This window comes from Momordica charantia, assembly GCF_013281855.1.
Source record: "Momordica charantia cultivar OHB3-1 chromosome 10 unlocalized genomic scaffold, Mcharantia_2.0 BLBB01000010.1, whole genome shotgun sequence".
NCBI classification, from domain to species: domain Eukaryota; kingdom Viridiplantae; phylum Streptophyta; class Magnoliopsida; order Cucurbitales; family Cucurbitaceae; genus Momordica; species Momordica charantia.
The window spans coordinates 13,033,709-13,103,399 of record NW_028275158.1 but is presented as its reverse complement, the minus strand read 5'-3'; the positions used below and the strand labels follow the sequence as shown (position 1 = coordinate 13,103,399).

The 69,691-nt window shown below is 38.3% G+C and overlaps 2 protein-coding genes and 3 long non-coding RNA genes across 5 annotated transcripts in view; 1 reads left to right on the top strand and 4 right to left on the bottom strand.

Moving 5' to 3' along the window:
- LOC148208586 (uncharacterized) overlaps window positions 1-1,354 on the bottom strand; it is a 2,038-nt gene extending 684 nt beyond the window's left edge. The window contains exons 1-2 of the long non-coding RNA XR_015788485.1: window positions 1,227-1,354; window positions 618-661 (exon numbers count right to left, since the gene is read on the bottom strand). This is a non-coding gene — a long non-coding RNA (uncharacterized LOC148208586). The remainder of the gene's footprint in view (window positions 1-617; window positions 662-1,226) is intronic.
- Window positions 1,355-9,409: 8,055 nt separating this feature from the next.
- LOC148208585 (uncharacterized) lies at window positions 9,410-17,038 on the bottom strand. Its single transcript, XR_015788478.1, has 2 exons — window positions 10,356-17,038; window positions 9,410-10,273 (listed from the first exon to the last, which is right to left on the bottom strand). It is a non-coding gene; the product is annotated as an uncharacterized LOC148208585 (long non-coding RNA).
- LOC148208584 (uncharacterized) lies at window positions 17,039-21,060 on the bottom strand. Its single transcript, XR_015788479.1, has 3 exons — window positions 20,272-21,060; window positions 20,147-20,185; window positions 17,039-18,732 (listed from the first exon to the last, which is right to left on the bottom strand). It is a non-coding gene; the product is annotated as an uncharacterized LOC148208584 (long non-coding RNA).
- A 6,098-nt stretch (window positions 21,061-27,158) lies between these two features.
- LOC111025577 (uncharacterized) lies at window positions 27,159-30,639 on the bottom strand. Its single transcript, XM_088119119.1, has 4 exons — window positions 29,821-30,639; window positions 29,121-29,612; window positions 27,282-28,198; window positions 27,159-27,180 (listed from the first exon to the last, which is right to left on the bottom strand). The coding sequence occupies exons 1-4, from the start codon at window positions 30,637-30,639 to the stop codon at window positions 27,159-27,161; spliced, it is 2,250 nt and encodes a 749-aa protein (XP_087975245.1).
- Window positions 30,640-57,285: 26,646 nt separating this feature from the next.
- LOC148208583 (uncharacterized) lies at window positions 57,286-63,054 on the top strand. Its single transcript, XM_088119117.1, has 8 exons — window positions 57,286-57,578; window positions 57,879-58,150; window positions 58,853-59,071; window positions 59,287-59,422; window positions 59,504-59,705; window positions 60,295-60,412; window positions 61,137-61,436; window positions 62,963-63,054. Exons 1-8 carry the CDS (start codon window positions 57,286-57,288, stop codon window positions 63,052-63,054), a joined length of 1,632 nt encoding a protein of 543 aa, XP_087975243.1.
- The last annotated feature ends 6,637 nt before the right edge of the window (window positions 63,055-69,691 follow it).

Here is a 69,691-nt window from a genome sequence, read left to right as displayed (position 1 = left end):
TTTCTGGTCTACTGACATAGAGTAATCTCAATATACACAGCAAAATAAGTCTCTCAACACGTGGAGTAAATGGTCCCAAAGACCTTCTATTTCTTGGTATACTATAGAAACACATTCAAATAGCATACGGGTAATCACCTGGATACAATAACATGGTGGTTTGAAAACTTCTTTCTCAATCTCATAAACTGTTCTAAAATTCTTTCTTTCTTCTTTCTAGGAACATTTCTTTCTTTCTCAAATCATTTCTAAAACCTTTCTTTCTAAAAACATTTCATGAAATTCTAATATTATTTTCTGAAATCTCTTTCTAAATAACATTTCATAACTTTCTCGAACACATTTCTTTAAATTATAAAGCATTTCTCAATTCTAATAAACATTTCTAAAATAATTCTTTCTAACACATTTTCTTCAATTCTCAGCAGAAATGCTAAATCATACATAATATATGTACTTTCTTGAAATTCTATCATGATAAACTTCTAAAAACATTTCCAAAATAAACCACTCACAAATCAATAATAATATCAAAAAATATTTAATAAAATAACCACTCACAAATCCTTTAAGGGAGTTGATAATATCAAAAAATATTTAATAAAATAACCACTCACAAATCCTTTAAGGGAGTTGTGCGCTGTACCAATTTCCGCTTGACCTGAAATATCGATTTAATACCAAATTATTTCACTTAATTCCAATTTCAACATAACTTAATTCAAACTTTAATCACAATAGCTTCAAAATAACCCAATTACCCCAAATTCCCCATTCTCTCTCTTCATTTATAACTCACTACTTTTTCTTCTTACAAGTGGGTCCCACCGAACCCATTAAATTTCTCTTTCTTCACTCCATTTCACGCAAATAGCACAATTTTTCCAACATTTTCTTCTTTTTTTTTCCTTTTTTTATTTAATTTAAAAACCACTCTCTCCCCTCTACTATTCATCATCTTGTTCCTTAATCCAAAACCACCATACCATGGCTTCTTCTGCTCCATTTCTTTTTTTTAGCTTATTCTACAAACTATACCAATCCAGATCTGTGACCAAAACGCATAAATTGAAGCTAACTCATCGATACGCATATTCACGTAAACCAGAAATCCAAGTTCAACACCTATTTCAAGAGATTTCTTAGGCAAAACAACAAACCCATAAACTATTTCTCTTCAACCCGTATTTCTTCCCAAACCTTCAAATAAAAACAACTTTAATTACCACTTCTAAGGTTGGTTCTTCAATCCGGCTCACAATCACCATCAAAATCTTCCTCTTCCTTATGTTTCGGTTGAAATCACCAAGATCCCCTTTTCTTCCTCCTTTTTCCTTTTCGTTCTCTCTCTTTTCCTTTATTTTCTTTCTTTTCCTTTCCTCTTTTTTTTTATCTAATTTTTCTTACCACCACGTGTCCTCTTACACCACACATACTTGCACCCCTTTTTTTTCAATTTTCCAATTTCTTTTTAAACACAAAAGTAAAAATTCATTTTCTTTTTCTTTTTTTATCCAACGACCAAAATGCCCTTATTCCAATTTTTCTTATTATTTATTTATTTTTTACTCCAAACGGTCATTACATGAAATTTGAAAACAAATGATTCATTGAAAAATAAAGTTGTATTCTTTGTTTTCAGTGTTTTCAAATATGTGTTTGGTAGCAAATTTGAAAATTGAATCTCAATTTAAAAAATTGTCTGAGGTATGTTTAGTAATGTTTAATAATTTATTTGTAAACTAGTGGTAATTACCAACTAAATATTTAGTTCAGCCGAAAATAATATTAATTAATTTATTAACATTTTCGTTATAAATTTTGTATAATTGTAATTTTACAATATTATATAACCTCTAATATATTATTTTTACATGTTTTAATTTTAACAAAAATGAAGTGGGTTTATAGCATAAAATAACATATTTATCAAAGTTTTTATCTTTTTTAATGTAATTTTGCATTTTAAAGTTTCAAGTTCAAAATCTAAAAACACTGAAAACATAAAAATGTTGTTTTCAAAAATTTCAATACTTGAACCACAGTATTCGAAACCCGTTTTCAAACACAAGCATGCCAAATTCATATTCAGTGATCCATTTGATTAAGTAAATATGAAAATAATAAATAGAATTCGAATCGCCAACACAACAGGAATTAACTGTTTTGGTCATTGAAATTCCTTGGGAAAGCTTCCGGAAGTTATTTATTAAATTTATCAAAGCTACATTGCTTTGTGTAGATGATAGGGTGAGCAACCATGTGAACAATTGAACGTTTGAAGTTTGGCTTTGTAATTTTTCTTTTATTGATTAACATGAGTTTTGATGTAGAGCGATACATCGGTGAATGACTTCTTATAGTCCTTGGGCCTTGAAAAATATTATTCCATTACATTTCAAGTAGAGGAAGTATAAAAATCTTTATGTTTTCATATATATCGTTAAATCTTCTCTTTCAATTTACTTTCATATATTGATTCTAATGTTTTCTTGTATTAGACGAGTACACTACAAAAGAACTTAGAAACAAAAAAGGGATTAGTACATTGATGGACTATTTAAAGATCTTAATTACATAAAAGGATGGAATGTATAGAATTTACACATTTGTCATGTATCAACCTTATTTATGAGGGTACACATCACATAAATTACTTAAATACCCTATTGTATCTACAAATTAATTTTTAATTCATTTCAAGATGCAGAATTGATTAATTGGAAGGTTATAATTTAGATCCCATAATTTTAGGTTAAAGATACTTTCCAAAAAAAATTAAAACCCCAAAACATTAAAAAGAAAACCCTAAATTCACCAAATTTGAAAACCTCCAAAAAATCCCTAAATCCCGTCTAAAAAGTCTCACGAGTATTTTTCTTCGTATTTTTCGCTTCCTCCGTCTGCGGTAGTCTATGGGTTGTGTAACCGTTCATCGGCCGTCGTCTTCCTTGTCCGCCTGACTGTTCCTGTCTGACTTCGCCGCGTCGTCGGACGCTGTATCGGTAAGTTTCCAGCCGTCGTCTATGCTTTGTCTGCTTCAATTTCCGTCTGCATATTACGTCTGTGTACTTCCGCCATTGTTGAAATGCTTCAGTTATATCCCATTTGCCGTCTTCGTAGGTTTCAGACCTTCATTTACCATCGGAGAACGACATTTCAGGCGACATTCCAATAGTAAGGTAATAGTCTTCTAATTCGATTTTGTATATATGCGTATATATTGTATATATGTGTATATAACTTATATTTGTATTTATGTTATAGTTACTAGTATATAAGATATGTTAACAATCTTAGTCCGTTCAAATTTTTTGTTTTCTGGAACTTCTAAATTTATCTGTTGTTTTGGTAATTTCTTGAAGGTGTGCCAATGGTGCTTCTTTTCATATGATTTATGAATTTGTCAAGTTGTTGTTATAAAGTGGTTCATTTGGTGATTGGATATTCTTTGTTGTAGATTAAATTATAAACATAAATGATTTTGAACTATTTGTTTGTATATATGGGAATATATTGTATATGAGGTATAAATTGTATACTTAATTGAAGATCGTTTATTTGCTTATGGAATATGAATTGTATACTTATTCATGCTCCTTGAAATGACTTTATCCAAAGTTTAGGTTGTGCAGACTGCGTTATTTCCAATTATTTTTTGATTTATGATTTCGTTAATTGAAGCAGAATATATTGAATATATGGGGATATATTAAATATATTAATATAAATCTTATATATCTTATCGATAAGTTAAGAGAGTTGTTCATATTTTTATATGGGAATATATATACCCATATATTGTATATATAGGTATATAACTTATATTTGTATTTATTTTATAGTTACTAGTATATAAGATATGTTAACAATCTCAGTCCGTTCAAATATTTGGGTTTCTGGAACTTCTAAAATGATTTGTTGTTTTGATAATTGCTTGAAGGTGTGCCAATGGTGATTCTTTTCATATGCTTTATGAATGTGTCAAGTTGTTGTTATAAAGTGGTTCATTTGGTGATTCGATATTCTTTGGTATAGATTAAATTATAAACATAAATGATTGTGAAGTATTTGTTTGTATATATGGGAATATATTGTATATGAGGTATAAATTGTATACTTAATTGAAGATTATTTATTTGCCTCTGGAATATGAATTGTATACTTATTCATCCTCCTTGAAATGACTTTATCCAAAGTTTAGGTTGTGTAGACTGCGTTATTTCCAATTGTCTTCTGATTTATGATTTCTTTAATTGATATATGGGGATATATTCAATATATTAATATAAATCTTATATATCTTACCTATAAGTTAAGAGAGTTGTTCCTATTTTTATTCCCACATTCTTTCTGAAGAATAGTCTATCAACTATGATTGAAGTTTAATTATGAATCAATCTTTGATTGGATATTTCTTGGACCTAAAATAAGCATTTAGTATTTTCCATTGTTTATGTAGGTATATATTTGTTTGATTACATTAACATGGTGAAGTGCAGGGGGCTACCAAAACAGAAAGAAATTAGAAGAAGTAATAGGTTAATGAACCAATCTGGCAGCAAGAAGAACAAAGAACCTTTATATGTTAATCTTAGTGAAGAGGTATGCAATACTGCTTATTATATTATTTGGAAGGATTATGTAGGTTGCAATATTTTGACAATTTTCAATCGATGTGCTCTTAGGAGAGCATTGAGGAAGAAAAGAATGGAAAGGAAGCTCAAACATCGAAATCAACATTTTACAATAATTTGTTTGGTAATATGCCACGTTATGCGAAATACTCGAAAATAGTCATGGACATAATTGAGAGTGAAGTTAGTAGATGCGAACCTACAGTTGAGTTTCCAAGTGAGGAAGAAGAAGTCGTTGGAACTCAAATAGTTCCTGTTGTGGTAATACATATGGATATTTTTTTATATTCACTCTTTGAAAGGATACACAATCGTTAACCATTATATGCATATATGTATATGATATTTTCAGGTGCGTGCCGATCAACCTCGTATTGAGGAAATAACATAGGAAAAAGTAATACTAGATAATGTGGATGATAGAAAAGGGAAGAGGAAAGAGAGAGAAGAATCTGAAGTATTGAAGCATTATTATTAGTCCTATCTCTTCAAATAATATTCTAATTTGAATTTTGAAAAATGCAGGAGGACGAAATCCCAATAATTGAAAGATTGGAAACATTGAAAAGGGGTGGAAGAGTAAAGAACATGTCGGGAATTAAGGGGAAGAAAAAAAATATGATACGATCAAAGAAAGGGTGATTATGGTAATTTTGAAATGCTTCTACGTATAAATTTTTTTTCTTATGGATATTGATTATATTAATCTTGAATGAATTACAGAATGTTAAGAAGTTTGGACGCAAGGATAAAAGGAAAAAAGGGAGATATGATAAAGGTAATTTTATTGGTCAGAATCGGTCAGATGCGTATGAGGTATGTATTATATATCCATGTACTATATTGTAAGTAACCAATTAGTTTTGTATGCATATATTTACATTTAGGTTTATATTATGTTCAGGCGGCACCATTGTTACTTCCAATGGATAAGTGGTTGAATAGCACGAAACTTTAAGTATACTCAAAATTAGAAGTTTTGGAGAATATCAAGGACTACTGTCAAGAAAACATCTATTAAAATTTAGAAATACATGTTTTGGTAGTTTCTTAGACGTTAAGATTACAAAATATCCTCTCCAACTGGTTAGCCACATAATTAGAAGACAATGTAGCCCTTCCCCAAGAAATGGAATTAATTTGAACTTTGAGGGCAAGGTGGTTCATTTTGGATTACGAGAGTTTGAGGCTATAACTGGTCTAAACTGTGAAGAAATACCTTCTGTGGACTTCAAAAAACTGAGTGGGAGATTCCTTAATAAATATTTCAACAACTCAACAATTTCCATGAAGAGAGCAAAAATATACTCTTTGTTTAATTCAAGGGATGTAGTGAAGAAGAAGGATAGAGTTAAGATGACACAATTATTGTTGTTGTCAAATTTCTTGTTGGGAAAACAACGAGTAGTGGGAGTTGAAGTGGAACATATCAAGCTTCTGGATGACACCGATCAATTTGAGAAGTACCCGTGGGGTCGTGTTTGCTATAACTCAACAATAGATTCTATAAAGAAAGCAATAAAAAATCCAGATGCATCTGTTGTGGGACTTTCTGGAATGCCGTTAGCATTGCTTATTTGGGCATATGAGTGCATACCATTGATTTCTTCTGGGGAAACAAAATATGCCAAACACGTATCTACTGATATACCGAAGATGGTAAATTGGGAGGCGAACGCACAACCGGAGTGGCGGGATCTAGCAATTAGAGTTTTTGAGACTGAAGAGGTATTATAAATGCATAATTTTTAAAATTTTAGTTGTGCTTTCTTTAGGTATGTATATTGATGACTATAATAATTATATGTTAATTTTAATGCAGTTTGAGTTTCAAACTATGTTCGAAGAAGATGATGATGGACAAACAAGAGTTTTTGAGGAAGGTGAACTATCAAATATGAATTCATCACATTTTCGATTGAAAGGAAGCTATATTCCTCCATTCTTTGAAGAATTTAAAGAGATGGTAAGTAGTCTTGAGAACATGAATTTCAAAATCAATACACTATTTTCTGAGATTGAGAGCGTTAAACGAATAGTGAATGAGAATATAGCCGTTATCAGAAAGGAGGATGGGAACGAAGATAGGGGTGGGGGTGGAAGGGATGGTAACAATGGCGGCAGTGAGGGTGGTGGACAACATGCTGAAAATTCAGAAGAAGATCAACAAAAAGACAATGGATCAAGGGATAGTGGAGCTACAATATCATTTCTAATGGTGCTATCCAATGCTGTAGTTTAGTTGTTGATTGTAGAAATTGTCTTTCTAACATATTAGACCGCATGCCTATTAATACTTCAAGTTCTATGGACAATGGTATACAGTAATTTGGTCAATTTTATCGCTCCATTGATGTTGCCAATATTTCTGCGACTTTCCACATTGAAGTGAATGACAAGTTTTGTGGAAAGCGTAACTTACAGAATGCATTGAGGTCTGTTGCTATAAGAGATAATTTTCAATTTAGGACTGTGAAATCCAATCGTGAAGTACCTATTGTTTGTTGCTTGACTAACAACTACCAGTGGTTTCTTCATGCTTCAAAGTTTGGAGATAAAGGAAGCGAGATTTGGATAGTAAAGAAATTTGTACACGAACTTACATGTTCTCTTGAAATAGTACTTAACGATCATCGGCAAGCAACTTTTTATGTTATCAAGGAGTTTATTAAGGGTAGGATTAACATCTCTGGCACCGATTTGCCTAGTGTTAAAGATGTTATATCCCATGTACATAGAGAACTCGATATTAGTATCAACTATCAAAAAGCATGACGTGCAAGAGAATCTGCCATAAAAGAAATTAGGGGATCACCTGAGGAGTCTTAGGCATTGATCCCTTCTTTTTGTCATATGATTAAAGTAAAGAATCCAGGTATGATTTTATTCATTTATTTACACTATATAAGTGTATTATAGCAATATATTATATAATCTAATATATACCTAATGTTACAGGTTCAGTTGTGATTTTAAAGTTGACAATAATGGAAGGTTCCAGTATCTTTTCATGGCTTTGTCGTCTTCTATATCTGGTTTGAAATATTTCCGACCTGTTATTTCAGTTGATGGAACATCAATGAAGAATAAGTATGCTGGCACTTTGATATCAGCTTGCACTTTAGACGCGAATCATCAGATATTCCCGTTGGCGTTTTCTGTTGTGGATTCTGAGAATGATGCTTCATGGGTTTGGTTTTTTGAACAGCTAAAACGATGTATTGGTGTTCGTCAAGACCTTGTAATTGTCTCAGATAGGCACAAGAGTATAGGCAAATCAGCTGAGAAGGTTTTCACTACTGCTTGCCACTGCAAATGCGCGTACCACCTCTTCAAAAACTTGAAGTTGAAGTACAAGGATAAGGTTTCAGATAATTTATTCTTCCCATGTGCCAAAGCATACAATGTTGAGGATTTTGAAGATAACATGCGTCTTTTAGATTCTACTGTACGAGGCATACGGGAAGAGTTATCGGTCATAGGTTTCTCTAAATGGTCGTGGGCTTTTTCCAGTTTGTCCAGATACAATTTTATGCAATCAACATTTCAGAGAAGCTAAATGCTGCCATGAAAGATGCAAGAGAATTACCAATTACTTCCATGTTAGAAGTTGTGCGGATGATGTTGCAAAGGTGGTTCTATGAGCGTAAGAACGATGCCAATTTTTAAATTACTGAATTCACTAAAAGTGTTGAGAAAAAGTTAAGAGAACAAATTTCAGATGGTCGTACAATGCAAGTAAGTTTTCCTAAGCAGTTGTACCTTTAATATATGTTTGTACTCTTAAATAATTAAAAATTGACTTTTGGTCTTTTTTTAAAATTCTTTTAGCTTTATGCTGTCAACAACGATATTTGTCAAGTAATTGATAACCATAGACAGGTTGAGGTAATACTTTCAAAAAGAAGTTGTTCATGTCGTAAGTGGGATATCGTTAAAATACCTTGTTCACATGCATGCGCTGTACAAACTCAGAAGCATTTACCTACAAAAGGTTACATCTCCTTGTACTATTCGAACAACTATTTACGTTCGACGTACAGTGGAAGTATACACCCATTAGGTCATCAGTCAAGTTGGAATATCCTTGAAGATGTGAAGATTATAAAGATGCTGCCTCCCAATGTGAAACGTCCTGCTGGTAGACCAAAGAAGTTGAGGATTCCGTCAGCATTAGAATTTAAACGACGTTTTAAATGCAGTCGTTATGGTAGATATGGTCATAATAGGAAGTCGTGCAGATTTTCTCTTACGCAATAGATAAACATTGATTCGTATGTTTTTTCCTGCGTTTTTTTCATCTTAAAACAATTTCATATTATTGTTTTTAATTTCAGTTATATTTTATTGAACTGAAAAAATTCTTTTATATATTAAGTCGACAACTGCGTGTTTGATATTTCCCCATATCAACACTGTAAGTTATATCCACACATATATCCCCAATGCACACATATATCACATATCTCACTGTAAGTTGTACACTTATATCACATATATATATCCATATATCCACATATATCCACAGATATATCAACTATAAGATTAATTTAATAAAACAGACTATAAAATATATCCCCTTGAAAACATCCATTTGAAATATGTGATTAACATCCATTCGAGTCAGTCTACTAGATGAGCCAAGTAGGACAACTTACTAATTGTCAATAGTTCAGTGTGTAGTCTGATATAGTTAAGTAATTCATACATTTAGATGTCATAGTATTTAACACTAAAAAAAGTATGGGATCCAATGGTTTATAATTTAGTAGTTACCATAAAAAAAGTTTCAATATATCCAATATAGCTAGTTCTCAATTAAGAAGTCATAGTATTCGAGTACATAAAGTTAATAATGAACACTATAATTAACTAACACAACAAAATTCGGCCATGTACTCCATTACATAAAGTCAATCAAAGTTGTGATAACAGGTTGAAAGTTGGAGCATCAAAATCTTCAATGCTTGATAGCTTTGATTTATGATCTTCAGCTGAACCAAATTTTGTAGTGTATGGTGATCTATTAACTTTAGAAGGCATCACCACTCTACGTTTTGTTCGTCTCAATGGTTCAACTTCCTGATCTTTCAATATTTTTATCATTTTTCCGTTCCCCCCTTTCTTGAACGGACCAGTTCCTCTCAACTGCACATCAAAATATTTGTATATACATATAATATAACTATATATGCAGCAATGATAGAACCAAAGCATGTATTAAGTCAACCCCTAGCCTGCGAACAGGGTCCGAAAATATGCTTCAATAACACCCACATCTCATAAGAAAATAATATGACTCAGACCAGCACGCTCGCATCATAAAGAAAGCATAATCACAATAACTCTATTATAACGTGCATCCTTTGTAAACACACATCATCCCACAACCATTCTCAGCAGTTTAACAAGGCAAAATTTCCACTATTATCACCAACGCATATTCAACACTACATCAAGTATACAGATTAACACAACCGAGAGCTACCTAACACAAGAGCGTATCAAAAATAATATCAAACATCACAAAACAGCACATTAGAAGCCATCTGACACACATTAACGCACGCACACGCCCATTGTCTACTTACATACAACCGCGCCCCTATGTTTTGCGTCGATCTCACACCTAGGCACTAAAACAGAAAAAAAACAGCAAGTTACATATACTATTCAGCCTTCGAAATCAATTCTAAGAGGGTTCAAATGACTCATTACCACAAAATTGACTTCGTATAGGTGTGGGTAACCTAGATCTAGCTCGCCAAGGTGTGGGTAGCCTAAATCGGCTTCGAACGGTTGTGGGTAAACCCGAATGTCACTGAAACGCTGCTATCCACGAGTTCCAGCAGAGGGGACGCACCAAATCAGCTACCGAACACTGCTGTACCCGAGCCTAGGTGAAGTGTTTGGACCCGAAGCCGTCAGGAGCCGTTCCCAAATGACGATCTGTCACGAATGACCATCGGACCATCGCTGTTGCTGCAGAATCCGTGCGTCACCATCGTTCGGGTTTGGTTCGGATCGAAGATGGTGCCGCTGCTACTGTTACGAAGTCGCCGCCGCTGGATGGGTCGCCGACCGCCGCTGCTATGGATCGTTGGGACGTCGGGGTGCTGTCGTCGCCGGCCGCCGCTGCTATGGATCGCGACGTCGGGGTGCTGCCGTTGCCGACCGCTGCTGCTGTGGATCGGGACGTTGGGGTGCTGCCGTAACCCGGCGTTCACGGGTGAAGTCGTCGGAACGAGAAAAGAGAGGAAGAGAAGGGGGGGTGGACGGCTAGGGCAAGGGAAGGAAGAAAGAGATGCCAACCTAATGTGTTTTTTTTTCTTTTTATTAATTCCCTTTTCCTTTGTGTTAAAACCAAACCAACCCAATAAAAGCCCAACATGACCAAGCCCAACAGAAAAAGAAACTCATCCCAACTTAAGATAAAACCAATCCCGCGAAACCCGATATGTACAAAATTTTATTAAAGTTTAATTTAATAAAAAAAATTTAAATGAAACTCCTGATTCGAGACTAACTAACCTGAGGGACTCGGGGCGTTACAATATACTCCGTAAGTAGCCCTTACCAAACAGACACCAAACAGCATACTCACAATCACATCGGCATCATACACAACAATCTAAGTAATAAGCATCAAGAACTAGTAACAGTAAAGTGACCTCTCGACACTCCAACCAACTTCGGAACTATCGTGGCTTTGATTTGCACAACCCGCTAGCTCCTAACCCTTTCAACATACAACTCGTACCAAACCCTGAGTTAGTACTCCAAGGCTAGCCCTTAGAGGCGCATCGGTCCTTGACATTTATCCCCAAGGTACCGATGACCCTCCATAGAAGCTTGGCGTTAGACCTTGCTATTTATTCCAAAGGTCTTGGGTTACACACCGGTCCTTGACATTTATTCCCAAGGTACCGACATCTGATCAACGTATTGGTTCTTGGCCTCCATCCCGTATAAAATCAAGGCTAGTCTCAATTAGACTCATCGTGCCGACCCCCAAGCCTTTATACCCGGAGCCTCGACACTCATCTCAACCAAAAATGGTGTATCGACCCCCGACCTTTTGTACCCGGAGCCTCGACACCCATAAAGACGTAACAGACCCCGACTCTTTACTCACGGGGCTTAACCCTCATTCAACATCCTACCCGAACCATACAACACCGACGAACCCAACTCTCGCTTCCAACAAGGGTTCCAACTCACAATGACCCATCCTGCTTGTCACAGCAACCCACACATTAAGGTAGACCCAATATTCCTACGACTAGGCCTTAGTAACCACAGCCAGACTTCTCAAAATGTCAGGGATCCTACTCACACGTCTAGCACATCACACCAACGTTTTACCATACGCCAGATGCAACAAGCCCATCAACAACAACAAACAAGTATAATGCACGCCTTAATTACATCGTTTATTCTAAACGAAAACAAACAACCTGTACAAATCACTCAACTAGGGATGACCTCATGAAACTGTCCAACATACTCAGAAACACCGACACAACAGTCATACTCAGAAACATAGACTTCCACAGATGCTTTACAACATTTTAGCCAGCACAACTACAAGTTCAGCAACAACGGGCAATATTCAGTCATAACCAAATCTAACGTCGACCATTATGATAGAATCCATTCTTCCAGAATTATCTCAACGAACAAAAGATAGCCAGAATCAATAGTAACAGACATTCAAATCTAGATTAACGAGAACAATAACACAAAGACTTATCCAAGGAATTTAGCACACATTCAGTCACACACGCCCCCCCCCCCCCGGTACTACTTACACACTGCTAGGCTTCCAAAGCACGCGTCGATTCAACACCTAAACACCAAGGAAAAAGAAAAAAGCAATTAAAACAGAAGTTTCAGCCATCGAACTAGTTCTAAGGTGCTATAAATGCTTCGTTACGGCCAGAAACGATTTCATTCAGGTGCGGGTAGCTCCAATCCTAGTCGACCAGGTGTGGGTTGCGTAGATTGGGCTGCTATCAGGTGTGGGTAATCGCCAAACACTATAAAACCCCGCTGTTTGAAATTCCCCGCTGTCACCGCCGCATCTACTACCCTCGCTGTCACGGATGGCAACACTCAATCGTCACCGCCGCACGCTGCTAGCACGAACGGAGTCGCCGCCCGCCGCTGCCACGAACGGACGCCGCCGCTGCACACCCCGCGGTCCAAACACACCGCCGTGCCAGCACCGCACGTCGCCCGTTGTTCTCGAACACACCGCCGCACGCTGCTAGCACGAACGGAGTCGCCGCCCGTCGCTGCCACGAACGGACGTCGCCGCTGCACACCCCGCTGTCCGAACACACTGCCGCGCCAACGCCGCTTGTCGCCCGCTGTTCTCGAACACACCGCCGCGCCCGTTGCCGTGAAATGGAGCCGTCGCCGCACCTGCCGCCGTGGACTGGGTCGTCGTGCCATCGCCGGTTGTGTTCGTCGAAGGAAGGCTCGCCGGCGAAGGTCGTGAGGCAGCCCTAGTGGAGGGAAAGGCTAAACGTGAAGATGGGGGAAAAAGGCTAGGGTTTTTTTTCTTTTCTCTTTATAACTCTTTGTTTTAATTTCCAAATAGCTAGGGTTTTGGGCATTTGACAAATCCACACATGGTCCCTTATTTGGATAAGTTTTGGGCTTCTAATAAAGCCCATTTAACTAAAAATTGAATGAAAGAAAACAAGACCCATGGACTCCAAAAGATTACGAATGCAGACCTCACCTCCCTATACTTAATTAGTTCTACTAATAGAATTAAGCAATCGGCCCAACGACCCAGGCAAGTGCCACGGCAACACACTCACAGTCAACAACCATTAAATACATACATAAAACCAATAACTCACAACAATTACTATAGTAGTTCAAAAGAACTGATACAGAGCAATTAGATAAATTTAAAATTATCTCTGAAAAGAAACCCCCGGGACTTGAGGGTAACCTGACCTGAGTAACGTAGGGCCGGACTTGAGTAACGCGGGGCGTTACAGACTTCACCCCTTCAAAAACTTTCGCCGTCGAAAGTTCGTTGATCGAACAATTCGGGGTAGCGAGCTTTGATATCGTCCTCCCTTTTCCAGGTAGCCTCCTCCACTTGGTGGTTCCTCCACAGGACCTTTACCAAGTCAATCGACCGGTTCCTCAGTACCTTGGTTTCTTTTGCTAAAATCTCAATGGATACCTCTCTATAGCCCAAGGTTTCATCTAACTGTAGTGGTTCGAAATCCAAAACATGCGAAGGGTCATGGACGTACTTCCTCAGTATAGACACATGGAACACATTATGCACTGCCTCCAACGACGGTGGTAAGGCCAACCTGTAAGCGACTGGGCCAATGCGCTCCAAGATCTCGAAAGGGCCGATATACCTCGGACTAAGTTTTCCCTTCTTACTGAAACGTAGGATGCCCTTCACTGGCGACACACGAAGGAAGACGTGGTCGCCGATGTCAAACTCCAACGTCCTACACCTAACATCAGCATAACTCTTCTGTCTGCTCTGAGCCGTCTGCATTCTTGCCTTAATCCTATGGATGGCATCGTTAGTCTCCTGCACCAACTCTGGTCCCAACAGGACTCTCTCACCGACCTCGTCCTAATGTACCAGCGATCTGCACTTCTTTCCATTCGAAGCTTCATATGGAGCCATTGCGATTGTCGCCTGGTAGCTGTTGTTGTAAGAAAACTCTATCAAAAATAGATGTTTGTCCCAAGAACCACCGAAGTCTAATATGCAGGCTCTCAACATGTCTTCCAAACTCTTATTCAGACGTTCAGTCTGCCCATCGGTTTGGGGGTGGAACCCCGTACTAAAATCAAGCTGCATCCCAAGGGCTTTATGCAAAGTTCGCCAAAAAGTTGACGTGAAACGGGGATCCCGATCTGATACTATGGACACCGGTATGCCGTGGAGTCTAACTATTCCCTGCAAGTACAGCTCCGCCCACTTCTCCACTGAATAAGTGGCCTTGCCTGGAATGAAATGAGCAGACTTCGTTAAGCGATCTACAATCACCCAAATCACTGTGTAACCTTTAACCGTCCTCGGCAACCCGTAATGAAGTCCATGGCCACGTCGTCCCACTTCCAAATAGGTATCCGTAAAGGTTGCAACAACCCGGCGGGTCTCTGTCTCGAGGCCTTCACCTGTTGACACGTCAAGCACTTACTGACGAACTGGGCAATCTCTCGCTTCATGTTGTGCCACCAATAGAGTTCATTGAGATCCCTATACATTTTGGTGCTCCCAAGATGCACTGAGAATGGAGTATTGTGAGCCTCGGTTAGTAAGTCCTTCCTTAAGGAGAAATCTCTTGGTACACACAGCCTACACTGATAGAGCAAGGCCGCATCTTCTGAAAGGGTGTAACCTCCCTGACCCACCATACCGAACTCTCTGATCAAGCTGGGATCCCCCTTTTGTGCAGCGATGATTCGCTGTCTTAAAGTGGGTTAACTGAGAGTCGAGCTAACACCGCCGCCACGTACTCCACTGCTAACTCCACCTCCGCATGGTCCAACTCATCCAATACCGGCCTATGATGCACGATCGGGGGTGCTACACTCGTCGCTCTTCTACTAAGTGCATCGGCCACCACGTTCGCCTTCCCGGGATGGTAATTGATCTCACAGTCATAGTCCTTTACCAGTTCTAGCCATCGCCTTTGTCTTAGGTTAAGTTCTTTCTGAGTGAAGAAATATTTCAAACTTTGATGATCAGTGAAGATTTGGATTCTTTCTCCATAAAGGTAGTGTCTCCATATTTTCAAGGCAAACACCACTGCTGCCAGCTCCAAATCATGGGTGGGATAGTTAAGCTCATGTACCTTTAATTGTCGCGAGGCATAGGCAATGACTTTCCCATGCTGCATCAGAACGCAACCCAACCCTCTCCGGGAAGCGTCACTGTACACCACTAAACCTCCAGTCCCATCGGGTACTGTTAGCATCGGGTGAACTGCGTCAAGGGCGCTGCTAATCGAGAAAAATTTTGGACGAACCTTCTATAATAGCCAGCCAATCCCAGAAAACTGCGAATTTCAGTCAATGTGCGAGGCCTTGGCCAACCACTAACCGCTTCTACCTTGGCTGGGTCCACGGCAATACCCTCCCTAATGACTATGTGGCCAAGGAAGGCCACCGTATCCAACCAAAACTCGTACTTTGAGAACTTCGCGTACAGACTGTTTCCCCTCAAGGCGATAAGGACCTGTCGCAGATGCTCTTCGTGCTGCTCTGTTGTCTTGGAGTAGATCAGGATGTCATCGATGAACACAATCACAAACAGGTCCAAAAACTCCTTAAAAACCCGGTTCATGAGGTCCATGAATGCCGCAGGGGCATTAGTGAGTCCAAAAGACATCACCATAAATTTGAAGTGTCCATACCTGGTCTTGAAAGTTGTCCGTGGTATGTCGACGTCCTTTATCCTCAACTGGTGGTATCCCAATTGTAAGTCTATTTTTGAGAACACTCTCGCTCCCTTTAGTTGGTCAAAGAGGTCATCGATGCGAGGGAGGGGGTATCTATTCTTCGTCGTTACCTTGTTCAACTCTCGGTAGTCCACGCAACGTCGCATAGATCCATCCTTCTTTTTCACAAAAAGCACTGGAGCGCCCCAAGGAGACACACTCGGGCGAATGAAACCCTTGTCCAAAAGTTCTTCTAGCTGTACATTGCGAAAGCATGACTGGTTTATCATTTCATTATTAGAATGTTGTTTATGTTGTAAAAGCATGGTGAATGTGTTTGTGAGCTGAAAGATGCATGGGTCATGGCTTAAGAGAGTATATAATATGACTCTGGTGAGAGTTGGATTCTTGGAGAAAGTGGATGGGTGAGTGTCAGGGCCTCGGGTATAAATGGTCGGGGGCTGATACGTCACTAACTGAGAATTGAGGCCTCGGGTAAAAACGGTCGAGGGTCGATGGAGCAGTCTTTTGAAAGGAACACTATCGGGGCCTTGGGTAAAAATGGTCAAGGGTTGATGCATAGTTCAAGGCGTTGGGGATAAATGGCAAGGTCGAACGCCAAGCCTCTGTAGATGAGTGTCGGGCTTCGGGGATAAATGGCAAGGGCCGATGCGATTCGAAGGAGTAAGCCTTGGAGGAATTAAGAAATAGAACTAGTGTGTTAATGTGTAAGGATGAGTTTGACATGTACGGTACATGTATAGTTAATCATTTGCATAAACTGCTTCTTGTGATATGTTTCTATCTATTCAAAGCTCGAGAGTTGTGATAAGCATGATATGTTGATTCCTGATAAGCATGATACATTGTTTCCTTGATAAGTATGCTGTTGTGCGTGACCCTTCAGATAAGGGCTGCTTACTGAGTACTGTGGTTGTACTCATCCCTCTTTTTCCCCTCCAGTTTGCAGGTATCGAGCTAGCTCTTGGGATGGTGATAGCGAGGAGGAGGCGTGATCGGAAAGACCATTAGCTATGCTGCGAGCAATTAATTTCTTTTGGTTAGGATAGTTGTGGCTATTTAATCTTGTAGTTGAGTTGTTAGCGGTTGGTTTTGTTTAGTTTTATTGTCTAAAGGATGTTGTAAGGTTGCCTATTCATTATTCTTTTTAGAGCATTAATTTTGTTAGCTTCTTGAACTATGGGATTGTAACCTACTTAGAATATTTATGAATACATTTGTTTAAGTTGATCGTACTTGAATTAATTTTTGCTTCATTGTCATTCGAGATGTTAATATCGATTTAGTGGATGGTTTATATTAGTAGAGGTTTCCTTGAAGGGTTTGGTTAATGTGAAGTCGGTATTTAATGGTTTATCTGTATAGGATGTGAGTTTCTCTTAAATCTTTAGTGTTGTTGTTCTAATTGTTCAAGCTCTCGTGAGTGTTGAAAATCAGAGTAGCGCAGGAGAAGCGTGGTAGCTTTATTGCTTAGAGTATTGTTGTGAAGACAATTCTCTTGTTTATGTGAAAATTTTAGGTAGTCTTAGTAACGGTCCCTGTTTGGAAATGGTGAAATTCTTGGGGCGTTACACCAGAAGTCTTTACCCAATGGACCGAGACGTGCTCAGCTCGGTATCCAACACCCTCGTGACTTCTCCGCACGGTACCCAACACCCTCGTGACTTCTCGGCTCGATACCCAACAACCCATAATCTCAAGGTCACGGGTCTATTGTAGATGTGACAATGGCATGGAAGGTTGCCACGGGTCTTGCAAGGAAAGGGAAAATCGACATGCACTTTCTTGTGTCTCATGAAGATGAGACAACTCACTACGACTAGGGTACCATGGGCCCTACAATGATTCGACAACTCAATCGGCTCGAACCACGATCCTTGACTGTTAGATTGAAGCATTCTCGGCGCGAACCCCGGGAAACTTGCGTTCTCCTTGGTCACGGGCCTGACATGACAAGATAAGTCACGACAAAAGCTATGCTCCCAATGAGATCAAAAGCATCGCATTTAGTGTAACGCCCCAGGAATTTCACCATTTCCAAACAGGGACCGTTACTAAGACTACCTAAAATTTTCACATAAACAAGAGGATTGTCTTCACAACAATACTAAGCAATAAAGCTACCACGCTTCTCCTGCGCTACTCTGGTTTTCAACACTCACGAGAGCTTGAACAATTAGAACAACACTAAAGATTTAAGAGAAACTCGCATCCTATAAAGATAGACCATTAAATACCGACTTCACGTTAACCAAACCCTTCAAGGAAACCTCTACTAACTATAAACCATCCACTAAATGAATATTAACATCTCGAATGACCATGAAGCAAAAATCAATTCAAGTACGATCAACCTAAACAGATGTATTCATAAACATCCTAAGTGGGTTACAATCCCGTAGTTCAAGAAGCTAACAAAATTAATGCTCTAAAAGAATAATGAATCGGCAACCTTACAACATCCTTTAGACAATAAAACTAAACAAAACCAACCACTAACAACTCAACTACAAGATTAAATAGCCACAACTATCCTAACTAAAGGAAATTAATTGCACGCAGCATAGCTAATGGTCTTTCTGATCAAGCCTCCTCCTCGCCATCACCATCCCAAGAGCTAGCTCGATACCTGCAAACTGGAGGGGAAAAAGAGGGATGAGTACAACCACAGTACTCAGTAAGCAGCCCTTATGTGAAGGGTCACGCACAAACAGCATACTTACCAAGGAACAACGTGTCATGCTTATTAAAGAATCAACATATCATGCTTATCACAACTCTCAAGCTTTGAATAAATAGAAACATATCACAAGAAGCAGTTTATGCAAATGTTTAACTCTACATGTACCGTACATGTCAAACTCATCCTTACACATTAACTACCAACCTCTAGTCTCCCTAACATCTCAAGTACCTCTACGCTTATCACAGCTATCCTAGCCTCCCACAGTTAACTCCTTCGAGTAGAGTCGGCCCCTGACCATTTTTACCCAGAGCCCCGACACTGCATCGGCCCTCGACCATTTATACCCGAGGCCTCGACACCCACCCATTCACTTTCTCCAAGAATCCAACTCTCACCAAAGTCTTACTATATACTTTCTTAAGTCACTACCCCTGCATCTTTCAACTCACAAATACAATCCAGCATGCTTCCACAACATAGACAACTTTCTAATAATGAGATAATAACCCAATCATGCTTAATATCCAACATCATTATTCAACAAGCATTACTAAGTATAATAACTCACAAAACCCGCCGAACAATTCATGCATATCCAGGCAACAAACATTACCACAGCAATACTCAACAGTTTAGCAAAGCAGAAATCTCACAATTTTCATCGACAAATATCCAACACTACTCCAAGTATTTCGACCAACACAATGAGAATTATTTAGCACAATGACGTAACAAATTAGCATTAAACGCCACAAAACCAGCACATTAGAGTCCATTTAGCAAACATTAACGCACGCACACGCCCCTTGTCTACTTACTTTGTTATGTCCCAAAACTCTCACAAGAGTTCTACTTGCTACTACGCCATGCCTCATGCATCAACAATCTCATAACAGTCCAATATGCGATACACCGAAATGATCATATGTAAAAGCCAATCCATCTAAAAGAGTCCAACATGATCTAACAGCTCCAACAGGCATCGTTCACAGAAAAAGCACAATCAACCACTTAACCAAAATATAATTGATAAATACCCAGCATACATCAAACACAACCGATTTCTCATAAATATTCAATATGCTTTTGAAACAACAGATTATAGTACCAGTATACAAATTTCATCATGAAAACCAATTATAACATAATAACAATTCAATCATAGTCATCCAAGATTACCTGGCTACAATTTATTCACACAACCACATAATTTTCCCAAGATATATCAACCGTTTTATCAACAATGACGTTTACTAAATGATAACAACGACAAGCAACATGCAAATATCACACATGGGCACACGAGCAAACAACCATATCATATCAGCACACAACATCCAATCCCTCCAGTAAGAACTACTTACACAAGGTCCCAAACTGCTACTAAGCTCGTCGAAGGGTTCCTAAATCCAAAAGCATCCAAACTTGATTAAAGTTCATACTAGAAACGCTTAAGTTGGATCGAAACTAAGCTTAGGTGATTCGTTACCTAAAACTCCCCCTAAAACCTCTTGGGTTAGGAGTGGGTCGATGCCGAGGATGTTCAGGTTCCCAAAATCGAGTTCCAAATGCCAAAGGCTTGCTGGTCCGATGCCAAAAAGCGATGGGTAACGCTGATTTGGGTCCGATTTGAGGTTGGTCAGCGCCGAACCAATGCCGAATAGTGGGTATCACAAATCGACTTCGCACACGTGTGGGTATCACGTATCCGGCTTCGTTTGGTTTTTGGGTAAACTCCAAACGGGTCGGAAAGCTACTGCTAGCGTCGAGGAGGGCTGGACGCACCAGATCTGGGCTAATCGAGGAGTTGCGTCACCATTTCAACCGCTGAAGAACGTCGGGACGCCATGAACTGAGGCAAAAATTGTCGGAACGCCATGACTCGCCGCTGCAGCACCGTCCAGTGCTCGGGCTGCCGCAAAACTAATGCAAAACACCGGAGAGAAGATGACCGCAAGGATGCGCCACCGTAGGAAGTCATCGCGCGTCGGGTCAGTTACCGGAGGAACGTTGAGGGGACGAGCGTGTTCGGGTTCGTGGGTCGCCGCCGAATAGTCGTGCCGCCGCGGAATGAATCGCCGCCATGGGTGCCGCCGGTTACCGTTGAGCTGCTCCATAACCATGGAAAACGCATTCGCTCCGTGGGTCTCCTTTTAAGCCGCCGCCACCGCTGCCATTGTTGCCAACACCGGAAAGTGGCCGGAGGAGAAAAGAAGAAGAGGGTGGGGTGGGTGTGACGGCTACAAGGAGAAGGAGGGGGAAAGAGAGGCCACTTAGGGTTTTCTTTGTTTTATGTTTATTTTATTTATTTTGCTTTTAAACCAAAAAGCCCACATTCCCAATTTTTAAAGAATCCTCTTAATTAGTTTTAAAAAAGAAAAGCCCAACTCCCAACTCTAATGGAAAGCCCATGGGCTAGAGGAAACTAGAATTCTATTTTCAAATAGTTCTAACGGTCCAAAACAAGAAACCCGAAATTTCACATTAGTAGTTAAAATAAAACTCACAATAATTAGAGATAAAATAATTAACTTCAACTCTAAGACCCAAGAATAACAATTTAAAGAAAAGTATAATTTATGAAGGAAAATCCTAAAACCCGTGAATTTAAGATTTAACTAAAAATCTCCTACACTGATCGAGAACTTAAATTATCTTAATCCAACGAAATTAAACTTAATTCTACTTTAGCCAAAAATTAGAATTTCAAAATTATAAAATCCAAGAATTAAAGTTATCAGCTTAGGAAAAAATCCAAAGACACTATTTATCTCTAAAAAGACGAGTCAGAGAACGCGGGCCATTACATTGAGAGTAGGGGGAATTGTTATGCAACGAGAATCGACGATAGCCAAGCTACAGGACGCGATCGGAAGGAAGCCCGCTAGGCCACGAAGGGCTCGGCCCACGGCCCAGCCAGCATGTCTCCCATCTGCGATCAACGATTTCACCCAGGCCTTGCAACTGTGAATTAGGGTTAGCTACAGAAGGTTCTGGAACTACTTCACTACTGTAAGTAGCAGTCCAACCCTAGAGGTAAGGGCATATAAAGTTGACCACTTTCACGTTATTCTCTTGCTAACTTAGGCATCGGAGCCCGTGTGACTAGAGTCACCCCGGTTTAGTTCGATTTGGTTTTGCAAGTATTAGTCCCGATAATCAAGTTTGGTGTGTGCGAGGAGGAGAACTAGAGGACCGAAATCCACGCATCAACACACCTAAATACATAAATTTGAAATTCATTTAGTAATTCAATTTTCTAACAATTAAAATCAATACTATATTTTGTTAATTTAGTTATTTTCATTATTATTGTAAAATTTTTATTCGAAGACATTATTATATAATTGAATAAGATTTACATTTTTATTCTCGTAAACATTTTGAGATTCTAAAACTTTTCATATTTCACCATTAAACTTAATTAATTTTTTTTAATTTCAAATTTATATAAATAACTGCAACACTTTTCATGTTTTTAAGTTTTCATGTTACATTCATTTAATCCACTTTGTAGTGCATTTAATTTTTTTCTCCTACACAAATGTTTACGTTATAACTCTTCTGATTCTTATCCATTGTTATTATTATTTTACAAAATTGTTAATTGTTAAGTGCTATCTCTCTTAAGAACACCTCATCAAAAAGAAAATCTCCTTGGAGAAACGAAAGGGGAAGCATGCGTAAGCCACGTGCTTTATTACTCCAGTTCAGACAAATGCCGAACAAGGCGCGTGTCAGTTGGATGGGAGTAGTTATCCAAAATCCCACTAATCCAACTGATCCCCCCATTATGCGCACAGTTTCCTATAATTGTGGTGAGGGAAACTGCCAATTCAAATTCAAAATGAACCTCTCTCAGACCTGTGAAACGGTTAGTTCTTAGACCCTATAAATACTTCTAATAAAGAGTATGGAGGGGTGATCTTATTTTTTCCAGATTCAATTTTTATATACTGATACTGACAAAAGCTTCGTAGTGCTAACTCCCTTTTGCAGGTTCTTTATCTTGGAGTGTTCTCAAAGATCTATTGTGACTATCGAAAATTATTCGGTACGAACAATTGGTGCTGTCTGTGGCAAACGAAAATTTATATATATTTTAATCCTAAAAAACCCAGTAAAAACCAACAAAGAAATGGCGGATGACAGCATGTTACAACAATCTTTCACAAGTAGCAGAACCCCTACTTCTGTTCACAGACCAACCCGAGGGCGAGGAAGGCCCCCCTTGAAGCGAGGAGGAGGAGCAAGAAGAAATGCCCCCTGGCCCAGTACTTCAAATAACGTCCGGCAAATGGGTTAGGAGTTAATGGGAATGCATGCAGAACTCAACGAAGTTGGCTCGGAACTCGGCGGAGTTGCCCATTTGTTGGGCAAAGATCACGGAATTGACGACAACCTTGCACCGTAGTCAAATTCCATATGCTATGACTCGAGATATCCCAGGGTCGTCTACCAGGGTCCAAGACAGGCATGTCCGTGAGGATACTGCATACTCACCAGTCCCAAGAGACCCAGCTCGCGGTAAAGCTCCTACGTTGTCGGGAGACGGTAATATAGATGATACACGACCTCGTGAATCAGTACATGAATTACTGAACCTAAGAACTAGAAGAACAGCCACCATCGATCCAAGGGAAGAACTCCGAGTACATATTACCTCGAAAATACTAGATATGCGACATACAAAGAACGGGCGGAATGAGGCCCAACAAATGGAGCGACAAACTCCATTAACACATAATTTGGGGTCTACTCTGACCATGGGGGGGCACAGTCAAATGCCCGCGACAACATCTACATATCAGGCGACAGTAGAAATATCGAAAGTCCACAATCCCATGAAATAGGTGATCAGTAAGCTCTAGAGCGATTTTGAGGCCTGCGACAAAGTTGCAAACCAGATGATGCAACTTGGGTAGAGCTGGGAGAAAGAGAAAATCTGCCCTTCACAGCTCCGATAATGGCATATGCGCTCCCGCCAAAGATGAAAAAGCCGGACATGAAGGCATATGACGGATCAATAGATCCAGGTTATCATATTGAATTATGCAAAGGGTTGATAGAGCTAAATGTCGCGGGCGATTAAATGAAATGCCGAGCATTTTCTGTGACTTTAAAAGTTGAAGCTCGGTCAATGTATCGACAACTGAAGCCGCATTCTATCGACTCTTAGAGGTAATTAAGGAAGGTGATTCATTCACCAATTCTCTGGCCAGCATGACACGAAGAAACCAGACAAGCATCTGTTGACCATTCATCAGGAAGATGGTGAGTCGTTGGGCGAGTTCGTTGGGAGGTTTATGGCAGAAAAAATAAAGGTACCAGATTTTTCGGATGATGTGGCAAGAATGACATTCATGTCTCCATAAACAATCCTGATTTGATCCAATCTTATGTGATATGAACCAAAGTGTCTTAGTCTTCAAGAGTTAAAGGAAGTTGTTGGAGAATCCTATGTCCGAGTTGACAACAAATTGGAGTTGCATTAAATGCACTCTAGTGTTATGGCAACCTCAAGTTGCATTGAATTAAGTCAAGAACAAGTCCAACTTCATTTACTACAAACTCAAGTTGCATTAATGGAAGTCTAAGTTGAACTCAAGATGCATTAAATGAACAAGACTTCAAAGTACTTGAAAGTAGTTCAAACCCCAATTCATTCACTCTTGAAGGGTTACAAACTCTTGGTTTTATGGTGGAGGAGTTTCATTCTCGGATTTAAAGCATGTTTAATCGTATTTTCAGTTTTAAACATTTCATTTATGTGTTTTAAGTTTTATTTGTGTTAGTGATGGTTATGGTATTGATGTAGTAGGGAGTTACAACCTTTACAATTCTTTTAGGTTACTTGAAGGGTTGTTTTGGAGGCTATAAATAGCCTAGCTTGTTCCCTTGGAAAAAGATTTGAGTTTTGAGATAATGAAATTTAAGCTTATTGAGCCATGAGCTTTTCCTTTGCATTTCTTGTGTTTTAGAATTGCATGCTAGAATCATTCAAGTAGCCTTGATCAAGCTATCTTGTGGAGTGGTTCGAATCTTGAGTTTAGAAACAAGTTTTCTCTACTCTTGATATTGATCATCAAGGTAAATCCGTTCTAACTTCTTCCTTGGGTTGACATCATCTTGATTTGGCGGTTTTAGCACTTGTGATCTAGGGGTTTGCATAACCATAAGGGTTCTTAGATCCAATTGGCTATTGTTTTCTTATCATTATGCCTTGTAACCGACGCGAACTTATAGTGAAGCAATTCAATGCGCTCGAAAGTACATGCATGCAGAAGACGTACTTAATGCTAAGCAACTCCAGCATCAAACCATTATCTCAAAGCATGTCCCAGCTCGGGTCCAGAGTTCACAATCAAAGAAGAGCTTACTCGAGCAGGGACCAAGAACAAAAAAAGTCCAGTTACGACAATTGACTAGAACAAGATCGGACTGTACGAGTCCATGATCAATGCCTCTCAATATACCACTCATCGAAAATTTGGCGAATAACGAGAATAGTGACTTGCACATTATGCTAGAGAAGTCAGGCAAAATGAAATCGAGTCCGGATAAAAGAAATAATAACAAATACTGCAGATTCCACCGACATCATGGTCATGACACTTCACAATGTTATGACCTAAGAGATCAGATTGAGAATCTAATCCGGCGAGGCCATTTGAAGAAGTATATGGGAAAAAGGACGTGTGCTCTTTCCAAGGGAAGAGAAAATATGATCGTTCTGATAGGGATGACAAGGATCGGTCACCTTCACCGAATAAGAGAGAAGCAGAGAGAAAAAGACCAAATTTATAAATACTATCTTCAGTGGTCCCAGTGGGGGTTATTTTGGCAATAGGAGGGAAGCCCTGATTCGTGAGGCGCAGCATGAAGTGAATACTTCTTATGCCAAACCAGTGGTTGCTGTTACATTCTATGCTGAGGATTCAGAAGGTGTCCATTTACCGTATAATGATGCCTTTGTCATTTCACCAGTGATCGACAACGTACGAGTTAAAAGAGTGCTAATTGATGGAGGAGCGTCAACTAATATATTCTCTATCTCAAATTATTTAGCATTGGGATGAGAGAGGTTGCAGTTAAAACGATGCTAAAAACTAAGGACAGAGACACCAGAGAGACATACACGAGAAAAGAGAGAAGAAATAAATTCTCAAATTGATTGATCAAAGATGAGGAATAGAGGCACTATTTATAGGTTACAAGAGGAAACAAAATCTAGGAATAACCTCCTAACTTCCCTAACAAAAAAGGAGATTTATTTGCTAAATTTAAACACTAAATCTAAACAACTTTGAAACAACTTCTAACTAAGTCCACATAATCTTAACTTCTAACTAATTCAACACTCCCCCTCAAGCTGGACTATACAGATTGAACAGTTTCAGCTTGATCAACAACCTTTCAAATACGGGTCTCAAGAGTCCTTTTGTTAAGATATCTGCAACTTGATCTGATGATGGAACATACATCAGATTTATAATTTTCTCTTCAATCTTCTCCTTGATAAAATGCCTGTCAACCTCAACATGTTTAGTACGATCATGATGCACTGGATTGTGTGCAATAGCAATTGCAGCCTTGTTGTCACAATAGACTTCCATTGAACTATTAAACCTGATCTTGAGTTCTTGGAGGAGGAGTTTCAGCCACATTATCTCACAAATACCATGAGATAATGCCCTGAATTCAGCCTCAGCACTACTTCTTGCAACAACTGATTGTTTCTTACTCCTCCATGTAACAAGATTACCCCATACGAAGGTACAATATCCTGTCATAGATCTCCTATCTTGAATAGAACCTGCCCAATCAGCATCTGTAAACACCTTAATCTTTCTGTCATCATCCTTTCCGAAAAATAATCCAAGCCCTGGAGTTCCTTTAAGATATCTAAGAATATGATACACGGCTTCCATGTGTTCTTCAGTAGGAGCATGCATGTATTGACTTACAACACTCACTGCAAATGCAATATCCGGCCTAGTGTGGGATAAATAGATTAATCTTCCAACAAGACGTTGATATCTCCCTTTATCCACGGGTACCCCATCTAGGCTCTTTCCCAACTTATGATTGTGACTTATTGGAGTATAAGATGGTTTACATCCAAGCATTCCGGTTTCCTTCAAGAGGTCTAGTACATATTTTCTTTGACACACAGATATACCAGTTCTGCTCCTAGCAACTTCCATCCCTAGAAAATACCGAAGTGTTCCCAGGTCCTTTATTTCGAACTCCTTTCCAAGTGCCTGTTTTAGTCTCTCTATTTCTTCATGATGGTCACCTGTGACAATAATATCATCGACATAAACAATGAGGATGGTGATCTTACCTTGAGAGGGCCTATAGAACATTGTATGGTCAGTTTGAGCTTGGGTATATCCTTGTTTACAAACAGCCTTTGAAAATCGCCCGAACAATGCACGTGGGAATTGTTTTAAACCATAGAGAGATTTCTTCAGCTTACACACCTTTCCATCATACTTATCAATGTCAAATCCAGGAGGAAGGTCCATGTACACCTCTTCTTCCAAATCTCCATTGAGGAATGCATTCTTGACATCCAGTTGTTGTAGTTTCCAATCCAGATTTGCAGCAAGAGACAAGAGGACACGAATTGTGTTTAATTTTGCAACGGGTGCAAATGTCTCCTGATAGTCTACCCCAAAAGTCTGAGAGTATCCTTTGGCCACCAATCTTGCTTTATACCTTTCAATGGACCCATCAGCTTTATATTTGACAGTAAAGATCCATCGGCATCCTACCGTTGGTTTATCTTGAGGACGATCAACTACTGTCCACGTATCATTAAGCTTCAAAGCCTTCATTTCATCATCTACCGCATTTTTCCACTGTGGATTGCTCATAGCCTCTTGAATGGATTTTGGTACCTCATTGGCTTCCAGATTGAGAGCCAAGGTCTGAACTGCTGAAGATAAATGACTATAACCAATACATCGAGCAATTGGATGTTGAGTACACGATCTCACACCCTTCCTAAGTGCAATAGGAAGATCAAGATGATTAGTATTGTCTTGAGGCACAAGGGTAGATTGTTCAGTACCTAAGGACGAGATGGATTCATGACTTTGCTGTTGAGGCTGTGGTGGCTCCACTCCTCTTTGAACCGTTTGTCGCCGAGAATAAACAAGAGTCTCAGGTTGCTTGTCACTTCGATTTGGGTTGACTTGATCATCTTCATTATTACAGGAAATAATAGGAACTGACTCTTCTATCTGAGTAATTGGGACGATCGGGATAGGTATTTTTGGCTGAGGTGACTCGGTATTTAGACCATCAATCTCAGGTATTTTTGACTGAGGGGACTCAATTCTGGTATTTAGATCGTCAATCTCCCAAAAATTTCCATCAAGACTACTTGTAATAGTCCCAGTCTCCCCCTGAGGGGAATTTAGGGAGAAAAAAGATTGAAACTAGAAAAATGTGACATCCATGGTAGTGTAAAATTTATTGGTGAATGGACAATAGCATTTATAGCCTTTTTGAGTAGGAGAGTAACCAAGGAAGACACACTTTCTGGCTTTTGGCTCCAATTTGTGACGTTCATGATCATAAACATGAGTGAATGCCTCATCCAAATATTTTGAGGGGAATTGTGAGGACAGATCGGATTTGCGGATAGATAGTGAGTAAGATTTCTAGTGGAGTGTTAAATTTCAGAACACGAGAGGGCATCCGATTAATGAGATAACAAGCAGTAAGGAGAACATCACCCCAAAAACAGTTAGGAACAGAATTGGTGAACATGAGAGCACGAGCAGTTTCTAAAAGATGCCTATTTTTCCTTTCAGCTATACCATTTTGTTGGGGGGTAATGACACAGGAACTTTGGTGAATGATTCCATTTTGAGACAGGAAAGTTCCCAATATTTGATTAAAATATTCTGTCCCCTTATCTGTGCGAAGAATTTTGATTCTCGTATTAAATTGATTATGAATGAGAGAATGAAACTGTTGAAAGATTGATGCAGTTTCTGATTTTTCTTTAAGTAAATAGACCCAACAAACCCTAGTGTGGTCATCAGTGAAGGTAAGGAACCAACGTTTACCGGACATAGTTTTGATGCGAGACGGCCCCCATAAATAACTATGAATCATTGTGAATGGACTGGATGGTATATACTCAACAGAAGGATAAGATGTACGAGAGTGTTTTGCAAGTTGACACACTTCGCAAGTAAAAAGGTCATCTTTATGAAAAAGTGAAGGGTACAAATGTTTAAGATACTGAAAACTCGGGTGCCCTAAACGGCGATGTAAAAGTAGAATTTGTTGTTCCCTAGAATTCGACTCACTACCAACCTGGAGAACTTGTTTATTTCTTAGACTTGGTCCTCTGAAGTAGTAGAGCCCTTCAAAGCCATCAGCACTGCCAATCGTCGTTCCCGTTATCAAGTCCTGAAACAAACACTTAGAGTCAGTGAACAGGGCTTGACACTTTAAATCATGAGTCAACTTCTGAACAGAAATTAGATTGCAACATAATTTAGGCACATAGAGCACTGAGTGCAATGTAATGTTTGGGCTAAGAATAACAGAACCAAAGCCCTTAATAATGGCCGATGACCCATCTGCAAGCTTGACATGTGTCTGAATTGGGTTGGGTGAGTACATGGTAAACATATCATGAAAAGCGGTCATATGATCAGTTGCACCCGAATCTAAGATCCACTGATCGGAATGCTGCTGCCTTGTTAAAGCTGCACTAGAAATACCTCGTTGTGCCACAAAACTTGACGAAGGAGTAGACTCAACCGGCAGTGTTAAGAGGCGATAGAGCTGTTCAAGTTGTGCCTTCGAAAATGAAGGGAGAGAGATGGCCAAATCTTAGGAGTTTGACACACTAGGGCTCACTTGATAGCCGGAGGAGCTGGTTCGAGAAGATGGAGTATTTGTAGGTGGAGGTGGCCGATAATCCCCTGATAAATTCTTCCGTTGAGGACGACCATGGAGTTCCCAACACCGATCTTTTGTATGGTTTGTGCGCTTACAATGATCACACAATAGGTTGTTTCGACGGTGGTGGACCTCGTGCCGCCAGAGCTGATGATTCCAGTGAGAGGGACAGAGGTTTTGTGTGTGTATCACCCATCATCACACGTTTACGGCTTGACTCCCAGCTAACTTCTGCGAAGATTTCGTCAATGGCTGGGATTGGCTTTGTGGCAAGTAAGCGGCCACGCACATCATCTAATTCCGGACGAAGACCTGCAAGAAAATCATAAATTCGTTCCTTCTCGACGTGTTTGCGGAAGCGTTCAGCATCCTTCGAGTTCTCCCATTCGAGATTGAGACATAAATCAAGTTCAGCCCACAACCTACGTAATGAGCTGTAGTATTGGGTGACGTCGGATTCACCTTGTCGTAAGGAACGTGCCTTATTGTGTAATTCAAACAATTGAGCCGAGTTATCAAAATCAGAAAAAGCCATAGTGAGTGCATTCCAAAGATCCTTTGCTGTTGAGTAGAAGATGAAGGATTCTTTAATGTCCTCCTCCATCGAGTTAATGAGCCATGCCATGACCATTGAGTTTTGTGCATCCCACACGGAAAAAGAAGGGTCAGCTTCATCTGGTTCTGCTATCGTGCCATTGATGTACCCGAGTCGACTGCGGCCACGAATAACTAGGAGGGCCGATCGAGACCATTGCAGAAAATTTTTTCCGTTGAGTTTTGGAGAGGTAATTTGGAGCGAAGTGTTTTCAGAGATAGAGATGTGAGGTGTCGTGGATGTGCTTTTAGGGAGAGAAATTGAGGTCGTATTCGATCCGTCGGAACTCTCATCCTTGCGCACATCAGTCATCATGGCTGTTTTAACCATTCTGGTGTCAATATAAACCTAGCTCTGATACCATAAAAACTAAGGATAGAGACACCAGAGAGACATACACGAGAAAAGAGAGAAGGAAAAAATTCTCAAATTGATTGATCAAAGATGAGGAATAGAGGCACTATTTATAGGTTACAAGAGGAAACAAAATCTAGGAATAACCTCCTAACTTCCCTAACAAAAAAGGAGATTTATTTGCTAAATTTAAACACAAAATCTAAACAACTTTGAAACAACTTCTAACTAAGTCCACATAATCTTAACTTCTAACTAATTCAACAGATGCCCAACTCTCTTAGTGGGTTTTTCCAGGGAATCAGTTATGGCTTCCTTATCGATGACATAAAAGATGAAGTTTGGAAAATTACCGAGATCGGTGTGATCGATGGTACCTCAGCCTATAATGTAATCCTCAGAAGGACTTACATCCATGATCTACAAGCTTTACCATCATCTTATCATCAGACGATGAAATACCTTACTACTGATGGGATAGGGGTGGTCAAGGGAGAGCAAAAGGCTTCACGGGAGTGCTACGCCACAACATTGAAGGGCGTTCAAACCTGTGTCGCAATACGAGAATGATCTCCAATCCCGATCTCAGCAAGTGGTGGAGTTCTTCAAGAAAAACAAGTACAGGGAACCGAAAGCTAGGGCACCTCCAAAGAAGAGTTGGATCAAATACAGTTGGGATCAACTGAGAAGCAAGTTGCATTGGAATGGGGATGCTAACCCTATTACGATTTGAAATTGTTAATTTTTTACAAACAAATTCAGATGTATTCGCTTGGTCCCACGAGGACATGTCGGGGATTGATCATAATGTAATTGTTCGCAAGCTCAACATAGACCGGATTATAAGTCGGTTTAACAAAATAGTCGATTTGTGGACGCTGCTCAGAGTGATGTTGTAACGCCCCAGGATTTTAAACATCCCAAACGGGGACCGTTACTAAAACTACCTAAAAAATTTCACTAAAGCAAGAGAATTAATCTCAACAACCATGACTAAGCCAGAAAACTACAACACTTCCAATGCACTTGTTGCGCCTCTGTTTAATAGCTAGAGGATAAGTGCAAGTGCACACTGTCACAAGTGATAATCTGAAAATATTCCAAGTTCGTCTCCACATGGACTAGTTTTCTTTTAAAATTGATTTTGTAAATTGCTTGAGTGAGCAATCGGGTTTGGGATATAAATTGGTAAAATTGTTCGGAACACGATTTAAAAACACATAGATTAAAAGACCATAACCCCCTACTAAAATTTAGTTCTAAAAAGATGAATTACACCTACCAAATGTGCCCATAATTAAGCTCAATTTATGCAAACCGGTTCAACTCCTATTCCATACCGCTTTTGGTTTGTTTAGAAGCTTAGGCTAGCGTTTACATATTTGTATGCAACTCTAGAATTCTAAATAAATCAAGTTCCAACTTATGTTTAACGGGTAAAAGAGCCTATGTCTAGGATCTTGTTTTAGTTCTTATTTCTAAGTAACTTCCCGTTTTCCCTTGATGAAATCCGTTTGACTCTAACCTTTTCAGAATTAAATTTAAAGTAATGTTATTTAAACAAGTGGCCAACAAGAAAATCAACTGGATAAATTATATCAATCTAGATAAGCAAAAAGCGTAATACGCCGTGCTCACTGATAGATGTAATTTAAAATAGATGAACTCAACCATTCGTAGGAGGGTTGAAGAAATAATTTAGCTACTCATGGAAGTGAAAGTAATGAAAACACAAGAGAAGATAACAAAAGAATGCATTTTAACTGAAGTTGGGAAGAAAGTACAAAATGGAACAAATTGAATTGTAATAAATAAACAAGAGTAATTGCAAAAAATTTATTGAAGAACAAAATTAAAAAACGAAAGTTGATAACAAAGTAGAAAGGAGAACAAATGCATGGAAAAATGAGATGTCTTGAAGTGATACTTGGAAGCTCCTTTTATAGGCCATGGAGGTAACAATATATTGAGAAATGCATGGGGGGTTGGAACCAAATGAGGTTGTCAAGATTTTAGGAACTAATAACAAATATTGGATCAATTACTTGGTCAAAAGTGGTTATTCATGTTTTGATCATCTAGGCATCAAATGTGGCTGAAGCACTATGAAGCTGGATCTTTCCAAGCAATTTGGCTAGTGCATTCCTCTAGTATGCTGGAAATTCTGGGCATGCGATGCTTGACGTGTTGTGATCATCAAACTTCACTTTTCCTTACAAAATAAACATATTTACACAAATTAGCCTTCATTTGCCCATAATGGAATTCCAATGTCCTTAATCACAAAATATGCTCATTTTCCCAAAATTATATGCATGAACATAAATTTTTCATCCCAAATAACCATCAACTAAGTATGTAAACCTACACTTTTTAGCCTTTAATCAAGTCTTATCAGCGCTACTCTGATCTAAACACTCACCACAACTTAGATCCGAGAACGTAGTGAGTTTCGTGACGCTTTCTTCATTCTAACTACATTTGACGGTGACCCACACCCAAACAAAGTTCGGTTCGTGGCACACACTTTTGTTCGAAGCCACACCGGTGCTTACCACCCTCTTCGGCATCTGTTTGGCACTTACCCATTCTTGAATGAAGGTCGATTCGAGTTACCCATTGCTTTTCGACATCAAACCAGCAAGCCCGAAGCCTTTCGAACCCGATTTTGGAAGCCTGAATCTCTTTGGAAGTGACCCAACCATAACCTAATTGATTCGGCATGAGTTTGTAGTTAACGAATCACCCAAACTTGGATTTAAAAACCTTTCGGTGAAGCTTAGGAGCGTTAGGACCTAGTTAGTAAGTAATTCTTACTTGAAGGGATTGTTTGTTGTATGCTGCTATGAATTGGTTGTTTGTGTGTCCTATGAGTGTTGTTTGCATGATTGTATGTGATTGATGTTACCTTATAAATGTTGTTGATGATATAATTGTTGAGTACCTGTAGTTGTGGGATATATTGTATTATGAGTTAAGACATGTTGGATGTAATATTGGTTGACTATGTGGATTAACATTATGTTTTGAATGGGCTGTAATGTAAAAGTTGTGATACTGTTTTGGTTTTATGATTTATTGTGTTTGTAGTATGCTGGCTTTGTTGTGTGACTCGTATTTTTAATGAAATATTGAAAACTTGTTTGGTAAGATGTATCTTGACTTTCTTTCTTAATTCGAAGCATGCAGAATGTCGAGAGAAAGATATTCTTATTATGTTGGACTATTATGATCTAAACATTGATAAGTATGTTGCATGCTGAATTCGTTGTGAGTTGAATGTTACATGGGTCATGATTTAGAAGAATGTAGGAATCTGGTGAAAGTTAAGGTTTTCTTGTGAAGTGAATGGGTGAGTATCAGGGCCAGGGGCTGATATGTCACTAGTTGGGTATCGAGGCTCCGAGTACAAAGGTCGGGGGTCAATACGTCAAATTGTGGACAATGATAATTGTCGAGGCTTCGGGTACAAAGGTCGAGGGTCGATGCGATGAGTATTAAAGAAAGGCAACTATTGGGGCCTTGAGAGGAAAGGACAATGGCCAATATGTTGCAAAGTCATCAATGCCTTAGCTATGCGTGGTTAGGGGTCGGTACAACAGTTCGAGGACTTGGGTACAAAGGTCAAGGGTCGAACGTCAAGCGCCATAGAGAAGTGTCGAGATCCTGGGTGCAAAGGTCAGGGGTCAATACGACTCGAAGGATTAAGTCTTCGAGGAATAGGAAAGAAAACTAACGAGTTTATAAAAGTGTCGATGCCTTGGCTACGCATGGTCAGAGGTCGGTGCAACAGTTCGAGGCCTTGGGTACAACGGTCTAGGGTCGAACGTCAAGTGCTATAGAAAAGTGTCGAGGCCCTGGGTACAAAGGGCAGCGGTCGATACGACTCGAAGAAGTAAGTCTTTGAGAAACAGGAAAACAAACTAGTGAATTGAGGTGCGAGGATGGGTTTGGCATGTATGATATGAACCAAGGAGCTCTCTTTGTCATGCCTCATGGACCAATTACAAGATCAAGAGAACCTTGCTAACGAACAAGACCCATAGAACTCAATCCCAAAAACCCCGAAAACAAGTATGGAATCAACCCAAGGAAAGGTTTTAGAACGGATTACCTTGATGATCAATATCAAGAGTAGAGAAAACTTGTTTCTAAACTCGTGATTCGAATCACTCCACAAGAGGTATGATCAACACCGCTTGAATGATCCTAACATGCAAATTCTAAAGACACAAGAAATTGCACAAGAAATGGGAGATAAAGCTCTCAACCAAGCTAATGAGAAAACTCACTTTTCATTCAACTTCAAAATTGTGTTTACAACAAGACATCTCAAGGTTATATATAGCCATCCTAGCAAGCCATATGAAAAGTCTTAAGCAAATGAAAAGACTTGTAACTTACAAGAAATGAAAAGACTTGTAAATGAAAAGACATAACTTACAAGAAATAAAAAGACAAGCAAATGAAAGGTTAAGAACATGGAAAGTCAACCAAAATAAGTGCAATCTCGTCCATAATGAGGGATATGAGTGTTTGACTTGGTTTTTGAATTGAATGAGTTGACTTTGACTTGTCTTGATGGAGTTGACTTTGACCTTGACCAAGTAGACTTTGACTTGCCTTAAAAACACTTAAAAATGCATAACTTGCACCAAATTGAAGTTCATAGTTCCAACTTCTTGCACATCTTCCTTTTAATTCTCGTGTCGAGTTCACGAACGCTTGGACACGAAGTAGTAAGGCTTGTTGAAGTTTTCGAGCTCTTGATCTTGTAATTGGTCCATGAGGCATGACAAAGAGAGCTCCTTGGTTCATATCATCCTCCCCTTCTTCAGAAGGATTCGTCCTCGAATCTATAAGATCTCCTTGCAATGCAACCTTGTACTCGGCATCTTGAGCTCGTTCAAACATGTTGATAAGATAATAAATTTGTATGGTAAACTTGTAATTGCTTGTAGTAAAGAAAAACCTTGCAGTCTTGTTCCAAATTCCTGGTTTAAATCCCCAATACAAGGGCATTGAAGCAATGAGTGAATGTGGCTTCTGAGTGTTGCCGAGGTCTTCATTTTGCAGTTGCATGCTTTTCTTACTCTCCCCAATTTGCACAATATTTGTAATCTCGATCGCTTTCTCAATAAGTACCTCCTCTGTGGTTGTGTACTCATCAGGCGTCAAAACCTCAACATGCACATCTTCTTCAGCATCATAAATAACAACATAAATATTAAAATCTTCTTGTTGGGCATGCAGAATAGTTTGAACATTCGCATCAATGGCATCTTGATTCTCTGCCTCATTTGGAATTTGTTGATGATTTTCCTCTTGAGGCGGACAATCGTCCTCTTTTTGAACCGATTTTGTAGCATGTCTCTTCATGTCTTCGTATAGCATTTTGAACTCTTGGCACAATTCATTGAGGTCATTTATGTTTTTGCGGATCCCGACCAATTCCTTCGTATATGGATCATCGCCATGGTGGTTATCATGATATCGCCGGCTATTGTGGAACCGCGATTTCTGTGAACGTTCAGTGTGAAACATGGCTGCAAAACAAAGTTAAAGTAACAAAGAAAAAAAATGGATCTCACAAGCACTCCCCCACTAATTCACTCATTAGTGAAGTTCACTCGTGCTTAACCCTCAACACTCAAAATAATGTATCGCTCCCTTACAATCTCTCCCTCACAACTTAGTACACTCTTATGCACTTCAAACAAATCGGTAAGTGAGTCTAGCAAAGTTAAAAGCTATGTGCATTTCAAGTGGTTTAGACAGCACATAAGAACTCAAACAAGAGTGTGGTTTTAGGAGTAACCCGAATAACAACAAAGAAACAAGTTAAGAAAAAAAAAATAATGGACAGAATTATAATGGAAGCTAGAAAGAAAAGAAAGTAGAGTTAAAGATAAAGATGGTTGGGAATTAAGCAACAAGAAAGTAGCATGAGATTTCAATGCAAGGCTACACAAAGAAGTAATGACAAATGGGGTCTTCTATGCTTTTTCCTCTTTCTTTCTTTTTTTTTTATCAGTTATGGATCAGCAAAAGCACAATAATGCTAACAATAAATGCTTTCACGTTCATTTTTTTTTTCTTTTTTTTTTTGGAATCAATCAGCAAAGTTCACGAATTTCACCACTAAGCAAGTCGAATTAGAAGACTTCAAAGAAGACAGATTTGTAGATAAGACCCAGATCTATAATAATGCAGCGAACGAAAATTGGAAAAGATGAACGAAATTGATACTTTTTTTTTATTTTGTAATTTTAGACAGAATGCTAATATGCTTAGATATAATCAAACATAAGCAAATGAATAAGGAATTCAAAGAGATAAACGCAAGGAAACATATATCCGATCAAAGAGCCTAATGCTCTGATACCAAAATGTTAAGAAACCCTTGAGAGTTGGATCTAAGAACCTTGCTAACGAACAAGACCCATAGAACTCAATCCCAAAAACCCCGAAAACAAGTATGGAATCAACCCAAGGAAAGGTTTTAGAACGGATTACCTTGATGATCAATATCAAGAGTAGAGAAAACTTGTTTCTAAACTCGTGATTCGAATCACTCCACAAGAGGTATGATCAACACCGCTTGAATGATCCTAACATGCAAATTCTAAAGACACAAGAAATTGCACAAGAAATGGGAGATAAAGCTCTCAACCAAGCTAATGAGAAAACTCACTTTTCATTCAACTTCAAAATTGTGTTTACAACAAGACATCTCAAGGTTATATATAGCCATCCTAGCAAGCCATATGAAAAGTCTTAAGCAAATGAAAAGACTTGTAACTTACAAGAAATGAAAAGACTTGTAAATGAAAAGACATAACTTACAAGAAATAAAAAGACAAGCAAATGAAAGGTTAAGAACATGGAAAGTCAACCAAAATAAGTGCAATCTCGTCCATAATGAGGGATATGAGTGTTTGACTTGGTTTTTGAATTGAATGAGTTGACTTTGACTTGTCTTGATGGAGTTGACTTTGACCTTGACCAAGTAGACTTTGACTTGCCTTAAAAACACTTAAAAATGCATAACTTGCACCAAATTGAAGTTCATAGTTCCAACTTCTTGCACATCTTCCTTTTAATTCTCGTGTCGAGTTCACGAACGCTTGGACACGAAGTAGTAAGGCTTGTTGAAGTTTTCGAGCTCTTGATCTTGTAATTGGTCCATGAGGCATGACAAAGAGAGCTCCTTGGTTCATATCAATGTAGGTTGCATGTTTAAATAAGTTTATATTTTTATTATGTAGAGCATGATGATTTGTTATGCATGTCATTTGAACTTTATGTGATAAGCATGTTGTTTGTGCGTGACCCTTCAAGTAAGGGCTGCTTACTGGGTACCGTGGTTGTACTCACCCCTTCCTTTTCCCTCCAGGTTTTGTAGGTAACGAGGTCACTCACAGGAATGGTGATGGCAAGGAGGAGGCTTGACTGGAAAGACCATATAACGCTATGTTATTTTATTTTCATTTTTAGTTAGGATAGTTGTACAAAGTTCAGATAGTTGGCAAAAGCTTAGTTTGATTTGTTATTGAGTTTGGTTCCTTGTTAAAAGTTAGCTTGTTGGTTCCATAGAGAAATTGTTTAAGCTGGCTTACTCTGTAATTTGCTAACTTTAAAGGATTGTAGTTTGATAAATTATTTAGTTGGTTTGTTCGTATTTAAGCTATGGTGAGTGTTTAAATCAGAGTAGCGCAGTGGAAGTGTGGTAGTTTTCTGGCTTAGTCTTGGTTGTTGAGATTAATGCTCTTCCATAAGTGAAATTTTTTAGATAGTTTTAGTAACAGTCCCCGTTTGGGATGTTGAAAATCCTGGGGCGTTACAGCTGTAATTTTGAGGAGGTTGGTAAACTCCTCAAGGCTAATTTCATAAAAGAAGTTTACTATCCTGTGTGGCTCTCTAATGTGGTGATGGTAAAAAAGACTAAATGGAAAATGGAGAATGTGTGTCAACTTTACTAACTTAAATAAAGTGTGCCTGAAAGATAGTTTTCCTTTACCAAAAATTGATCAATTAGTCGATGCAATTGCAGGACATGAGCTATTTACCTTTATCAATGCCTATTTGGGGTATAATCAAATAAAAATGCATGTGCCTGATCAAGAACATACCTCGTTTGTAACTGATCAAGGGCTTTATTGCTATAAGGTAATGCCCTTTGGTCTAAAGAATGCAAGAGCAACATACCAACGACTGGTGAACATGAAGTTCAACAAACAGATCGGTCGAAATATGGAGGTTTATGTTAACGACATGTTGGTAAACAGTGTTACGTTTGAACAGCACGTGGTCGATCTGATGGAAGCATTCGATGTATGGTGACATTATAAGATAAAGCTTAACCCGACCAAACGCATTTTTGGGGTATCATTAGGGAAGTTTTTTGGCTTCATGGTTAATCGACGAGGAATTGAAGCGAACATGGACAAAATCAAAGCAGTTCTACAAATGGAATCGCCTAGAAATTTGAAACAACCTCAATGCTTAAACGATCAAATAGCCGTCTTGAACCAGTTCATTTCACTGCCTACAGATAAGTGCTTGCCCTTCTTTAAAATATTGAGAACTAAAGGATTGAATGGACAGAGGAATGTGAACAGATATTCACCCCATTGAAAGAATATTTAATCACAGCGTCGTTACTCTCAAAACCGGAACTAGGTGATTATTTATACTTAAATCTCGTTATCTCAGATACGGCAGTTAGTTCTGTCCTAGTTCAAAATAGTGAAGATCGACAAAATCCAGTATATTACATTAGCAAGTTAATGACCGAAGCTGAAACGAGATATCCGAGTACCGAGAAGTTAGTATTTGCCTTAGTTACATACGCCCGACGGTTACAACCTTATTTCGAAGCCCACAAAATTGTGGTTCTCACTAATTTCCCTTTAAGGCAAGTCTTCCAGAAGCCTGAAACTTCAGGAAGGTTGATGAAATGGGCGTTAGAGCTAAGTGAATACGATATCGGCATTGAACCCCGCACATCATTAAAGGGACAAGCAGTGGCTGACTTTGTGGCATAATTGACACCAAGTAAAGTGCGGTCGATTCAAAGCGATTGTGGACTCTATATGTCGACGGATCATCCAATGAAAAAGGGTGTGGTGCTGGAATTCTTCTACAATCCCCAGACGAAGCACCATTCAAACATGCTTTGAGGCTGAATTTCAGGACATCTAATAACGAAGCCGAATATGAAGCTTTATTGGCTAGAATTCGGATGGCTCAGAGTATGGGCATCGCGTGCTTACTGATTCTTAGTGATTCACAACTCATAGTAAATCAAATTACTAAACAGTTACAGGCGAAAGATAGCAAAATGGCCACATACTTAGAGAAAGCACACGCAAACCTGGCAAAATTTAAAGATTCTGTGATCAGACAAATCCCCATGTCGGAGAACACAAATGCAGACACTTTAGCAAAGTTGGCCTTCGCGTATGAAACAGAGTTACCACGTACTGTCCCAGTAAAGGTGTTAGGTGCACCATCGATAAATGAGCTTGAACAATGAGACGTCGTAGTTCAAACACGTTGTTGGAAATATCCGATAATAGATTTTCTCCAAGGAATACAACCAGAGGACCAATACGAAATGCGAAAATTGAGAAGGCAACTGATAACTTTCCAAAAGAGAGTTATTCTAGTGTATATTTGAGTGTTTCTGTGCGAAGAATTGTCGAAGTGTGTCTATTTTAGCTCTTAAATATCATATATAATATTAGAAATTGAACTTTGAGATGAAGTCTCAGGTCTTGAATGCTTTGGCTAAAAATTGCGCTAAACTCTCTTAGTTTTTGGCTTAAATGCACAGGTTTGGAAAAAGAAGACAAAGCATAAGGAAAGTGTTAAGCCCAAAGAAGAGTGGATGAAGCATGTTCAAGGCAGAGCAGATCAGAGTTGAAGTGAAGCAATGCTGGGGCATGGATTTACAGTGCATTAAACATCCTAGACACGGGAATTTACCATGCCCGTACAATATTCAGTTGGTTGCCCTAAAAGGGGGACCCGATATACAAGGGACATTTAACCCTAGCCGACACACACTGATACCAATAGAGACACATTTTAGAAGGTTGGAAAAGACAAGGAAGAGAAATCTCTCCCAATTTTTAGGGAAGAGCTGACGGCATAGGAGGATATTCAGCTGCTGCTTCAAGTTGTCATCTCCTTTCTCGATTTTCTTCTCTTTTCTTGAAATGAGTTGTAACCTCTCTTTGCCCGTTGTATTTTCTTCTTCCTCCATCAGCTAAACCCCATTTTGGGGAAGATTTACATGTTGTAATTGATGAACAACCAAAACTCTAGCTGATTTCATTTGTTATTGAATATAGGTGCATGTATTTCTTAAATCTTACTTAACATTGTTGGCCACTATGTTCTGTATGCTAGCGTCTGTAAGACCCAGGCGGGCTTACGGGTAGCTGACTTGCTCTATTTGTGATTAGTTACCTTTTTCTAGTAATTTGTGGATGCTCAAGAATGGGATCCCCTAATTATGCTTAAAACTTGTGGTTATTGCTTGGAAACCTAGAAACGGGAGTTGTGGGTATCCATGTTTGGGTGTCTCAGAAGGGAACCATGTCGAGTTGAGCACTAATGAATGTTGTCTTGCAAGAGTGTAGGTTGAGATTCAGTAAAAGCATGTTATGTCTCCCCCACTTTTCCATATCTGTTAACCTTCATTTTCACTGTATTGTGCTATAACTTCTTTCTGTTCTCAACGTTTTGAAGTGTTTCTGCTGTTGAGATCATTTACTGCTTGCTTTATGATATTTTCTTTTAGTTTCAACACAATTATCTATATTTTCTTGTTTCTATATTTTTGGTATCTATGAACATGGTTTATAATATAATCCAAAGTCCCTATGGATTCGACCTCGTTTCGTGCTACAATCGAAAAATTTTGTGTATACTTGCACTTGTTGTCAACACGGTTGTATGGACGCAACAAGTTTTTGGCGCTGTTGCCGGCGACTTAGTGTTTTATTTTGAACAATAGTGTTTGTGCATATGGAGCTTAATGGAGTTTTTTTTTCACATTTTTGTGTGGTTGTAGGTGCATGAACGATTTTGAAAGCTTAGATTATATTATAGATCACGAGATAGAACACACATTCCGTAGGAATCGAAGAGAACAAATGAGGGTCTAAGCTGAAGCAATTATGAATCTGCCTAACCCAAATCCGCGCCAACCTATTCCACCGAATGTGAGGATTGAGGAAATAGTAGATGGGGTTCCTGTTGTTGTTGACCCTGAGGTAGCAGTGCCCCCTCTCAATGTTGTATTAGTAGTAGATGACATCAACAGAGAGATCAAGGTGTATGCAGCTCCGGCATTTTGTAATTGCAACCCAGTAATCACAGAGCAAGAAATTGCAACCCCCGAATTTGAAATCAAGTCAGTAATGTTTCAGATGCTTCAGACAAGGGACCAATTTCACGAATCTCCTACGGAAGACCCACATTCGCATATGAAGTTTTTCATGGGAGTTTGCAATTCATTTAAGGATGAAGGATGCAGCAAAGAAGTGTTGCGACTTAAGTTGTTCCCATCACTGAGAGATGAAGCGAGAACTTGGTTGGAGTTTGTTCCTTCAGAATTAATTACAAGTTGGGACGATTTGGCCGAGAAATTTTTTATGAAGTACTTCCCGCCTATAAAGAATGCGAAATACATATGCGACATCAACAAAATTCAGCAATTTGCTGGGGAGTCAGTTGGAGTGGAAATCAGGGAGGAAATTATGTTGGTACATCAATGCTCCAGCAAATCAGCAAAAAGGGAGTTGTCCGCCAGGCTTCTCGAACCAAGGTCAGGTAGCAGCATGGAGGCCATCTAAAGGATCGTTTGCATCATTAGAAAAGTTGATGAAGCAATACATGGTAAATAACGATGCCACTGTACAAAGCCAGCCCGCTTCTCTAAGAAACATAGAGTTGCAAATGGGACAGTGATAAGAAAACAATAGCCAGTTGGATCTAAGAACCCTTATGGTTATGCAAACCCCTAGATCACAAATGCTAAAACCCCCAAATCGAGATGATGTCAACCCAAGGAAGAAGTTAGAACGGATTTACCTTGATGATCAATATCAAGAGTAGAGAAAACTTGTTTCTAAACTCAAGATTCGAACCACTCCACAAATAGCTTGATCAAGACTACTTGAATGATTCTAGCATGCAAATCTAACACTCAAGAATTGCAAAGAAACACAAGCTCTAGGCTTTTTGAAGCAAAATAGCAACTTCATTCAATCATCAAAATCTGTTTTTCCAAGGGAACAAGCTAGGCTATTTATAGCCTCCAAAACAACCCTTCAAGTAACCTAAAAGAATTGTAAAGGTTGTAACTCTCTACATCATCAATACCATAACCACCACTAACACAAATAAAACTTAAAACACATAAATGAAATGTTTAAAACTGAAAATACAATTAAACATGCTTTAAATCTGAGAATGAAACTCCTCCACCATAAAACCAAGAGTTTGTAACCCTTCAAGAGTGAATGAACTGGAGTTTGAACTACTTTCAAGTACTTTGAAGTCTTTTTCATTTAATGCATCTTGAGTTCAACTTAGACTTCCATTAATGCAACTTGAGTTTGTAGTAAATGAAGTTGGACTTGTTCTTGACTTCATTCAATGCCACTTGAGGTTGCCATAAATGACACTAGAGTGCATTTAATGCAACTCCAATTTGTTGTCAACTTGGACATAGGATTCTCCAACAACTTCCTTTAACTCTTTGAAGACTAAGACACTTTGGTTCATATCATCCTCCCTTTCTTCAAAAGGATTCGTCCTCGAATCAAAAGGATCTCCTACATCAAATGGACGAAAATCAGCAGCATTGAATATGTAATCTTCTTCAAACTCGCCGTGTAGAGCACTCTTAAAATCATCAAAAGTCAAGTGTATATCTCTACATGGGTTCCTCTTCAACTTCTTGCCAACAAAAAATCGATCCTTCCAATAGTGTTTCCAAACCCAATAAGCCGGTTTGAACATTGTATGCTTCCTGCCATGAATGAATTTAGAAACAAATTTTGACTTTTGCTTCTCACGAGATGCTTCAGCCTTGTAAACCACATGTTGGCTGCCATTGTGTACTTTGGCAGCATTCTTTGGTTCAATGTTCTCAATGAGTGTTCTAGCCTCCTGTAAAAACTCAAGGGAAACACTTGACCAACATGGTTTAAGCTCTCCCGTTAGATAACAAACACCTTTGTACAAAAGATCAAGAATGTTTTGTTTGGAAAATGAAACATAGTTGACATGACAAACTTTTTCAAACAAGCTTACATTCTTGGCTTTTCTCTCATTTTTCTCTTTAGGCCATAGACTAATCTCATGCTTTTCTCTCACACAAGATTCTTTTTCAAACAATTCACATGCTTTTGTCTCGACCTCATTCGCCTTTTTCCCCAACTCGCACACAACATCATATACATCTTGAGGAGTAGGTGTTACAATAGTAGAAGTGTTACAATCAAACAATTCATTGCAATCTAGTTGCCTACTAAATAAAACACTATCAGCATGTGGCACTAGGTCACAAACTATGTCTTCTTGAATTGGATCACTTTCTACCTCAACAATAGGCTTTAATGTTAGTTGGTAAACTAAAATTCTCTAAAGATAAATGAATCTTAGAAAATGGTTTAGGTTTAGTATACCTTGTAGACTTCCTTTGGAGATGTTTCTCAATCTTTATGGCTATTTGCACCATCCCTTCTAAATCCTCATAAAATTGAAGATCAAGTCGTTCGGCAATTTCCTTCTTGAGTCCTCTTAAGAAACGAGCCATTGTAACTTCCTCATCCTCATAAAGATCAAGCTCCTCAAGCAACATTTGCATCTCCATGTAGTAAGCCTCCACACTATTGCTACCTTGTCTCAAAGATCTCAACTTATAGATACACTTGGGAACAAAATGCTCTCTCATTAAATGCTTGAGAACATACCATGAGTTTATTGGACACTCAAAGTTCTTCCTCCTACTCAAAAACAATTTATCCCACCAAGTAATTGCATAATCTCGAAGTTGAGCAACAATGAGTTTTACCTTTACTTCCTCACTTAATGGGTAGTAATCAAAGACACGTTCAACTTGCTGTTCCCATTGAATGTATTCCTTCGGGTTTGTACTTCCATGGAACATAGGAAGTTTAGCCTTGATGCTTCTCAATATAGGATCAACTTTATGAACTCCTCCTAGATTTCTCCTTTGGACAGCATTGCAACATCCACCATGTTCCCTTCCTTCGACCTCCAAATACTCCTTATGGTGCATTGACTTATTCCTCCTCTTTTGCTTCAGATGCGTTGGTTGTCTTTCAATAGATTTGAGTCTCGATAGATTTGGTACATCAATGCTCCAGCAAATCAGCAAAAAGGGAGTTGTCCGCCAGGCTTCTCGAACCAAGGTCAGGTAGCAGCATGGAGGCCATCTAAAGGATCGTTTGCATCATTAGAAAAGTTGATGAAGCAATACATGGTAAATAACGATGCCACTGTACAAAGCCAGCCCGCTTCTCTAAGAAACATAGAGTTGCAAATGGGACAGTGATAAGAAAACAATAGCCAATTGGATCTAAGAACCCTTATGGTTATGCAAACCCCTAGATCACAAATGCTAAAACCCCCAAATCGAGATGATGTCAACCCAAGGAAGAAGTTAGAACGGATTTACCTTGATGATCAATATCAAGAGTAGAGAAAACTTGTTTCTAAACTCAAGATTCGAACCACTCCACAAATAGCTTGATCAAGACTACTTGAATGATTCTAGCATGCAAATCTAACACTCAAGAATTGCAAAGAAAAACAAGCTCTAGGGTTTTTGAAGCAAAATAGCAACTTCATTCAATCATCAAAATCTGTTTTTCCAAGGGAACAAGCTAGGCTATTTATAGCCTCCAAAACAACCCTTCAAGTAACCTAAAAGAATTGTAAAGGTTGTAACTCCCTACTACATCAATACCATAACCACCACTAACACAAATAAAACTTAAAACACATAAATGAAATGTTTAAAACTGAAAATACAATTAAACATGCTTTAAATCCGAGAATGAAACTCCTCCACCATAAAACCAAGAGTTTGTAACCCTTCAAGAGTGAATGAATTGGAGTTTGAACTACTTTCAAGTACTTTGAAGTCTTGTTCATTTAATGCATCTTGAGTTCAACTTAGACTTCCATTAATGCAACTTGAGTTTGTAGTAAATGAAGTTGGACTTGTTCTTGACTTAATTCAATGCAACTTGAGGTTGCCATAAATGACACTAGAGTGCATTTAATGCAACTCCAATTTGTTGTCAACTTGGACATAGGATTCTCCAACAACTCCCTTTAACTCTTGAAGACTAAGACACTTTGGTTCATATCACAATGCCCCAGCATCTGAAGTACACTTATTTAGGTTCGTCAAAGACATTGCCAATCATTATAGCAGCAGCCTACTAATGGAGAAGAAGCAGATGCTGTTGAGTTGTTGAAAGCCCATCAGAGAGCAATAGGGTGGACTATTGCCGACATCAGGGGAATAAGCCCCAGCTTTTGTATGCATAAGATCCTGCTGGAGGACGACAGCAAGAACTCCATAGAGCCCTCGTGCATACTTAATCCAACAATGAAAGAAGTGGTGAAGAAGAAGATTATCAAGTGGATAGATGTAGGTATCATATACTCTATTTTAGACAGTGAGTGGATAATCCCGGTGCAGTTTGATCCTAAGAAAGAAGGCACGGTTGTAGTAGTAAATGTAAAGAACAAGTTGATTTCCACTAGGTTAGAGACCAGGTGGCGCATATGCATGGACTACCGCAAGCTGAACAAAGCCACAAAGAAGGACCATTTTCCTCTTCCTTTCATCGATCAAATGCTGGACAGGCTATAGGTTAGGAATATTATTGTTTTCTAGATGGCTACAGTGGGTATAACCAGATTATGATAACCCCTCAAGATAAGCAGAAGACGGCATTTACATGCCCCTACGAAACAGTTGCTTTCAAGCGGATGCCATTCGGGCTTTGCAATGCCCCAGCAACGTTCCAAAGGTGCATGATGGCCATCTTTTCGGACTTGGTAGAATCAATAGTCGAGGTGTTTATGAATGATTTTTCAGTTTTTGGGAAGTCATTTGTAAAATGCCTGAAAATTTTGAAGACGGTGTTGCAAAGATTTGAAGAAACAAATTTAGTTTTGAATTGAGAGAAGTGTCACTTCATGGTGCATGAAGGAATTGTGTTAGGGTACACAATCTCCAGCAATGGCATTGAAGTGGACAAGGCAAAGCTAGAGGCGATAGAGAAATTGCCCCCACATGTTAATGTCAAGGGCATTCGCAGCTTTTGGGGTACGCTGGGTTTATCACAGATTTATTAAGGACTTTTCGAAAATCTCTAAACCTCTTTGTTCTTTGCTTGAGAATGATATATAATTTAACTTCACATCTGAGGCACATTTCCTGATGAGCAAGTGCTTGCGATGTAAAAATCTAGCTGGTTTCATTTGTTATTAAATAGAGCTGCATTTATTTCTTAAATCGTACCTAACATTGTTGGCCACTCTATTCTATATGCTAGCATCTGCATGACCCAGGAGGGCTTACGGGTAGTTGACTTGCTCTATTTGTGATTAGTTACTTTTTTCTAGTAATTTGTGGATGCTCAGGAATGGGTTCCCCTAATCATGCTTAAAACTTCTGGTTATTGCTTGGAAACCTAGCAACGGGAGTTGTGGGTATCCATATTTGGGTGTCTTACAAGGGGACCATGTCGAGTTGAGCACTAATGAATGTTGTCTTGCTAGAGTGTAGGTTGAGATTCTGTGAAAGCATGTTATGTCTCCCCCACTTTTCCATATTTGTTAGCCCTCATTTTCGCTGTATTGTGCTGTAACTTATTTCTGTTATCAAAATTTTGAAGTGTGTCTACTATTGAGATCATGTACTGCTTTGTTTATGATATTTCCTTTTACTTTGAACACAATCATCTATATTTTCTTGTTTTTATATTTTTGGTATATACGAACATAGTTTATAATATAATCCAAAGTCCCTGTGGATTCGATCTCATTTCGTACTACAATCGGCAAATTTCGTGTATACTTGCACGTGTTGTCAACACGGTTGTGTGGACGCAACAGCAAGCTGCACACTACCTATTAATAGATGGAACATTGTATAAAAGAGGATTCTCGCTGCGCTTGCTAAAATGTTTAACACCGGATGAAGTAGAATATGTACTCCATTAAATCCATGAGGGAGTTTATGGAAGTCATAGTTGGGCTCGAACTCTGATGGCTAAGACAATTCGATAAGGGTACTATTGGCTGGGCATAAGTATGGATGCAATAGATTTTTTATGAAACTGTCACAAATGTCACCGATATGCTACATAATTCGACAACCACCAGAGAATTTAACGTCAATCTCTAACCCATGGTCATTTTGCTAGTGGAGAATTGACTTAATTGGGCCACTTCCTATCGGAGAAGGCCAAACCAAATTTGCCATCACTTCAGTCGATTATTTAACAAAGTGAGTAGAAGCAAAACCACTCACTACAAGAAAAATGAGTTTGAGAGACACGAGAAAAATGTCGCTGAAAACCCAATTTTGTCGCTAAAAGTTTCAGCGACGAGACCTTGTTCGTCGCTAAGGACGTTGCAGATAATACGTCGTTTAAAGTTTCAGCGACATCGTCATCTATCACTGAAACTAATTTTCAGCGACATATATTTTTTTGTGTCGCTGAAAGACATTTTCAGCGACGAAACAATATGTCACTGAAGGACATTTTCAGCGACATCATCCTTTGTCGCTGAAAGACATTTTTAGTGACAGATGAAGATGTCACTGAAAATGTCTTTCAGCGACATATTTTGCTGTCCCTGAAAATGTCTTTTAGCGACATACTGGTGTCGCTGAAAATACGTTTCAGCGACATCTTCATCTGTCACTGAAAACCAGTTACAAAATAGGCATATTTTCTTTTCAATTTCGCCTTCAATTTTGTTCAATTTATGTGCTTTAAAACGACACATATATAAAACGTCGCTGAAAGTAATTTTAATATTAAAAATATGTAAGGTAGATTCTCCAAATGTGTAACATCCTATTATAACAAAAAAGTACTTTGTAGCTACAAATAACAATTTGTCTTATAGGTGATTCTTACATATAACAAAAGAAAACATGTTGTTTGGTGCACGAAGTTCTTCTTCCGAATGATCCAGTACCGCCGCTTTTGATGACATTGTATCCTGTAAAAAATTAACAACACAACTTATTTAACATTAAAATATAATCAAAAAAGTTTTTTGACCTACTAAACCAACATATATATATCTATATCCACACACCAACTTACTAAATAATGAAAAACGTAGTGAACACTAAACCAATCAACAAAAAGTAATTTATTAGAACTCCAAAATCATATTTTATAATCCAAACAATTATTAAAACATTTCTAAAACAAACAAAATTGCAACACTACAAGAGAAATAACCATGTTATATCAACACTATAAACAACCCAAAATGCTCATAACTTCATAAAATACTAATAAACTCATTTGTATATATGTACAATACAAGTGATGACTACCATAACTGCAAGATCATAACGACATTTCAACTACATCAAAACTAATATTTATAAGTATATGCATCAAATGATCGTTGTTATGTTTCTATTAACATCATAAACATATATTAGACATAAAATATAAGCTATGACTACCATAACTGCAGAATGCCACAACACTTAGCTAAGTCAAAACCAAGCTACGTCAAAACCAGTATTTCATAAGTGTACATGCATCAAATATGTAGCTACACTTCTATTAACATCATCAACAACTCAAATGCTCCTAACATGTGAATATACTAACAAATTCATATCGATATAACATAAGTCTTGACTATCATAACTGCAGGATAGTCACAACACTTCAAATCACATCAAGTCCAATATCTATTATAAAGTATCACTACTTAAATACTCATCTACTATGGAAATATGTATGAGTACCTTTTTAGGCATCATTCGACGATTGAGAATTAGCTCGTTGTGACGATCCTTCTCCAGCATTGCTTAGCCTGTTTACAGTTTCTTGTAACTGACTTAATTGCACCATTGCTAATTCAAGCAGGCTTTGTTGCGTCTGTACAACAGATTGAAATTGAGCGATTTGATTTCTTGACTCTCTATTTCTTTGAGAACTTCGTTCATTCTGAGTCGTCGCCGTCGATGGTCCCCACCCAAGTGCACCTCACCTGCCTAGTACTTGAACACTGATTTGTCGAGCTGAAAAAGGTTCTGCACCTTCGGTGCATTTTTCAGTTCAACCATTTGTTCCTAAAATGTCCATATATAAATAATATTAGTACATATCAAATAACACAAAAATAAAAAAATAGTTTTACCTACATGTTTTTGACTAGCCACCGGGCTCACCCACTCGTCGTTCATCCTTTTGTGTGTTACTTCGAACAGTTCAATGTCATCTACCTCTCGTCCCTCTTTGTTTTTCTACATAATTCAAACAAGGTTATGAGTAGTGAAATATTTTCTAAGTTATAACAAGAAAAGAGATACATACAATGTTTTCTCTATGACGTAAAAATGCGATCGTTCCTGCTGTATGACCGTACGGTGCAGACGCTCGAGCTCTAGTGTTTGTTTCAGAAATTTTCTAACATATATATAATAGTTAGTAGCAAAATACTTAGAATAAAACTAATTCATATCTACAATACGTACCTTAAACTTCTCTGTTTCCCAACGATCGCATAAGCGATGCCAATCTTCATCTCGTGCAACATCTTTGTGTTTGTGATCTCGTGCTTCTTCTGGAGAATATTGCATGTAATGCTTATGAAACCTGTACCGGAAATCTCTATGCCTACTACTCATCTCATGCTCCAGATAACGATAAACAATTGGATCATTGAGATCGAGAATGAATTGGTTCTAACAATAAACAACAAAAAGACGACGTATTAATGATAATCACAATATAACAACATTTTAAAAAGTGTCACTGAATTAAACTTACGCTAAGTCTATCTATGATACTATTTTTATCGTCTTGGTTGACGTCTGACCAATGTTCACAATTCAGAGGAATGATTGACCGCACCCATACCCCAATTCGAGAGACCAGTTTCGAAGTATGGCTACAAACTGGCTTGCCATCTTCTTCTTCGATATTAATTTCTATCAGACCATGATTTTGGACATGTTTATCAACATTCAGCCCTCTAGTGTTGCGTCTACCTTTTCTTTTAGTCGTGCCAGAACCTACACGAAAGATATCATATATTTATATATTTAAGTTTAACTTGGAATAAAAAAAGATTTCTATTTAAATATCATACTCTATGCTGTTTGATTAGCCTCTCCCGGTTGAGTGCTTTCTATTCTATCGACATTGCTTGTGTAACTCGTCGGTTCACTGGTCCAAGATTGAAGACGACATCCTGTAACATAATAATGGACAAAATCAAACTGTAATTAATAATAGGTCGAAATAGAAAAATAATGTAAATATAAGACGAAATATTACATGCATATTTATCGACTTACAAATAAGTTATGTCACTATCGCTCTCTTCATCGTCTAATAACATATTGGAATCTGTGCTTCCAGAATCATCACTAGAATACTCAAAATCGAACTCTTCTTCATCACTAGTTGTTTTCTCGTCACTATCTATATATACTGCATCTTCAATAGGCATTGGCTCAACATCTTCTCTATTGAAGGTTTGTGAATCTAAGTTATCATCAACTTTTGGGTAACATGTGCGAATGCTTTCATCCACCACTACTTCTTCTATTTCATTATTTTCAACCTCCGGATATCCCACACATGTCTTGGTTGAATTTATTTAACAATCTTCCATTCTTGTCCAAGTTTGTAATCATCTAAGTAGAATACTTGGGCAGCTTGACTTGCAAGTATGAATGGCTCGTCTTTGTACCATCTATAACGAGTATTAATCGATGTATAACCATCAGATACATTAATTATACCCGTTCTTGAACTTGTATCGTACCATTCACATTTCAAAAGAATCACTGACTTTAGATGAATGTATTGTAGCCTAATTACTTCATGCAAAACGCCATAAAATTTTATTTGTCCGGTTTCATCATCTCCAGGCACTATCAGACCACTATTTTGTGTAACTCGACGACTGTCACGCTCTTTTGAATGGAATCGAATTCCATTGGCTATACACCAAGTGTAAGATCGAACACAGTCGTTCGGGCCAATTGCTAGGGCATATAATGCATCAGAAATCGCTTTTTCACGATACAATACTTGAGCCTAGTCAAAGAGTTTAATTTATAGTTAAAATAATGGAGATAATAGAGTTGTCATTCTAAAAAGTACCAACTTACTTTTTTCTTAAACCAAGTAGGAAATTCTAATTGTTGTCTCCTGTGCAAATCACCATGACCATTTGATTGGAGAAGACTCATATGCTCCTTAAACATGAAACATATCTTAATTTCATCATAATGTCAAAATCTAGTATTAGAGTTGTACTATGATAGATACATACCCAAGGTAAGGTTCCACTTCAGCACAGTTGTTTAGTACATACAAATGTGCTTTTTCTAACTCATTAGAAGTCACACGTTTAAATTGGCTACCACCCAATAGTCGTACACATCCAGAAAAAACCGATAGCTCACTATTGTTCTCCACATCCTCGACATTTTCATAATTACGCTCACTCCTATTGAATCTTGTTTCAATCCCATGTAAATACATAGAACAAAAAGTTAAAGATTCATTCATGATGTAAGCTTCTGCAATTGAACCTTCAGGTCAAGCTTTGTTTCTAACATATTGCTTCAAATATCGCATACTCCTAATACAAAAATCGTGAATAATGACTCAGGACTTAAAATCAATCGTAGGAAAAAAAATGGAAAAAACGAAGAATTATACATTTTCATACCTTTCAATTGGTTACATCCAACTATAACCCACTGGACCAACGATCGTTGCTTCCCACGGTAAATGAACAGCTAAGTGAACCATAACGTCAAAAAATGCTGGTGGAAAGATCTTTTCCAACTTACACAGGATGAACACTATGTCAGTCGGCATTCTTTCTAATTCTGATATGCGCAAAGTTTTTGCACATAAATCATGAAAGAAGTTTGACAATTCTTATATAGTTGTAGCAATGTCTTTAGGTATATATGGCCAAATACCAATTGGAAGAAGTCTTTGTAATAAAACGTGACAATCATCACTTTTCAGACCGGTGATTTTGCCCTCGTTCGCGTTCACACACCGAGATATATTCGAATCAAAACCATCTGGAAACTTCACAGATTTTAAAAATGTATAGAAGCTAACTTTTTCACTCGCAGTTGATGTGAACGATGCATGAGGCTTCACATGCCTGCCTCCAATTTTTGTATATGAAGTTTTTTTCTAATTTTCAAGTTTGCTAAATCCTCACGAGCTCTAATGGTATCTTTAGTCTTCCCATCAATATTAAGTATAGTACAAACCAAATTATCACAAAGAGATGGGCACCTGACATAAAGTTAAAAGGAAGTTTTCATCGTCCTCTTTAAGCCAAACTTTTAGGGCCCCTCAACAACAAATATGGACACGAGACACTCCCTCATTGTGTTCCTTCTGTCTGAATCATCATACTGGGCCGTGTTGGGAAAAAAGAGGATATGCTTTAAGTGCAAGAAGGTTGGTCATTACGTTAGATAATGTTTGATGAATAGTTTGAACACCCGGACCACAATACGTAAGACGCTTTCAGTGGCACTAGTGCAAAGTAATGAACAAAAGGAAGACGTCCTTGCACTCACTCAGGAAGAAGTAAAAGATGTGGATGTTATGGTAGCAGATACTCTTTCACTAAGTTTTATCTCTTTTAAGTGCTTGTTGAGACTCTACCATTTCCCTTGGATTTGTCGTTGTATGAGTTATTTTAGTCTGCTGAGTTTTTCTTGTGTATTTTGGTGGCTCAAGGTGAGTCATTCCTTGTTCCCTACTTGTTGTTGGCGAGTGAACGTAGAGTTTGAAGTTGTTGGTTTAGTTGTTGTTTCTTACTCAAGTAGTGGAAGTGGAAAAAGTTCTCCAATGTTATTTGAACCTATAAGAGCTTAAGAATTTCATCCAAGGTCTAAGGAAGACTTGATGACCCACGAAAGGAACTAGATGTTGAGTCATCCCTTGTTCCCCATGCCTGTGTTGGTAAGCTAGTTAAAGTTGGAAGCATTAGGTTGTTCGCTATAGGTCCTCACATCGTTCGGCTCGATGTTAGTTGTCATATAATTGTGATGGTAGGAAAAGCTCTTTAGATGAGTCCATAAAGAGTTAAGGGTCTCCTCTGAAGAAAAAAAAAGAGAAACGACGACCATCACTTGATTGGACAGCAAGTTAGCTTAGGTAGGTGAAGATGCTTTTGCTTTCAGTGAGACCTATTAAGATCCAGGTTAGAGAAACCAAAACCTTAAGCAGCAAAAGGTCGTCTTAGTAAAGTTGTTGCAAGGAAGCAACTACGGAGTAAGAAGATATTGGTAAAGCGACAAGGATCGCTTGACTAGTCAACTTTCAAAGACGAAAGTTCTTAAGGTGGGTAGTCTATAATGCCCTAGAGTTTAGAGTTGTGCTATCGGTCAACTTTCGAGGACGAAAGTTTTTTTAAGGTGGGTAGTCTATAACGCCCCGCGTTCTCTAACTCGTTTATTTTAAGAGATAAATAGTGTCTTTGGATTTTTCCCTAAGCTGATAACTTTAATTCTTGGATTTTATAATTTTGAAATTCTAATTTTTGGCTAAATTAGAATTAAGTTTAATTTCATTGGATTAAGATAATTTAAGTTCTCGACCTGTATAGGAGATTTTTTAGTTAAATCTTAAATTCACGGGTTTTAGGATTTTTTTCCCTAAATTCTACTTTTTCTGTGGATTATTATTCTTGGGTTTTAGAGTTTCAGTTAACTATTTTATTTCGGGTTGTTGTGGGTTTTATTTGATTTCTAAAGTATAATTATTGGGCTTATTGTTTTGGGCAAGCAATGTTTCAAATGTAAGGAGGCTAAGTCTAAGACTCAACCACATGGTCTTTACACACCTTTAGAAGTTTCTAGTGAACCGTGGGTTGACATTAGCATGGATTTCGTTTTGGGGTTACCAAAAACTAGAAGACATCATGATAGCATTTTTGTGGTGGTTGATAGGTTTAGTAAAATGGCACATTTCATTCCATGTAACAAAACAGATGATGCTACTAATATAGCTAATCTTTTCTTTAGGGAAGTGGTTAGACTACATGGCGTTCCTAAAACCATTGTTAGTGATCGAGATGCTAAGTTTTTAAGTCATTTTTGGAAAGTTTTATGGGGCAAATTGGGTACCAAGCTTTTGTTTTCTACAACTTGTCACCCACAAACCGATGGTCAAATTGAGGTGGTTAATAGAACATTAGGGGCCTTGCTTAGGTCACTCATTTCTAAAAATCTTAAGTCTTGGGAAGAGACTCTACCTTTTGTGGAGTTTGCATATAATAGAGCTGTACATAGCACCACCCATTGTTCACCATTTGAGGTTGTTTATGGCTTTAATCCTCTAACTCCTTTAGATTTAACACCTTTGCCACCTAATATGTTTACAAGTGATGCAGCTTTGTCTAAAGCCGAATACATCAAAACGTTACACAAAGAGATCAAGGAACGGATTGAGAACAAGAATCGAAAGCTAGTAAGTCGCAAGAACCAAGGGAGAAAGAAAGTTATTTTTAACCCAGGTGATTGGGTTTGGGTTCATCTACGAAAGGAACAGTTTCCAGATCAGAGGAAGTCAAAACTTCAACCAAGAGGAGATGGTCCTTTTCAAGTGCTTGAACGGATCAATGACAATGCGTACAAATTGGATCTTCGAGGTGAATATAATGTAAGTTCTACTTTTAATGTGGCTGATTTGACTCCTTTTGATGTAGGAAATGAAGACCTTGATTTGGGGACAAATCCTTTTAAAGAAAGGGGGGATGATGCAAATCCAACCACGGATCCATTGACTGTACCCGGGGGACCAATTACAAGAAGCAAAGCAAAGAAGATTCAAGAGGTTTTCATAATACATCTTCAAAGGCTAGCTAATGCACACGAGGAGACAAAGATTTCTGAGGCAAAAATTCTTTACAATGTTAATTTAATGAGTCAAGAAGAGAATGGAGCAAAGATGGCACGGGAAAAGTTGTCTATTTTGAGAGATGGCACGGAGGACAAAAAAAGTTTGCAGATTGGTGAACAGGTGCCTTTGCAGATTGCACCTCTTGGGAGTTTGTGATGTCAAAGCTTGTCAAATCTCATCCAAACATAAAGCGCCTCCTACATGTGATTTCCAAGACAATTTAAAGGCTTGTAATCACCTTGTTTTGCAAGATTAAAAAAACATATTGAAATTCAAGAACTTTTGTTCCTTAACACTTTTGGTGTTGCTTCTTTCAAATCTTGCTTTAGGTTTGATGTTAAACCGATTCATTGGATTAGTCTCGATCAAGCTAATTCTGGAGTGAGTCGTCTTAGGATCTAGGAGTGACCATCGTAGATTCTAAGTCCGATCTAAGAGTGATTCATCTTCTAACCTTACTCTTGGTTGGAATCATTCGGTAAGTTAGTCGTTTTTGTGAATGTTTGCAAGGATCCTAGAAGGACCTCTAGCTTTGTAAACCCGAGCAACCTGGGCGCTTATCATTTGGTATCAAAGCATTGGTCGACATCCTTTGGCCGGTTCTAGAGGTGAAATATCTTTACTTTATTTAATTTTATTTTTCTGTTATTTTCCTTTTTCGAAAGTAGTTTCTTACAAAGTGTAACAAGACATAACTTGTCTTGAAATTCTTGTATTTTGCTCTCGGATCATTAGCAAAGAAAAAAAAATTAGAAGCAAAAGAAAAAAAAAAAGGAAAAAAAAAAAACAGAAGCAAAAGAAACAAAAAACAGTAGCAAAAAGAAACAAAAACAGTAGCAAAAAGAAAGAAAACCGTAGAAAAAAAAAAGCATTCGAAGATCCGAGGCACACGAAAGGTTCTTTTCATTATGTTGTGTTTTGTTTAAATTATCAAGTTGTTTATCCTAAGATTGAGTTTCTGTAGTCTTAGTTTGTGAGAGTTGATCATTGAATTAGTTATATCAAGCTTTAAGCAAGATTGCACCAAAATTTAAGCCAACCCTTACATCTTTGACCTAGTACCAAAAGCCTACCCTTGAGTGATAAACACGAGTGTCCTTGAGTGAAATCTTGGTGAGAAGAGTGGTAAGGTCCTTATTATCATTATTATTGTTTCTAACAAAATGGCACAGGATGGAGTACCACAAGTACCGCAAGATCCTAACATGGTGATTCTTCAAGCAATTCAAGGAATGATGGAAATGATGATGGAAGATAGACAAGAAGGAGAGCGCAACAACAAAGAGAAGAACGAGCCTTACAAGAAGATGATGCGTTTGACCTTGCTGAACAAGAAAGACAAGTTGGAGGAAGAAGAAATGGGAGAGGAAGAGGACGAAATAACTTTGCCAACGTCATGCAACCTAGAAGATTGGAAAGATTAAATGAAAATAGGGATGGCGGAGTTAAACTCAAGATTCCACCCTTTAGTGGAACGGCGGACCCCGATGCTTACTTGCAATGGGAAAGGAAGATAGAACATGTGTTTGATTGCTATACATATAGTGAGAATACGAAGATGAGACTCGCCATTGCTGAATTCACCAATCATGCCGGTGAATGGTATCAAAATCTCAAATTAGAAAGAAGAAGGAAGGAGGAGGATCCATTAGACACTTGGGAAGAACTCAAAGAAGCCATGAGAAGGAGGTACGTTCCAAAACACTATGAAAGAGATTTGAAAACTAAACTGCAAGCTTTGAGGCAGGGAACGAAAAGTGTTGCTGAGTATTATCAAGAGATGGAGACCTTCATGCTAAAAACCCAAATCCGAGAAGAAGAGGAAGACACCATGTCTAGATTCCTTGGAGGTTTGAATCGAGAAATTGCTCATGCTGTCAAAATTGAAGATCAATTGAAGGAAGAAAAGGAGTATTCAAAAAGGTACACATCTAAAGCTAATACATATTCCAATTCTAATGCTTGGAACAAGGCTGGTTTTGTGAATAGGAATGAATCATTGCAACCAAAAGGAAAGTTCGTAGCTGCCACAAGAATGGAGGGAGAAAGTTCCAATACTAAAAAGAATGAAGCTCCAAAGGAGGTAAGGGAAAAGACTAGTTCTATTCAATGTTGGAAGTGCAAAGGGTTTGGACACATGAGTAAAGATTGGGTCAATAAAAGAGTTATGGTGATAAGAAATGGTGTAGTTGACTCGGATGATGACTGTGAGGAACATGATGAAGAATTTGAAGAACGTGATGAAGAGTATATTGAAGAAGGTAACTTCATATCCTTGATAACAAGAAGGGTACTTAGTGTACAAATCAAGGAAGAGAAAGTTGAAGATCAAAGGGAAAAACTTGTTTCACACAAGATGCTTAATTGAAGGAAATCCGTGTAGCTTGGTGATTGATAGTGGAAGTTGCACAAATGTGGTAAGTAGTTTTCTTGTTAAGAGACTTCAACTTGCTACACGTCCACATCCAAAACCATACAAACTTCAATGGTTGACAAACAAAGGAGAACTAAAGGTAAACTCCCAAGCTCTTATTCCTTTTACATTGGGAAGATACAAAGATGAAGTCCTTTGTGATGTTGTCCCTATGAATGCGGGGGATATACTATTGGGCCGACCATGGCAATATGATAGAGAGGTCACATATGATGGGCTGTTGAACAAGTATAGTTTTACTTTGAAAGGAAAGAAATTTACTTTACTTCCGTTGTCTCCATTTGAAGTACATTGTGACCACTTGAAATTAGAGAAGAAAAGAAAAGAATTTGAAGAAAAGAGAGGAGAGAAGAGAGCAAAAGTGAGACTAGTGAAAAAAAAGAGAAGAGTGAAAGGCAAAATGAGAGTAAAAATCAAGAAGAAAAAAAAGATGAGTTGAAAAGAAAGAATGTGAGTTTGATTGTAAGAAAGAGTGAATTGAGAAATGTGTTGTTAACCCAAGAGCTACATTTTGTGCTTATGTGCAAAGGTATGTATTTAGCAATTGAAACAAAATCTCATGATGTTTTGCCAAGTGCATTTAAGTCTCTTTTGCAGGAATTTAATGACATGTTTCCCCATGAAGATGCACCTACGGGTTTACCTCCTCTTAGAGGGATTGAACATCAAATTGACTTTATACCAGGTGCAACTCTCCCAAACATGGCTGCCTATAGGACCAATCCCACGAAACCAAGGAGATTCAAAGGCAAGTGGAAGAACTCATGGAGAAAGGTTATGTTAGAGAAAGTATGAGTCCTTGCTCGGTTCCGGTAATTTTGGTACCCAAGAAAGATGGCACATGGAGGATGTGTGTTGATTGTCGAGCCATCAACAAAATCACGGTAAAGTATCGACATCCTATTCCTAGATTGGATGACATGTTAGATGAATTACATGGTGCTAATCTGTTTTCAAAAATAGATCTTAAAAGTGGTTACCATCAGATTCGAATGCATGTGGGAGATGAGTGGAAAACAGCTTTCAAAACAAAGTTTGGGTTGTATGAATGGATTGTTATGCCATTTGGCCTTACTATTGCACCAAGTACTTTTATGAGGCTAATGAATCATGTTTTGAGAGAATACATTGGAAAATTTGTTGTTGTATACTTTGATGATATTCTTGTTTACTCAAAAAGCTTGAATGATCATATTTTGCATGTCAAGACAATTTTACTAAAACTTAGAGAAGAAAAGCTTTATGCCAACTTCAAGAAGTGTAGTTTTTGTCAAGACCAAGTCAACTTCTTAGGATTCATTGTTGGAAAGGATGGGGTGAAAGTTGATGAGGAAAAGGTAAAGGCTATTCGAGAGTGGCCAACACCCACCAATGCAACCGAGGTAAGGTCTTTTCATGGGTTGGCTAGTTTTTATAGGAGGTTTATTAAAGATTTCAGTAGCATAGCCTCACCATTAAATGAACTTGTTAAGAAGCATGCTAAATTTGAGTGGAAAGAAAAGCAAGAAAATGCGTTCAATGAATTGAAAGATAAATTGAGCAATGCACCTTGTCTTGTTTTGCCTGACTTTGACAAATCTTTTGAGATTGAATGTGATGCAAGTGGGATAGGTATAGGAGCTGTTTTGATGCAAGAAAAAAGGCCGATCATGTTCTTTAGTGAAAAGCTAAATAGAGCACAGCTTAACTACCCAACTTATGACAAGGAACTCCATGCACTTGTGAGGGCTTTACAAGTTTGGCAACACTACTTATGGCCAAAAGAGTTTGTTATCCATACCGATCATGAAAGTTTGAAGCACCTCAAAAGCCAAAAAAGTTAAATCGGAGGCATGCTAAATGGGTGGAGTTCATCGAGACATTTCCTTATGTCATTCATTACAAAAAGGTAAGGACAATGTAGTGGCCGATGCATTATCAAGGAGGTATGCTCTATTTTCTTCACTTAGTGCAAAAATTCTTGGTTTTAAGCATATGATTGAGTTGTACAAAGTTGAGAAATCGGAATTTTATGATGTGTATGAGCAATGTTTGGAAGGGAAAAATATACATGATTATCTTGTGTTTGACGGTATGCTTTTTAGGAAAGGTAAGCTTTGTATTCCTAAGTGTTCCATTCGGGAGTTGCTTGTAAAGGAGGCTCATGGGGGAGGACTTATGGGACATTTTGGAGAATTTAAAACATATAGCATGTTGTGTGAACACTTTTATTGGTTACAAATGAGGAAAGATGTGAACAAACTGTGCAAGCAATGTTTCAAATGTAAGGAGGCTAAGTCTAAGACTCAACCACATGGTCTTTACACACCTTTAGAAGTTTCTAGTGAACCGTGGGTTGACATTAGCATGGATTTCGTTTTGGGGTTACCAAAAACTAGAAGACATCATGATAGCATTTTTGTGGTGGTTGATAGGTTTAGTAAAATGGCACATTTCATTCCATGTAACAAAACAGATGATGCTACTAATATAGCTAATCTTTTCTTTAGGGAAGTGGTTAGACTACATGGCGTTCCTAAAATCATTGTTAGTGATCGAGATGCTAAGTTTTTAAGTCATTTTTGGAAAGTTTTATGGGGCAAATTGGGTACCAAGCTTTTGTTTTCTACAACTTGTCACCCACAAACCGATGGTCAAACTGAGGTGGTTAATAGAACATTAGGGGCCTTGCTTAGGTCACTCATTTCTAAAAATCTTAAGTCTTGGGAAGAGACTCTACCTTTTGTGGTTTTGCATATAATAGAGCTGTACATAGCACCACCATTGTTCACCATTTGAGGTTGTTTATGGCTTTAATCCTCTAACTCCTTTAGATTTAACACCTTTGCCACCTAATATGTTTACAAGTGATGCAGCTTTGTCTAAAGCCGAATACATCAAAACGTTACACAAAGAGATCAAGGAACGGATTGAGAACAAGAATCGAAAGCTAGTAAGTCGCAAGAACCAAGGGAGAAAGAAAGTTATTTTTAACCCAGGTGATTGGGTTTGGGTTCATCTACGAAAGGAACAGTTTCCAGATCAGAGGAAGTCAAAACTTCAACCAAGAGGAGATGGTCCTTTTCAAGTGCTTGAACGGATCAATGACAATGCGTACAAATTGGATCTTCGAGGTGAGTATAATGTAAGTTCTACTTTTAATGTGGCTGATTTGACTCCTTTTGATGTAGGAAATGAAGACCTTGATTTGGGGACAAATCCTTTTAAAGAAAGGGGGGATGATGCAAATCCAACCACGGATCCATTGACTGTACCCGGGGGACCAATTACAAGAAGCAAAGCAAAGAAGATTCAAGAGGTTTCATAATACATCTTCAAAGGCTAGCTAATGCACACGAGGAGACAAAGATTTCTGAGGCAAAAATTCTTTCCAATGTTAATTTAATGAGTCAAGAAGAGAATGGAGCAAAGATGGCACGGGAAAAGTTGTCTATTTTGAGAGATGGCACGGAGGACAAAAAAAGTGTGCAGATTGGTGAACAGGTGCCTTTGCAGATTGCACCTCTTGGGAGTTTGTGATGTCAAAGCTTGTCAAATCTCATCCAAACGTAAAGCGCCTCCTACATGTGATTTCCAAGACAATTTAAAGGCTTGTAATCACCTTGTTTTGCAAGATTAAAAAAACATATTGAAATTCAAGAACTTTTGTTCCTTAACACTTTTGGTGTTGCTTCTTTCAAATCTTGCTTTAGGTTTGATGTTAAACCGATTCATTGGATTAGTCTCGATCAAGCTAATTCTGGAGTGAGTCGTCTTAGGATCTAGGAGTGACCATCGTAGATTCTAAGTCCGATCTAAGAGTGATTCATCTTCTAACCTTACTCTTGGTTGGAATCATTCGGTAAGTTAGTCGTTTTTGTGAATCTTTGCAAGGATCCTAGAAGGACCTCTAGCTTTGTAAACCCGAGCAACCTTGGCGCTTATTAGGTAGGCTGCAGAAATCCTGGTTTTCTTCCAACTTTGCCCTTAATGAAACGCGTCTTCCAATGCGTTTTGGTGGTTCCAACCGATGCATATGTGTGGAAGAAGTGTTCCACTATCAGTTTGAGCATGATTTAGTCAGTCAAAGGAGTTGGAAATGGGTGATCCACCAGTGTTATAGGACCTACCTAACCAATTCTGCACAACTATAAATTCCAGCAGCTTCTCCACCAAATTCATCAAGCCTTGCTTCCTTCTCTTGATCATTCTTAGTGTTTCTTTGTTGCTTTCTAAGTACTTTTAAGTTGCTTTCATTAGTTGCTTTTAGTTTTTAAATCCCGAGCACTTTACATTCCTTTATTGAGCTTTGTTTTATTTCCGTTGTTACTTAGTTATTTTCTACCTATTCAAATTTATAAAAATCTAGCACTTAGCTTATCTTCACTTTGCCTTTACATTATTTTTTAGTTAAGAGAATTGTGTTTTTGGAGGAAAGGGCACGTGACACTCCCTGATAAGGCAATCCTAATTCTCAGCCCAATGATCCAAGGTTTTGTTGAGCAAGAACCCTTGAATCAAAGAAATTAGCATCTCCTTAAACAAGTTAGAATCAACCAAGAGAAAGGCTAGAAATTGATTACCTCTATGATCAAGATCTAGAAGCAAGAATTGAGATCTTGTTCTAGAATGAGTCATTCCACAATCAAACTTGATCAAGGCTGGATTGAATGGCTCAAAATGCAATCTATCACAAGAATTGCAAGAAACCTTAGAAATGGCAATGAGATTTCTAAAGAAAATGTCTCTTGAGAGATCAAATTTCATTAAGCTAAAATCTGCCTTTTACATAGCTTGGATGGGACCTTTTATAGCCATTATATGAGTGAAACCCCCAACCCTTCACTTTCCAAAATAAAACCCATAAGTAGTAATGACCACAATTGGTCTACTTAATAACATCCCAGAATTGAACTCTAAAGTTGAAACCATAATTTGGAAGACCAAAAACTCAAAAATTACAAGCAAAGTTTGATGACTTAGAAACAACAAATGAATCTTTAAAATGTTGGCACAACGTCAATCTTGCAAACGTTGACCTTCACAACATCGTCCTCTCTTGGATTATTTTGCAGCATCTGAAATAAAGGTTGAGCTGAGCCTATCCAATTTTGTACGTGAATAAGGAATACTTGTTGAAGCTTCTTAGCCTTGGCTCGTGTAATAGGTCCAGTGGAGACGTGCGGAACACCATGATTCTTATCATCTTCCCCCTCTTCAACAGGATTCGTCCTCGAATCAGATAAGTCATCACCTACATCAAAAGGACTCAAATCAGCAACATTGAAAGTAGAACTTACTGAAAAGTCACCTGGAAGATCAATCTTGTATGCATTATTGTTAATTCTTTCAAGAACTTGATAAGGACCAGCCCCTCGTGGATGTAACTTTGTCTTCCGTTTCGAGGGAAAGCGCTCCGTGCGAAAATGTATCCAAACCCAATCACCCGGTTGAAAAATCAGTTCTTTCCGTCCTTTGTTAAGACGTGAAGCAACTTTCGAATTCTGTTTTTCAATCCTCTCCTTGACCTCTTTGTGTAAGGTTTTGATCAAATCGGACTTACTTGTGGCTGCATCACTCACAAATTCATTAGATGGAATAGGAAGCAAATCAAGGGGTGTAAGTGGATTGAATCCATAAACAACCTCAAAAGGAGAACAATGTGTGGTACTATGAATTGCCCTGTAATATGCAAACTCTACAAATGGCAAACTTTCTTCCCAAGAGTCAATATTCTTAGAAATAATAGTCCTAAGCAATGCTCCCAATGTTCTATTAACCACCTCGGTTTGGCCATCAGTTTGAGGATGACATATAGTTGATAACAACAATTTAGTACCCAACTTACCCCACAACACCTTCCAAAAGTGGCTTAAAAATTTAACATCCCTATCACTAACAATAGTTCTAGGAATGCCATGCAACCTTACCACCTCCCTAAAGAATAAATCAGCCACATGCTTTGCATCATCTGTCTTGTTACATGCAATGAAGTGAGCCATTTTACTAAATCTATCCACCACAACAAAAATACTATCTCTACCCTTTTTAGTTCGAGGCAAACCAAGAACGAAATGCATAGATATATTAGTCCAAGGTTCATTAGGTACATTCAAGGGAGTATACAAACCATTTGGTTGTGATCTAGACTTAGCTGATTTACATTTAAAACATTGTCTACAAACCTTATGCACATCATGTTTCATCTTAGGCCAAAAGAAGTGTTCATGCAACATATCATAACTTTTATGAATCCCAAAATGTCCCATCAATCCACCCCCATGGGCTTCTTTCATAAGCAAATCTCTTATAGAACATTTAGGAACACAAAGCTTACTTTTTTTAAACAAAAAGTCATGAAACACATAATAATCATCCACAGCTTTCCCACCAAGACAAGATGCATAAATAGTTCCAAAGTCAAGGTCATCTCTATATAACTCCTTAATATGCTCAAATCCAAGAATTTTTGCACTAAGAGAAGTAAAGAGATTGTACCTTCTTGATAATACATCAGCAACTACATTGTCCTTACCTTGCTTATATTTGATAACATAAGGGAATGTTTCAATAAACTCTAACCACTTTGCATGCCTACGATTTAGCTTGCTTTGACCTTTAAGATGCTTCAAGCTTTCATGATCGGTGTGGATCACAAATTCTCTCGGCCACAGGTAGTGTTGCCATACTTGCAATGTACGAACTAAAGCAAACAATTCTTTATCATAGGTAGGATAGTTCAACGAAGCCCCATTTAGTTTTTCACTAAAATACATTAAGGGCGTTCCATCTTTGTTAAGAAACCCTTGAGAGTTGGATCTAAGAACCTTGCTAACGAACAAGACCCATAGAACTCAATCCCAAAAACCCCGAAAACAAGTATGGAATCAACCCAAGGAAAAGTTTTAGAACGGATTACCTTGATGATCAATATCAAGAGTAGAGAAAACTTGTTTCTAAACTCGTGATTCGAATCACTCCACAAGAGGTATGATCAACACCGCTTGAATGATCCTAAGATGCAAATTCTAAAGACACAAGAAATTGCACAAGAAATGGGAGATAAATCTCTCAACCAAGCTAATGAGAAACTCACTTTTCATTCAACTTCAAATTGTGTTACACAAGACATCTCAAGGCTATATTAGCCATCCTAACAAGCCATATGAAAAGTCTTAAACAAATGAAAAGACTTGTAACTTACAAGAAATGAAAAGACTTGTAAATGAAAAGACATAACTTACGAGAAATGAAGACAAGCAAATGAAAAGGTTAAGAACATGGAAAGCCAACCAAAATAATTGCAATCCCGTCCATAATGAGGATGTGAGTGTTTGACTTGGTTTTTGAATTGAATGAGTTGACTTTGACTTGTCTTGATGGAGTTGACTTTGACCTTGACCAAGTGGACTTTAACTTGCCATAAAAACACTTAAAAATGCATAACTTGCACCAAATGAAGTGCATAGTTCTACTTCTTGACATCTTCCTTATTTCTCTTGTCGAGTTCAAGAACGCTTGGACACGAAGTAGCAAAGCTTGTTGAAGTTTTGATATGAACCAAGGAGCTACCGTTGTTATGCCTCATGGACCGATTACAAGATCGAGAGCTAGGAAACTTCAACAAGCTTTGCTACTTCGTGTCCAAGCGTTCTTGAACTCGACAAGAGAAATAAAGGAAGATGTGCAAGAAGTTAGAACTATGCACTTCAATTTGGTGCAAGTTATGCATTTTTAAGTGTTTTTATGGCAAGTTAAAGTCCACTTGGTCAAGGTCAAAGTCAACTCCATCAAGACAAGTCAAAGTCAACTCATTCAATTCAAAAACCAGTCAAACACTCACATCCCTCATTATGGACGGGATTGCAATTATTTTGGTTGGCTTTCCATGTTCTTAACCTTTTCATTTGCTTGTCTTTTCATTTCTCGTAAGTTATGTCTTTTCATTTACAAGTCTTTTCATTTCTTGTAAGTTACAAGTCTTTTCATTTGCTTAAGACTTTTCATATGGCTTGTTAGGATGGCTATATATAGCCTTGAGATGTCTTGTTGTAACACAATTTGAAGTTGAATGAAAAGTGAGTTTTCTCATTAGCTTGGTTGAGAGATTTATCTCCCATTTCTTGTGCAATTTCTTGTGTCTTTAGAATTTGCATCTTAGGATCATTCAAGCGGTGTTGATCATACCTCTTGTGGAGTGATTCGAATCACGAGTTTAGAAACAAGTTTTCTCTACTCTTGATATTGATCATCAAGGTAATCCGTTCTAAAACTTTTCCTTGGGTTGATTCCATACTTGTTTTCGGGGTTTTTGGGATTGAGTTCTATGGGTCTTGTTCGTTAGCAAGGTTCTTAGATCCAACTCTCAAGGGTTTCTTAACATTTTGGTATCAGAGCATTAGGCTCTTTGATCGGATATATGTTTCCTTGCATTTATCTCTTTGAATTCTGTGTTCCTTGCTTATGTTTTATTATATCTAAGCATATGCATTCTGTCAAAAAAATTACAAAAAAAAAAGTATCAATTCCATTCATCTTTTCCAATTTTCGTCTTCTGCATTATTATAGATCTGGATCTTATCTACAAATCTGTCTTCTTTGAAGTCTTATGATTCGACTTTCTTAGTGGTGAAATTCGTGCACTTTGCTGATTGATTTATAAAAAAAAAAAAAAAACTGAACGTGAAAGCATTTATTGTTAGCATTATTGTGCTTTTGCTGATCCATAACTGAAAAAAAAAAAAAAAAAAGAAAGGAAGAAGAAAAAAAAACATAGAAGACCCCATTTGTCATTACTTCTTTGTGTAGCCTTGCATTGAAATCTCATGCTACTTCCTTGTTGCTTAATTCCCAACCATCTTTATCTTTAACTCTACTTTCGTTTCTTTCTAGCTTCCATTATAACTCTGTCCATTATTTTTTTTTCTTAACTTGTTTCTTTGTTGTTATTCGGGTTACTCCCAAAATCACACTCTTGTTTGAGTTCTTATGTGCTGTCTAAACCACTTGAAATGCACATAGCTTTAACTTTGCTAGACTCACTTACCGATTTGTTTGAAGTGCATAAGAGTGTACTAAGTTGTGAGGGAGAGATTGTAAGGGAGCGATACATTATTTTGAGTGTTGAGGGTTAAACACGAGTGAACTTCACTAACGAGTGAATTAGTGAGGGAGTGCTTGTGAGGTCCATTTCTTGTCACTCTATTTGTTTTTACAGCATGGCTAATCTTGGAGATGAAGGCAATATTTCTGATGCCCGGAGGAGAGAGGCGCTAGAAGGAACTGTTGAACGAATGATTCGTAGCATGGAGGCATTGACAGAACGGATAGGAAGGTTGGAGACTCAAAACCAAGCTCAGGAGAGAGTTCCACCACCTCCACCACCACGTGTTATGGATGAGGATGAGTATGAAGGTGATGGATCCGATCATTGGGAGGACGATCAGGCTACAGTTTTAGCGGGTCCAAGAGGGGGTGATAGACACGTTGGTCGTGGCTTAGATCGAGGGAGAGGCCGGGGAAGAGGCTATCATAATTTCCAAAGAGCCCCACGAGCGAATGCTCAAGTTGATCGAAACTTGGGAAACATCAAATTAAAACTTCCGAAGTTCTATGGTAAGACTGATCCGGAAGCGTACATTCAATGGGAGAAAGAAGTGGAGTTCGTGTTTGATTGCCATAATTTCAGTGAAGAAAAGAAGGTACGACTATGTCTTGCTCAATTCAAAGATTATGCAGTAACATGGTGGGACAAATTAATGTCAATTAGGAGACGAAACCTTGAGGCGCCAATCGATTCATGGTATGAGTTCAAGGAGTTGTTGAGGAGGCGATTTGTTCCTAGACATTTCCACAGGGACACAGCGCAAAGCTCCAAGTGTTGAGACAAGGTAGTAAGTCTGTGGAGGACTATTACAAGGAGATGGATACGTTGATGAATCGGCTGGATCTTGAAGAGGACATGGAGAATCTCATGGCACGGTTTCTTAATGGCTTAAACAAGGAGATTGCGGATAAGGTTGATCTACAACCTTACTTTAACATCGAAGAGATGTTGCACCTTGCCATCAAAATTGAGAAGCAGCTCCAAAGGCGATCTCAAAGGTATTCTACTAAGCCCTTTTCCCATTCATCTTCTACATGGAAAACGGATAGTAAGAGTGCTGATTCTAAACTTAGAAATCGAGAGGCATATGAGAAACCAAAAGAAAAGTTTGAGAAAGGAGAGAGTTCCAAGAAGGGGAAAGAGAAAGTTGATGAACCTAATGTGAGGAATCGGGATATTAAATGCTGGAAATGTCAAGGAGTAGGACATTACAGTCGAGACTGCCCTAATAGAAGAACTATGATAATTAGAGAAGGAGAGTTTGTAACAGAAGATGAGAAGGAAGATGAGGTAGAAGAGGACGACAATGGTGAATGTGAGAGTGAGGAGTATAGTGAAGAGGACCCTACACATATGTCCTTAGTCACTAGGAGAGCTCTCAGTACTCAAATTAAGGAGGATGGCCTAGACCAACGAGAGAACTTATTTCACACTAGGTGTCTTGTCCAAACTGTGCCTTGTAGTGTGATTATTGATAGTGGTAGTTGTACCAACGTTGTAAGTTCTATTCTGGTCAAGAGGCTTAACTTAGAGACAAAACCACATCCTAGACCATATAAACTTCAATGGTTGAGTGATTGTGGGGAGGTAAAGGTGAGTAGACAAGCTCTTGTTTCTTTTGCTATTGGAAAATATGTTGATGATGTTTTGTGTGATGTTGTACCTATGCATGCCGGGGATATATTGTTGGGTAGACCTTGGCAATTTGACCGTCGGGTAATGTATGATGGGTATGCCAATCGCTATTCTTTTACTCATCATGGAAGAAAAACTACTCTTGTACCTTTGTCACCAAAAGATGTGCATGTTGATCAATGCAAACTTGAAAAGAAGAGGCAAGAGGCTGATGCAAAAGCAAAAAGTGAAAAAGAAACAAAAGAAAATGAGTTGAGAGAAAAAAAAGTTTGAGTGAAAAGCAAGGGAGTAGCAATCAGCCTAGTGGGAAAAATGAGAGAAAAGCCAAAACGGTGAGCTTGTATGCTAGTTCAAGTGAGGTTAGGAATGTTTTAATGGCGAAACGGACTGTTCTTGTACTTTTGTACAAAGGGTCTTGTTTTCTTACTAACGAGCTTAACACCTCCTTGCCTAGTATTTTTGTTTCTCTTTTACAGGAATTTGAGGACTTGTTTCCCGAGGAGATGCCCAAGGAATTGCCACCACTTCGTGGCATCGAGCATAAGATTGACTTCATTCCAGGTGCTACCATACCTAACCGACCAGCTTATAGGACTAATCCTACTGAAGCCAAAGAAATTCAAAGGCAAGTGGATGAATTGTTAGCTC

What these genes read in the sequence shown, in the direction of transcription:
- LOC111025577 (XM_088119119.1), bottom strand. Translation starts at nt 30,639, where the DNA reads ATGGTTAAAACAGCCATGATGACTGATGTGCGCAAGGATGAGAGTTCC. An exon ending in CACCGTCGAAACAACCTATT is followed by an intron (nt 29,613 to 29,820) that starts GTGTGATCATTG and finishes TCATTTTCGAAG; the next exon opens with GCACAACTTGAACAGCTCTA. An exon ending in CCTGGATTTGACATTGATAA is followed by an intron (nt 27,181 to 27,281) that starts GTATGATGGAAA and finishes TTTGTAAACAAG; the next exon opens with GATATACCCAAGCTCAAACT.
- LOC148208583 (XM_088119117.1), top strand. Translation starts at nt 57,286, where the DNA reads ATGCAACCTAGAAGATTGGAAAGATTAAATGAAAATAGGGATGGCGGA. An exon ending in TGAAGAGTATATTGAAGAAG is followed by an intron (nt 58,151 to 58,852) that starts GTAACTTCATAT and finishes TTATGTGCAAAG; the next exon opens with GTATGTATTTAGCAATTGAA. An exon ending in GAAACCAAGGAGATTCAAAG is followed by an intron (nt 59,072 to 59,286) that starts GCAAGTGGAAGA and finishes TTTCAAAAATAG; the next exon opens with ATCTTAAAAGTGGTTACCAT.